This window comes from Lutjanus erythropterus, chromosome 1, assembly GCF_056507025.1.
Source record: "Lutjanus erythropterus isolate fLutEry1 chromosome 1, fLutEry1.hap2, whole genome shotgun sequence".
NCBI lineage: Eukaryota > Metazoa > Chordata > Actinopteri > Lutjaniformes > Lutjanidae > Lutjanus > Lutjanus erythropterus.
The window spans coordinates 13,917,634-13,973,083 of NC_139317.1; the positions used below are offsets into that span (position 1 = coordinate 13,917,634).

The following is a 55,450-nucleotide window of genomic DNA, read 5'->3' on the forward strand; positions in this document are numbered from 1 at the left end:
GATTAAATTTAAGCCTAACCGGCCAATCAGAAAAGAGTATTCATCCAGACCGTGGTATAATAAAAATCTAATGCATGCATTTTATGTCATATTCAAGGGCTGCACAAAATGTTTCTGAGGACCAGCATAGGCGCACTTTTTCAACTGTATATGAGGATCTTATCCAACTGATCTAAGCATGGCAAGATTTTCACCCAACAACAGCAATATGATTCATTGTTGTAGATTAAACTCCCCAGTATTATAATGATTTAGTCAGACTTGTCACCATCTGCAGCAGCAACAGCATTTTAAAGTGGATAATTTATTTAATAATTCTGAAGGGAAGCATTCATCATCATTAGTACTTCTTAAGACTAAGACTTGTTTACCTGCAGGACTGTTACTTGTAATGGAGTATTTTGCATTGTGGCACAGTATCCCAGCATGGGAAAGGAGAATGGCTGAGTGACTGAGTAAGTGATTAAATTAACAAATGCTAGCAGGCTCTGTTGCATGCTGGGAGGTCTCGTCCCTGTCTTAGTGAGGAATCCCCATGGCGAGCCTGAAAGGGACGAGCAGCACATTCTGTTGAGGACTCGGATTCCCCAGCAGTCAAAGACTTCCTCGCACTCTCTGACTTAAACCGACTGCCTCCACCTCGTCTGCGCAGTCATCTCTGTGTAAAGCTCTTCAGAAAATAACTCGCTCACATGTTTATTCTTTCATTTACGGCTGTTAGGAGCAGCCTTACCACCGTCAGGCAAAGGTCAGCAACAGCTTGAAACCACAAGCAACCAACGCCTCATAAACCTACAGTTAAGATTTTTTTTTTAACTTTTTGTTAATTATGTCTTTCTAAAAATCCATATACTGAAATGCCATTCCTAGTACAACTAACACAAATTCAACCAATCCCTATGAATTCTGCACGACCTTGCAATTTTGTCCAATCACTGCAGCTTTTCCACCAATTTGACCAATGATCGAGTTCCACCTCTCAGAGCAGTCTAAATGCAATGCAAATGTATTACATATTTGTTTCTATGAACGACTCAATATTATATTATTTTCTATTTTTTTGTATTTTGTCACAGGTACTGAAAAGAAAACAAGGTTTGCAATTGTTATTGACATTTATTAAAGCTCTGTGCTCTTTTAATTTTGTGCTTGCTGTTTCGACTGAGTTTGAGATCCAAGCTGCACTTTTTATTTACACATAAAACATATTTTGTCAGAATGTTTTTCATCCTCAGCCTTTTCTGTAAGGTTACTTTGCACTCAGAACAGTGTGTTTTTATTCCCACTAGAACAAGCTGAAGTTTGATTAGAAATAGAAAATACTTTGTTGTCTACCATTTGCATGCAAAAGGCAGAAATTTGTCTTTGCTTACATGTGCAGAAAAACTGGTATTAAAAAAACAACTACACCGAAAAACCTAACATATCACATCCAAGGAGAACACATTAAAATTTGATTTTCATACAGGCACAGTAAAAGCTATTTTAAAAAGAGCACCTGATACTCGATAGTGAGGAGTCGTGGTTAGAATAAAGAATAAATAGATATGAAGTTTTAGATTTTTAATGAATCTCCCCCACAACTTCCTCCACAATTTTTATTTGCTCCCACATTGTCATTGCAAAGAATGCCTAAAAAATTGGAACAAGCATCACAATATTTAGACAACTACAATAAAATCATTTTAGGCTGAAACAATCCCCTCCAAAAAAAAAAAAGAAACAAAAAGCCTGTGAAATCATGGAGGGACTGTATTACTGCACACATGTGGAAATGATTTGGAAAGACAGTGACCAACTCATGTAAATAAATGTCTCACCACAGTGTACAGACTGTTAAAACAAATGAAGTGTAGCTACAGCAGAGATGTTTGAAAAAGGAGAAAATGGAGGATACTAAAAGACAGTACCCACCCCAGCCACAACCTGTTCACCCTGCAGCCGTCTGCCAGGAGATACAGAAGTATTCACTGCTGCAACACCAACAGAGCAGCTACTTTACACCATAAATAAAAGTTTATTTTTATGACTTATGTTTTACTCAGGGGATATGGAGGGTCCCATGCCCCCGAAATCCGCCCCTGGTTTGGAGCACTGGCAATGTGAAAAGATGGACACATCTGTGGTCAATGGTCTGCTGTTTTGATTTGTCCTCAAACCTCTGTTACATTTTCTGTTTTGGTTTCCTCTTTAATTATTGATCCTTTCATGACGATGCAGACGAGCTGCAGGTCACTGTCTCATGTAACCTCTCATCCACGCTGGCAGGATGATGCAAATGGAAAGCTGCTAAAAGTAGCCACTCCATATAGGTGGCTTCTTCTCAGGAAAGATATTATGAAATAGACGGACCCATTTATAACCGGACCCCCAACAGTCTGTCTTTTCCTTTGCTTCTCCCCTCCTCTCGGACAAATCTTTTCCTCATTCATCTCTTATTGTCGTATGTTTCGTGCTTGTTTATTATCTGCTGTAACACAGCGACAGAGCCGTGTCACTTTGAGATTGCAGCTAACAAAACCCAGCACCTCCTTTCCCTGGACTGTTACCAGATTAATCAGACAGACCACATTCCTGTCACCCTTGACATGTCTCCTTGACTAAAGCCTCCTCCACCTCCTCTCCCATGAAACCCTCTCATTAGTTTCCCCAGGTCTCTCTTTCTTTTCTGTTTCACCGCGTTCCTGTCTGGATTTCTTTTGTGTCGACCTGTCTGACAGGCAGTCAGTAATTCTGCTTCGGCTTTATTTCTCGGAATATCTCGCCTTTCCCACTTCTTATGGTATGTGGGCTAAAGGTTCCCTGAAGCAGCCCTGTAGTAGAGTGGAGGAGCTGGGGGGCCACACAGCCGTGGGAGAGTGAGGATGAAAGTGTTTGCTGTATCAGCACATGTGGGAACATGTGCACTCACAGGAGAGAAATGAGTCTCACACATTTACTCGACATTTCACCGCCACTGTCACATGTAACGCTCTATGTCTTGTTTTATTGTTGGTCTGATAAAATTGAGAGTGTTAAAGGTCCAGTGTGTGATATTTACTGGCATTTATTGGCTGAATAATGCAGAAATGAAATGTAATATTCATGATAATGTTTTCATTAGAGTATAATCATTTGAAAATAAGAATTGTTGTGTTTGTTATCTTATAGAGAGCTGTTTATGTTCTAAGGGTGTGATTTCTTAAGTTTTTTGGCCCCCATAGTTTTTCTTACACACAGTGAAGCAACTTGTTTACAGTCTGTAAGCTCACTAGGGATGAGAGCAACACATCCTGGTACTTTGCTCCTCTATCATGCCCCCATCCCTGTTTGGGTGAAAACAATAACTCTAATTTGACTGGTGGTCAATAGAAATTCTGAGGTCTTTTCCAGTTTAAGACATAAAATTAATAAAAAGTGTCACAGTTTAGCTATTAGGAGCCCAAATCCCGCGACCAGTCAGGTGGGCAATTATGCTATGTCTTTGTGATCAACGAACGGCATCATTATACAGAAAAAAATAAAAAATCCTACATCCCCATGTTTCAGTAACAGAATTCCAGATGTGAATTGCAGCAATCCATTTGCTTCTCTTTTCTTTAACTTCGGGCAGTTTTGTAAAAAAACTCACTCTGATATCTTATTGAATCTTTTTGTACAGTCAATCACACTCTCTATCATTTTAGTTTGTTTTTTTCTTGTGGTTTTGTGCCATTCAAGCTGAAACGCTGCCACTCAGTTGTCTTTTTGCCACTCAGTGGGTGTAACCACAGTGACTCCACCTCCTGTAACCTCACATGCATACCCTCTACTGATGCCACTAATGCTGCATTTTAGACAACAACAGAGGCTGGAATTTCCGAGTTGAAATTTCTAACTTCCGACCTCAAGGTGTTCCAGGTGCCAAACGCGAAAAGTGAAGAAAAAACAATGCATGAGGTAACAGATGCCATTATACATTTCATTACATTTGCAATATATTAAGACTTCAATTTACATGCAGAACAGGTTTTATTTTATGATAGTATGTATTATTTTAGTTTTCAGTGTGTGCTGCCATTGTTGCGTGGTATCCTGAAGTCGGGTAGATGGATTTGCCTCAAGACTTTGAGAGGTGTATGATTGTATTTTTTCTAGTTGGAAATTTACGAGGTCAAGTTTGTCTGGAACGCAGCATGAATCCTACGCACTGGTCCTTTAAAACTCCACTGAAGATGAATGGTTGACCACATTAGAAGAGTGTAATATGTGTGAGGTGTGTAGCAGAATGAATTTCAGTCTTTTTGTCTCCACGCATCTACAAACATTCAGATAATAAAAACAATCCTATTTCCAGCTTTGTGACAGTGATTTTCAGATAATCCAGTGGGTCTTAAATGGTTTAAAGACATATCAGAATTTTCTAAATCCATAAAGGAACACTTAATCCTTGGGTTCATCCAAACTGTTTGGAGCAAATTTGAGACGGGGCTTTTAATGGACAACAATGATTTGCTTTGAGTCTCCCTTCCTCTGCTAATTCTGCCACTTTAAAATTAGTTTGTTCCTTTTTTGTGTGAAATTAATTCACTCAGCCATATTTCTTTGTGTAACTGACTTTGATTACTACTACTGTAAGAAACAACCATTATAGCATAATATTATTAAGTTATTTCTTTCTTATTACATTGCTAGTTGTGTAATTAATGTCATTCAAAGAAAGAAAAACAGATTATCATTATTTAATTTGCATATTGTATAAAAACAGAAATATATACTTTTGACAGAGCACAAGAAAATCTGTGTCTGCTGCATCTGTCTCCTTCAAAATGACTAAGAGTGTCTCTACCTCCCTTATACTTTGTGAGACTAGTTCTATCTTTTAAAACTGCATAGGTGGAATTGGGAGCTTTTGATTGGTGTCCCTCAGGTTCCCAAAACAGTGGTATTTAAAAAAAAAAAAAAAAACCTTCATGAAGAGATATGACAAAAAGTTTACCTCTGGGGTCTGTGGGAAGTGACAAGATTATGTTAGAAGGAAAAATGTCTGAGGGGAGGGAGTAACATATTTTTAAACTATCCAGACATTTGTTTATAAAACTCCAACAAAAATTTCTGTAAGCTTGAACAAGATCCAAACCACAAGATCCACTGACAACTAAGCCTCTGTTTCACTGATTTGGCGTGAACAGTTTTTGCACTGGAGGAAAAGAAATGGAGAGAAGATGAGGTGAAATCAGGCGATGAGAAAAACACATCGGTGCAGAAACAGTATGTGCTGTTTCTTTATCTGACGATGTGTTTGGCTCATTTTTACAGTTGCAGGCTCTGCGGTGGAGGATCTGAGAATGTAGTGACTTGCTCAAAGGCACTATAATAGTAGCTGCTGGCACTTTTGTTGTTTTGCTCCATCTGATCGATTGCATGAGACACCAGATACAGTGTTGCCCCAAAAACACAAGAATGGTTCCATTGAAATTGGTGAACCTCATGAGCAGAGGCAGCAACAACTGACAAAGACCCTCTTGTGGAAGTGAATCAAACTGACCATTCTTAGAAATTACTTTTATTTTAGCACAATAACCCAAAACACCCACACAGATATCAAATGTCCTGTTTATAAAGTTATCTAATCTCATAAAAAACACATTTTCCAAGGATGCAGGCAGTTCTGTCACCGAGGTGAAATGAGTGTTGTGTAATATCTGGAACAAGGATCAATCTTGGGATTAATCTAGGATGTACATTTTGTAATCAAGACACGCTCTGAAACTGGAAAATGTCTCCCATGTATGATGTTTCACATTTGATACAGTAGGCCAGTGGTTCTCAACCTCTTTGCGTCACGACCTCCTCATGACCTTCACAAAAAAATCTATATTGCAAAACATCAGGGTGACATTTCTAAAGTGTGGTGAGAGCTTGGGGGTCTGTTGGGAAATGATAGTGCGCCTTGCATTTCTCAGTGGATGGCTTATTGGCTGCTGTCAGACTTTCAGGTGACCCCCCTTGAGACAAAGTCTCCATTTCCTGTCCAGTCTCCTGCTGGCCCGAGCCTTGAGCTGGAACACTTTTTCTGAGGAGCCATCGCACTGTACTCCTGCAAACCTGCAAAAAAATCTGTGCAACACATAAAAAACATATTTATATAAGTTGACAGGTATTAATATTATCAAGATGACGGCTCTTGCCAGGTCGGTTCTGGTACTCAGCTTGGCAGGTGTAGGTGGGTCCAGGTTTGCAAAACTGAGCCTGTGCAGAACTGTGGCGTCCAATTAGGACTGTCACAAACACTCTAATCAAAAGCAAATTATATCACTGGTACAGGCGATGTAAAACCGTTCCCCTGTCTGAAATAAGACCCTTATTTCCCATCGAGTAGTTTGTTTTGTTTTCTATTATACGTCACAAAATTCAAATGATACTTTTTCTTGGGGTTTGCGTCTGCTCATTACAGGATGGTTTAAATGAGGTGGCTCTTACATATCTAGAGATGAGCTGCATTTTATATATTTTTGAGTGTTTGTTTCTCATGTTGAATGTCATAGAGGGCCTGACATCACTGATTGCTCCTTCCTGGCTCTCATTATTTGCTGCTTGACAAAACCCTGGCGGATTCGAGGGTGATTGCTTCTCTGATGTCCCCATGTTGAAAAAAACACTTCAAAGTGTCCTCATGGCTGCCCCTATGGTAGATAAAACATGATAAAAGTTTTTTTTTTCTGAATTTTACGCTGCTGCTTCACTGTATGCAGCTGGTGCCCTTTTTATTTTTTCCACCACGGCGACACAATGGGCCTCACATATGAACAGATTTGTTCTCAAGTCTGCTGTTGTTCTTCACCAATGACTGTATATTTCATTAGTTTTAAGACATTTGAAGACACGTATTTCAAATTATAATGCTGCTGTAAATTTACTCACAAAGCCATCATTAATTTAATAAAATGTGTATTATTACCTACTGTTAGGCGTATTGGTCGTACCTTCACGTGCAGTTTTATGCAGGTTGCTGTCCAGGGTTACATCCACCTTCACAATGCCTGACAGCATCATCACCTGTTGTGGCACTAGACTCTTCTATCATCTGTGAATGAAACTTCTCCTTGACCCCCTCGTTCTGTTGAGTCATCGAGTCCTGCCACAGCTAGACCTTTTTTTTTTTTTAAGCCACTTTCATATTGCACCATTTCTTCTTTATTTCAGTGACAGTGTAACCCTCAGGTGACACGACATTAACAGCACTCGTTTTTCCCATTTCCTGGTGTTAGCAGGTCCCTTAATTCTACTGTCGACGCTGTAAAAATTATAAAATTTCCTTTATGGACCACTGAAAGCAGGACTTTAATCTCCAAACTTCTAAAGTTCTTCTTTCTTTTTCCTCTTTGATGCCATTTTCATGAAACAGTTCCTGACATATGTGGCAGGAAGTGTAGCCTTATGTAGCTTTACAGGCAGGTCATTTACATTGTTACCTGTTGTTATGAGCGCTTGCTTAATCCGACATTGCATGTTCATACAAGCCCATCATATGAAAAAAGAGAAAGATAAGAAGACGATAATGTTTTTGCACAAGCTCCAGTATTTTGATTTTGTTTTTTTTCCTTCACAGTTATCTTGTGGCTCCATTGGGGGTCCCAGCCTCAGGTTGAGAACCACTGCAGGAGGGAATGGGTAATGGCCTGTGCAATGCAGAGAGACGGTAGGGGCCGGCTTTTTGCATGAAGGCTAATTTTAGAGGATATGACCATATGTTCATCAGTAATATTCCAAAAAGCCATCAAAGCACATGATAGTTAATGACATATTTAAGCTGTGCATATGAGGGTTTGCAAGCTTACTGGTCTGACATATTCCTCATATGATGGATGAATATGTAAAATAAGACTCAGTTATTTTTTTGTTTCACTATAGTTTAAAATGACATAACACAGCGGAAAATAAACACATGGATATTTGGACATATCGCTTGGAGAAATGAGCTGCTGTGCTGTCTGTTCTGATACTCTTACATTATATAACTGAACTCTGAGGCCATCAGTCCACCTTCAGGACATCACTATACGTTTATCTGCAGTGCGTTAAGGTCAGAGTGTGCACATAAATGTGTGTTTTCTGCGTCTGATTGCGTTTTGTTTGCTTGTAGTACACACTGTTCAGCCTGTCATGTATGCAGCCCACATCGATATGTGTGAGTAACATGTGGGAGATGTTCTGCCTGCTTGGCCGCACACACAAACCTGATGGGCAGAGAGGACGGCGAGGGCTTAGCGGCTGATGTTTTAGACCGCTGCTTCACACTCTGTGGCTCTGCTTCCTTATCAGTAAGTAAGGCACATTCACTGACTCGCTCCCAGCGTGTCTACCTGTAAAGCCCCAGGTCTCACAGCAGAAAGCAAATCAACACACGGGCCGGTCTGGAGGGAGGAGGCTTGTTTGTCTGCACGCACACAGAAGAAGAAGGAGAAGAAGCAAACAGCCAACCTGCTGCAGTCACCTCGGTCTCTTTTGTCTCCTGTACTGTTTCCTGTGTTTGGCCCTCAGGTGCTCATTAGCACTCCTGAGGAAGAGTTCCCATAACACACGAGACCCTGGTGGATCAACACGTTCATACATGTTGATACATTGCATGGTCTGTATTCTTATTACAGTTGAATACAGTATGTTTAAATTTTAGTACTGTATTTCTTGTTGTATTTTGTGTACATGCCTGTATGCATGTCGATGGGTAAAGCTTTGTACTCTCCAAGTCAAATTTCCTCATGGGGATACTAAAATACATATCCATATATCTATCTTATCAAGTAAAAAAAAGGGAAAAGACTGTATTATGAAGGCCTCAACATGTCTTTTCTTTCATTTAAATGCCAATATTATTTTCCTGTTTTCACTTACTAAAATATCAAACACAGATAGCTTGTAGAGGAGAAAACTTTAAACACATTTGTGGACTTTTGGTGAACTATATCTAAGGCAGAAATAACATATTACTGTGCTGGTAAGGTACTATAATTTGTCACAACTGCATGATGGAAATTTGCATTTCAATAGTTGAAAAATTCCCCAATAAAACACTGAGCAACACTGAAAAATAACTGAAGAAATTCTACTTCACGTGTAGTTGTATATTTTAGATTTATTTGAAAGTTTGATGACCTAAAGTGCAAACCATGCACCGGTGTTAACAGCTGCTGAGCCTTAAAAGAGATATTCCACATTTGTAGAATTTGTCATTGATCAGCAGTCTTACCTTTATCTAAAGCCATCCACAAAAAGCTACGCGAAAAGTGAAATGACTACCATCATTGCGCCTAACCTCCTTTGTTGTTCACTTCCATGTTATAGTGCGTTCCATTTATCTCAGAGGTTGGAAGTTGGAGCTGGGAGTGACGTCACATCCGAGTCGACCACATTCCAGTACAACAAGTCAGAAAAAAAACTTTTTTGTGCTTGATAACATTGTATTATATGGTATTTTGAACATTCAAACACCGCAGGTAGAAATTTGATCCTGGATAGACTGATTTAATGAGACACAAAAGACTGAACTGCTAATAAACAGTTTTCACTACTGTTGATGCATGGAGGAGCCATCTTGGTTTTTGAGGTCAGCGTTGGTGAGGTCCCTCCGACGCCACATCAGTTCATCTCAGTCTCTGTTTAGCTCAGATTTTGGGCTCCACCAACTCCTGGGGGGAAATATCTGGCTCTTTAGCTGGTAAATGCTTCATCATGTTCACCAGCTACTTGCTAACTTTGACCCATAAGTTGTTTGTTGCTGAGCAGATAATGTGCAGTGGGTTTTTAGAGCTTTTTGTGGGAAGAAAACTGCTTGATGCAGTCAAAAACAACTATGAGAGGAGTGAGAGTGAACCAAAAGAGTAAAGTTGCTTGCCAGAAAACAATAAACTGAAAGACACTAAAAAGCTCCCCAGAGCTGAGGGGAACCACAGTATTGTGTGATAATTCTCCATTGGTTCTTAACTACGAGCGACACAGACTCATATGATTCATTTTTTAAATAAAAGTACTGCTCAAAGCCACATTAATTCATGAAACTCTCATAAAAATAAGCAGTCTGTCAATGGTGGTGCTTTCTCTTCTACCACTTACTTATTATTTAAATTCATTATTATTGTTTTACAGCGATGGCCCTCTGTTGTTGTATATGCTATAACATATCTGCTGACATAAGGATACATAGTGCATAATCAAATTCTGCATATTTCTTACTGGGTAGAGCGTGAAATAAATAAATCTGTGGCCACAAAATTGGAAGGAAATGTTGCCATGACCTAAATTCTCTGCAAGATTGTGTCCTTTTCCTCGTTTCTCATATTGCTTTGCTCTGCCTTTGTGAAGAATAGATTTGTATCTTCATTTTTACACTGGCACTTTCCCATTTCTTTTCCGCATAAATTTATCCATTAAACCTGTCTCTAGGCCACAGACGCTCCCCTCTCTCTTGAATGGGATTATTGCGAGGTAATATTTGTTCTTCCACAGTCTGTGAGAACAGTACACACACAGAAGCAGAAGGCTTGCTAACAAAGCCTCAGGCCCTCGCCCAGAAAAAAGCTAAATAGAGAGTGCTTGTTCACCTTTCAAATTTGATATTAGACCCATATAAGAAAGTATAGCACAGTCATTTCCTTCTGTCATGAAAATTTGGATGAGACGTGTAGCTATTATCCTGAGATGTCAACAATCACAGAGACACTGGGGGAAGCAGAGTGAAGGAGGATCCTGAGAGAGACAGAGATTGCAATTAGCCTTAAAATGAAATACTGAATCTCAAGGCATCATTCAGTGCAATCTGCATGCTTATCTGAATGTTTGGCAAATAATCATCATTCTGGGCATGGAATTTCCCTGTCTGTCTGTCTGTTTGTGCTTTCTGCATTAAACTAAGCTGCCACTTCACATCAGACACTTCTGTTGCTCGGCTCTCCTCTGCAGTTTGGAAAGGAACACAGCCCACAGAGTTCAGCTGCTCATGCATGACTAAGACCAGTTATGCAATTAAACAACAACAGCCATTGATTTCACTCTTATCGGTCCTGATGCGCAAAAGTTAGTACATTGGATTGTGATTATCTAATCGGATCTGCTGCACCATATCCTGCACATATTTAGTTTATATCATAATAATAATTTGCAACAGCAAATTCATTTTTGAAGGAGATGTAATGTCTCCCAGATTATGTTTTTATCAACATAGTGAGAAAACCTGGATTTCCTGCTTTGTAATCTGAGATCTAAGTTTCTGATGTCACATTTTTGAGTTGCATGACTCCACTGTTGCAGTCAAGCCCACCTAAACTGATAGCAAGTCAAGACCAAGACTTAGAGAAGTTGACAACAAGACAAGCCCAAAACTCTGAGGAGCCAACATGAAGTCAATACCAAAGCTTTAAGGGAGTTGACACCAAGTCAATATCAAGACTTTGAAGAGTTGACTCCATTACAAAACCAAGACTTTGAGAAGTTGATACCAAGTCAAGACCAAAACTATGAAGAGTTGACACTGAGTCGAGATCAAGACTTAGAGGGGTTGATAACAAGTTGAAATCAAGACTTTGAGGAGCAAACATCAAGTCAAGGCCAAAACTTGGAGAGATTGACACCAAGTCAATGCCAAGACTTTGAGGAGTTGATACCAAGTCAATACCATGACTTAAAGCAATTGATAACTGATAACAAGTCAAGACCAAGACCAAAACAGGACAAGACTGAGTCAAAACTAAGTGCTGTCACATCTCTAGCTGTTTCAGTCAAGTTATGAAGTACGATGGTGTGTATTTGACAGCGCTGACATTAGCTAATGTTGATGTAACATAACTATATATACATTAGCTACGTAGCTTTATGTGGTCTGCCTCATCATGGTTTGCCAAAAAGCACAAACATAATTTAACCAGCTAGCTGCAGAATTTGCTATGTTTATTTCGTTTGGATTCTGTTTTGAGGATGAGTTATTTGTGGTTTAGGCAGCCAAATTTTATTACAGAAGATCTGACTCACATCTCCTCCCAGACAGCCACAGCTTCTTCTCCTGTCTCCCACATTCACTTTCCTGGAGTGCGTGTGAAGGCGGGTGGGGAGGGGTGGCAGCTGTTAGGAGTCACAGCCGGTTACTGTAACAAAAATTTCAAATTAGAAATAAATCAGGGTTTTGGTTGCTTTTTAAGGAGGACGTTTTACACACAATCACAGCTATGAAGTTAACGAATCAGACAATGCACATGCAGGCAATTTTGTGATAACCCCAAAACTGTGATCTTGATATAAAATCAAAAAAAAAAAAAAAAAGTCCAAGACTCCTAAAGCCCAAACATACCAAATTGACTTGAAAGACATTACTCACACCATGTTTTTAACCTAAATCTTCGCTGTGGATCCTTAGCTTAGAGCCATGTTCACGTGCACATGCACACTGTTTGAATTGGGTGTGTGTGGTGTGCGAACGGCATGTCAAGGCTTTAGTTTTACTAAGATACACTAGATGAGCAGTATGGATGCATTTCATCGGGGGCTTTTGGTTGTTTTTTTTCCATCTGAAAACTGGTCTCCATTCACGTCAATTGTTTGACAGATTCTGAAATGCCGTTTCCCTGTGAAACTCCAGCAGTGTTCTGCAAACTAACAAAACAAACCCAACCACCAATTAGCATGACTGTGAATAGGTAATGGCTGAATTTTCATTTTGGGTGAAGTATCCTTTTAAGAGTGTTCATTTGAAATGCAGTATACAGGGGGAGCGAGAACCAATCAGCTGCTCCTAAATGGACAGTCTGATGAATTTCTGACTGAAATCAGTCAATTCCCCCGAGGCAAGTGACCTATTTCTCACTACGCCTGCACAGTGTGGCACGACATGTCATGTGGAGAGAAAATATGGACAGTATAGAAAGGTGAAGTCACACCCCTTCCAGTGGACCACCATGGGACCGAACTTCTGAAAAAAATATGTACTGTGGTCAATGGTGAGAGGCAAATTATTATCTGATTCTGTTAAAACTGTGTCACAGATTACACATATGCTGTTTGTCAACTTTAAAGATAATTGTATATCTCAAGAAAGTCACAGTTTGTGATAGAGCTGTTGAAGTATCAGACTGTGAGGACAAATAATTAGAAAGACTACACATCCAAAAGTCACATAAGTGATGTCACGACTCTTGCCCTGCAAAAGCTAACGTTAGCCACTGAAGCCACAACACTGGACGAAACACTTCGGGTTGATAACATTACAAGGGGCAGCGCTGTTGGTGTTATGAATATTGTGTGAGATGAGAGACGTAGTTCAGTGAGCAGTTTTTACACAAAAAATAAGTAAACTACAACAAACTTTGAGACTTTCTTGACTTGTCAAATTATGTTTTAAATAAAGAGAACTCTTCATATTTTTTATGACGTTAGGTCCAATTGAGCACATTGGAAGGGGTGTCACTTCGTTTCTCTTTAACCTATCTAGCTTACCTCCAATTCTCTCTGCAGAACAGACGAGCCATACTGTCTGCATCTTCCTAGACACCTGTGAGTCCATATATCTTGCGAGCTGTTGTGGACTAGTTAAGTCTAGGGGTTTTAACCTGCTTATCTAATACTAACCTGCAGTGTGTGAAAGAGGGAAACTGGACTGGTTTTGAAGAACAGAGAAGCAGCTGAGAGGATGAATTTCTTACCGAGCTGCAGGCTAGCAGATAACAGGTTCCTTGGTCCAGGCCTGGCCAGCGCTGTCCCTTGCTCGGTGAACGGCAAGATCCATCTTGTTTCATCAGTTCGGTTTAGGTTGGTGCTGAATGGACACTGAAAGAAAAGAGCTGGTTTTCATGCAAAAGTTTTTGAGCTGGAACATGGTAAAGGTGTAATGTGTCATCGGCAGAGTTTTCCAAAAGCTGGCATCTCTGCAACACTCATTCAACACCCACACTACTCCACACCTGAGCCTTGTTTCATAATTCATAATTCATCTCAATAACACACAGCTTAATCACACCTCATTATTATTTTTCAATGAAAACCAGTCCAAAGAAAAAGAGTAACTATAGCTACCCTCTCACTCGCAACACGAGCAAACAAGCCTCAGAGCTTCAAATGAATCTTTATTGACAATTGTCAGTCACCAGAATGGTCTGAAAGGGCTGACGGGCCATTTTATTTTCTATTTTAGACATACAGGATTGGATATTGTACACCCACAAACTGTCACTTTTAGACCTTGGATATTTGCACAGATTAAACTTACAAGATACAGTGTGTTAATTAGTGAGTTTAAGAGATGGCAGTCAGATTTTGTTACCTTTGGACAGAGCCAGACTGTTGGCCCTAGTTTCCAGTCTTTATGCTAAGCTAAGCTGCTGGCTCTTGTTTTATATTGAATGGCTCAATCTTCTTATCTGACTCTTGAAAAAGATAAAAGAGTTCAAAAAGTCAAACTCTTGATCTAAACGCGGAGAAGAAGAGGCTAAATATTTGTAATCGCTCTCATCTAGATGAAGACATTCCTGAGCGTCTGAGGGCAGATTTAACAGAGGTGTAAGGAATCGGCCCTGGCTCGTTGCCTTGGCCTGTCTGTGGCACTGGAATTATCTGAGAGCACACGGTCATCCATTCATTACTACCTATAATTAGAACACATCCGAGCACCGCATGTCCACACACACCACACACACTCGTAGCAGTGTATTGATCCGTCTCATGGTTACTGGAGCATTTACAGTATGACATCACAGGGGGGTGTGTTCATTCAGACAGAGAGAGAAATGGATCAGCAGGATATAGAGGGGCTCCTCTGTCATTTACCCTTATGTAACCACCGAGGAATGATACAATCCCTCTATCCCAAATTCTGATGCGCTCTTAAACGGATTTTTGTGGGCAAACTCTGCACCACCCAATCTCCCAATCTAATCCTTCCTGATAGGAGTTCTGCAGGCTACAGAGAAGTGTTTGACAGATGCGAAGAAGAACCCTAATCCTGCTTAATTTTTATTTAAATTATGCAACATATTCCTCGGCAGAGCAGAGGAACGGACATGAGCTGAACTGCAGTGACCCATCCACCAAAAAACCCAGCTCCAACCTTTCATCCCACACAAGGGTGTACTGTGGAGCATGTAGTGCAGCTGGGAAAACAAGTGCACACACACACACACACAAGAGGCTCCACATTACCCAATGAACACACACCTCAGTGGGTCCGAGAGCTGCAGCACTCCTTGGTACAGGATTACATGTTATTGCAAAACAAACCTGAGTTCAGTGTCCCCTGATAGAGAAAGGATGCAGTGCAGTCGACCTGCAACAACAGCAATGTGTTTTTCCATTTCCCGTCCTATCACACCCTGCCATAGGAGTACAGGTTAATGATTGATAATTTACACAGGCCGATCAGTAGGCTGTCATAGATTGCTTGTCATCATGTGACTGACTGGAAAATCACATTTTATAAAGCCGTGTCATGTGGTCACTGGAGTGGAAGCCATATTGACTTTAAAACCCTGAAGGATTCATCTCAGATAAGGACCCTCAGCGTTTTTGTGGCAGGTGACCGGTGATGAGCCCAGAGGAGAGTAGATAGTAGGGATGCACCCAATTCGGGGAAAGCACAAATAACGTGATGGAAATAGACATTTCTTCTATCTGAAGTTGCTCATCACTGTTGAGAAAAAGTGAGCTCTGTGATTACATTGGCAAAGGTTGCATCTACCTCAATCAATCACTGATTTAATGCAACAAGATTCACATCAACTGAACTTAAGTTTCTGTTAACAATTCAAAACAGATTCTTTTGATTTATAACACATTTTGGTTGAACTTTATTTTGCAGAACACAATTTATGTCAAATTAGACAAAAACTAGAAATAATATATGTTCCTTATTAGACAGCATTAGACCCTTATTAGACTTTCTTAGAAGGTAATTTGGGACACATTACAACAGAACTGTACTATCTGCAGCCTCCCCATTTAACACCAATATGTGACCCAGATCTACCAGATAAAGGCCAAAATTATAGAGGTAAAGGAATATTTTGTTTGAAGGTGACTGCACACACGTACTGCCGATAACGTGATTTGATCACAGGACTGGCTCCTCTGCCAGCTGTACTGAACTGGCCAAAGAAGGTGTGTCTCAAGTAGCAGATAAATTATTTCACTTTAGTTTGCAGTGCAGTTCTGTCGTAATGCGTCCCTAATTACCCTCTAATAAAGTCTAAAAAGTGTACGATAAAGTGTCCAATACTGTCTGGGATGGCAGTAGCTCAGTTCGTGATCAGGACTGTGTTTGGCTAGACTGTGGCCAGTTTATAGTTCTGACTAAAGTACAAAGTGTGGATTGGTAGCATGGCATGAGAGGCTCCAGCTCACCTCCTGGGCCTGACCACAGTGCCAAAGTACCAAACCCCCAACTGTTCAGGGCGCCTGATTTCCCAACAGCCGCATCACTCCACCTCTCCTGATCATTGCATGTCCACGTGTATATTCAGGCCTAAATATGTGTGCAAAAAAATACACTGAAATGAAAAACATCTGAATTTCCCTTAGTATTAATAAAGTACTTCCTCTTCTTCTTCCTTTCCTTCTAGTTTTTGTCTAATTTAATACAAAGCTGAGCTTGTTACGTCTTATGAGTGCACTGTAAAATAAAGTACAACCGACATTTCTTCTTCAGTTTCTGTTTTTTTAATATAAAGGGGTGGTGGTGGGCTTCAGGCAATTCATAAATTTTAGTTTAGCTACAGTAAGAGTATGTGAAAATATATTTCATAATTAAATATATGCTAATGTTAAATCATTTTGGTGCTTTGTAGGCACAACAACTGCACTGTCAATGACTTTTATGTTAGAAAATACATATAATATATCTTGCAATAATAATTTAACATGATTTCCAGTAAAGTTTCCAGATTTCCAGGGTTCTGCAATCTTTACTCTTGGAAAAAAAAAAAGAAAAACGAGATAAAGTTTGGAGTTGCCACTATTAAATTCTCTATTAAATTCTGAATTTTCCTCTGAGACTTTTCTTTTTTTATTTGGTCAGTGTTTAGGCTATATTTTTTACAGTTGGAGAATTTAAAAATCATTTTAAGCATACAAAAATAATGAATGAAAATTAAAATGTAAAAAAAAAAACCATTAATATCTGTTGTACTTTATCTGTTTTTCATTTCCATGTAATATTTTTTTCAGAGCCACAGGTTGCCGACTCCTGTTCTATCCGAATACAGATACAGAGACTGATCATTTTGCTGGCTGAACAAGATAGAGATACAAACAATGACGTCTCTGTACACCTCTAGTAGACAGCCAATCCAAGCGGAGCGTTGTGAAACCCCTTTTTTCCAATAATTTGTATGCAGGAGTGGGCAGATCGCGGTGACAGCTTGGCTAGGTCAGGCCAAGACTGGCTCGACAGGCTCCCCATTAGAGCCGCCACTCAGCCGATAGAACTGAACATTCCTGTTCGAGTGCTGCATCGATCCGCAGTGACAGGCACACAGAGCCAATGCAGGGAGGCCAAGGAAGCAGGGCGGCGAGAGCAGCTGCAGCGCCATTCACCGACCGCTGCCACATTTAAAAGGCAGGCCTGACCCCATGCTGGTAATCTTAATACTGTTGGCTGGCTGTGCGCGACACCAGCCCCATTATTGCTGCACATCAATGCACCATCCACTCTGCAGTCCTCCTGAGTTTAGCTGATGGGTAGCTGAAAAGGGGATGGAGGCTGACACGCTGAGCAATTTGTGCGAGTTTCAGGTTCAGCTGCGATCAGTCTGTGATTAATGGAGCAGTGCTGCGACACACACACACACACACTCTGAGAGAAGAGGACAATCAATCCTATACGTACTGCTGCTGTGTGACCCGATGTGAGATAAGAGGCTCGATGCTGCGGCTGTTTGACTGGAGAGGACTGCTAAAAGTCACCGAATGGAAATGTGTCCCTGTGAAGAAAAGAGAGTAGAGATAAGAGGGATGTTATGTAATTGTGGAAAATTAATTCACAGGTCTCTTTAGTGGGAACGGTGTCACGACCTCGACACAAGCGCAGACAGATATACACAAAAAAAAAACACCAGTGTTTACGTGAAAACATACAAGTATTTCACTGACACAATACACATGTAGATAATTAACGGGCAAAACATCTGATACAGGACCAACAACATGCATAAAACCGAGTTATGAAATATGTTCAGACAGCAGAGTGCTGATAATGATGCCACATGATGTCCTTGATCTTATTTGAAACCCAAATATTATGAGAAATAAGACCTTGTAGTCAGTAAAAAGAGAGTACAGAGGTGCTGTGGTGATATGACCACACATCTAGATAGCAGATGTCATACACAGCATTTTAAACTTCAGCTCTCTTATATCAATTAATCTCTGTCCACCTGTCTCTTTGTCTATTGTCATGCTGTGGACGGTGTGTTCTCGGTGTAATTATCAGAGTTTTATGATCTCTTTCAGACATTGATCAGTGATCTTCCCATGGATTTGTTCCAACGCACTACTGTGGAAGAAAACAGAGCCGGCTACTAACTTTGACCTCGTTTTTTAATCTTTATGGTTTCATTGCCATAAAAAGGAATAAAAAAAAAGTTTCCAGTCAACCTCATCAAACTTTTTAGAGGTGACTTTCCGAGGACTGTAATATTTTTCTGTTGAAATGAACCTCGATTCAGATTTGTTATCTGCTCAGTGCCCACTTGCATAAACCATCTTAAAATTCAAACTTAAGTTTGCCCCTTAGGAAAAATATTTCCCTGAGCTACCTTAGCAGACAACCTCTTAAGTCGTCTCTTTTAGATCAGGGGTGTCAAGCTTAATTTCATTTTATGGTTGCCTGCAAAGTATTACAAAATGAAATGACAGTTTATTTGCTGCTAGTATTAATATTAGTATATTATAGTGTATAGTATACTAACATAGCATATTGCACATTATTTTCCCTTCAAGCTCTCGCGGGTCTTACTCGTTCTTTCGCTCCCTGACAAGGACCAGAAGTCGCTGGATAAAACTCTTCAGGTAAGATAATGTTATAAGGGACAGAGAAACTGGTGTTGATGAGGTATATTGTTTAAGATGAAAGATGCAGTTCACCGAGAGGTTTCACACAAAACTAAACTAAACTATGACAAACCTAGCACAAATTTCAGTGTTCTCGCCTTGTAAAATGATCTTTTAAATTGGGGTTAACGGCTGTTTAAAAGCAGTCTAGAATTTAAACATTAGTTCATCGTTGCAGTGGACATTTAACTCACAGCTGGTAGAAGTGCAGTGTGAATCGTAGCCTCGCTCCAGGGCTAAGGATAGACCTGGGCTAAGAATATGCAGTTGGAAAAGCCCTGTAAGGAAATACGTAGGACGACTTAAGTCGCAAAGGCGAGACACTGAAAGATTAAGGGGCTTTTCCCTTACAGCATCCTGAGAAAATCCTTGCAGTGAATTCATGCAACTCGTTTTTTCTTAAGGCATCCTGAGATGAAAATTTAAGGGAAACGTTAGCTGAGGTGTTTTATGCAACCAGGCACAGAATTTGAGCTCGTTAAGAGAATTTCTGCCTCTGTTTCTCGTTTATTACATTTTTTTTTGTTACCTGCCCAGGGACTACAAATGCAAGTTAGCATTCTTGCTAACTCTGGTACGTGTACATCAGATGTTATACACTAATAACCATTAATGTGCTCTGTTCCTGTTAAATAAATGAATAAATAATTTTATTTCAATCCTTTATGAGGGGATGATCTCCTGCTTGAGACAATGGATGTTTTTTCTTCCCTTTTTTTTCTTTCTTTTCAGTTCTGGAGATGATAGTTGGTATGGATATTGTATAAGGTTTGCAAAGATGCGTAACGCTGCATTAACAAACACAACATACTAGATAAAACTAAGATAATTACCCCAGTTATCTAAATGTGTGCTGGCAAACTTGTCTGGACTAATTAAGGCTACATCTAAATTTACAGCAGATTAATTCACAGTTATGCCAGCCAACAACGCCCTGCCAACATCTATGAAATTTTGCCAGGACTGTGACTTTGACAACATGTTTGTTATCAGAACTTGTTGAGTCGTCTTATTAACGCGATCACCTCCGGCGACGAAGGTTTTCTGTATTAGTCCTGTTAGGAAATGTCCAGATTCCAAGGCTTCTGATCCTCTTACATCACCACCACAAACCCAGTTTTATCTCTGACCCAATACAAACAAATTCAATCACATCAAACACACAGCACAAACAATACACACAATGTCCCTGCCCAGATCACTTAATCATTTCTCGGCAGAATATCCAGAGAATTGTTGTTTTTTATCATTTGTCTGAGGGCGAGGAGCAGGCAAAACAGGTTACATCACATCACAGAGAGGATGGCTCATACCCCAAAAAACACACACACACACACACACAGATACACACATACAGATACACAAACAGAGCCCTGTAGGTCTTAGGATGCTCCACTCGCAGATGGTGAGAGGGCAGCAAAGCAAAGGCAGATGGCTGTCTCTTCTTCTCTGCCCTCTTCCCTCTTTCCTGGCTTCCAAAAATGCTATTATACATGCTGAACGATGTTAAAACAGGTCAAAGATTCAAGATTTTCCACCATGCTGATAATTGGATTCTTAATATTCTTTAAAAAACTGCCTTAAAAGGTCCAGTTTTAATGGAATTCACTGGCAGAGTATGGCAGAAGTGGACTATAATATTCATAAGTATGTTTTCATTAGTGTATAATCAATAAATGAAATAAGAATCATGTTTTCATTACCTTAGGATGAGCTGTTTAGAACAGAGTCCTGCACAGGTCCAGCTTTGAAAACCCACCCGCACCTGCCCAGAACCGTGACTGTATAAGCACCACAAGCCAGCCCACACCAGTGATCAAACACCCGTACAGTCACTCACTTGTCACTCACTTGTGTTGTCAACTGGTGCAGCACCTGTACTCCTGCAGCTATCAATGTGTTTCCATAGCGACGATGAGCCTAGCTTTGCGGCTATCAAAAGTTAATACTTTTTAAAACTTTTCACAGGCATCAAAGTCAGTGACAACATTGTTCTAACTTCCTAATTGGCCCTCAGCGGTGTGTCGTCCACAGTTTCTTTCACCTGCTATTTCTGCCTTTATGTCATCCGTTTAAACCAGCAGCTAGCCTACGCTGCTGTAAGATCAGACAGCGATGCCCTGTTGTTTGGGTTGGGCTTAGACTTTTGCAATAAAAACCTGTTGATATTAGTGTAACAGCAAATATAAATGTCAAAAATACTGCACAATCATTTTCACTTCTGGATTTCTCCAGGGGAAAAACATATTATTGTATTATACGTGTTATTATTATTCTCACCTGCTGCCTGTCTGCAATTAGACCCGACATTTTGTGGGTGACCTGTTGGGTACCCGCAGGTACCCAATGGGACTATAGCATGTAGTGACACGTGAGACGACAGAAACACTGTGCAGAATGAGTGCATATGAAAATAGACAGGTCAGTTGGTAGAATGTTCACCCCATGTGCTGAGGCTGCGAGTCCTCAACAGCAACAACTGCTCCTCCTTCGCGTCAAAAGGAGCTGAGATGGAAAGCGTTACTGAGGAGAGGGGCGTCACGCTCAGCCTGCTGCCACCCCGACCCAAGAAAATGCATGAATAGACAGCTACCAGAACACGGCTGTGTGTAAACTGTGCAGGACCGGCTTCCCGACTAAGACTGGCAATACAACAAACTTAATTTATCACCATAGCCACTTTCATCCTTTGGAGTACACAACATGAGGTCAGTCTCGAGGTACATGATCGATAATTATTATGTCCACCAATATGAAAATCTTCATCAATCGCACAGGCCTGCTAGAGCATCAGTATGAGATGCTGAGAGGTGATGACAAAACGTTGGCATCTGAGGAACTGGAATGAGAACAGGTTGGCTCACTTCTAAATGCCACTAAATCCTACACACTGGCCCTTTAATGCAAAGACTATTTTGGTTTGATTTAATTCTGACCCGCCATCTGGCTCCCTTCATTAGTCTGATAATTTAAAATTCAAAATTCCAGAGCATCATTCAGCAATGTTTATTAATGATTTTAAAAAGTGTCTGCCTGCAGCAGACATGCTATAAGTCGCCTTACAAAGAGAAAAAGGGCTAATTCCAGGCCAGTGGTGGCACTCTTGTGTGTTATGTAATAACACTGTCATGTCCCACTAACACTCTCCCCTCTTCCCTCCGAGTAAATCATTCAAACTGCTGAATGAGATCCCATCTGTCCTGCACTGGGACGTAATTATCATGCAGGAACGTGTGTAGATTTTCTTCTCTTTACGCTAATCTTGCCTCTCCTTTGAGCAGCGGTGCGTGGACGTCCTCGGTGCTGACGCAGAACGAACAGAAAGCGGTTAGATGAGACAGTCAGTTAATGGGTATGAGGAGGAGGAGGCCTTCTCCAAAAAAAAATTTCAGGCGAGGACCGGAGAGGTTTAGAAAATGAATCAAACATACTTGTGTAGGAGAGCACAAAAAGGTTATCTGAGCATTTAAAGATGTGAGTTATCACATGTGTTTCTGTAGCTCAAACCACAGAGGGATGTCATTATGTAAACATGTTTACAGCCCGCACTGTAGACACAATCACAGAGGGGAAAGTGTGCCAACACTTTCTCTGTGTAGGAATCTTTCACAGCACCATGAAATACCTGAGTTGCATGGTATCTGACGTGAACTGGGCGTGTGGATGACACAGCTCCTGTAAAGGTCAAATGCTCAGTTATATTAACAGGGGTGTAAGAACTCATGCCCTGTCCTGATCCGTTCTGCACCTTGGCTTCAGGTCCAGTGAGACAGCCTGTTATATAACAGCACTGTATGGAAAGCAGCAGAGACAGTATTGGTCACTCTCACTGCCATAATGTAAATTGTGTTATGTAATGCTCCCCAACCACACTCATTCAGTGTAATCAGTGATTAATTAATTAATGTTGTTTATCAGCTGAGTCCAACATTGGCCCATAAAGGCTTCCCTCTGGGTGTTATGTCACAGTAATATTGATAGTAATGTCACCGTAGATTTATATAGGGGCACATAAACACACAGATTTACACTGCAGGCATCACACATCATCAGTCATCATCTTAGATAGAAGTAACAAAGGAATGTAACTAAGTACATTTACTCAAGTATGTTCAAGTGTTCTTCAGTATAAATTCAAGGTTATGTTCATTTCTTTTTTATATAACTTTACGCCACTACATTTATCTGTTAGCTTTGCACTCTGAGAAATAAGGGTTCTGCTGAAGTTCCACACAAGACCATTTACTTCTCAGGGACCCTTTTGTGAATAGAGGGGTTGTCGAGGGTTCATTGTAAGACTAAGGGTTCCATAAAGAACCCTTTTTGGAAGAAAGAGTTCTTCAAGGTTTGTTGAATTCCTTGAGGGATGCTTTCATCAAGTTTTCTTTTTTCTTTTTCTTTTTTTTTTTTTGTACCATAATATAAAATGGTCCTTGATAGAAAAAAAAGAAGAAAAAAAAACCCTCAGGTGGGTTCTAGATAAAACCTTAGGAATATGAATATGATAGGGTTCTTAGTAGGTGGGTTCTAAAAAAAAAACTTTGGAATGTAAACAGTATATAAAAATACTACATATACTAAAATATTACATACTACAGTATAAACCACATGCTACAGTATGTAACATACTATAGTATGTAACATACTATAGTATGTAACATACTATAGTATATAACATTGTATGTGCTACAGACGACCTAAGATGGCTGCCATCTGCATGTGTGCCTCAACAAGCTGTCGGAGTTAAGAGGAATATATCACTGGATTCTCTGCAAATACTCAAAACTAAGCTCTCAGTTTTGACGGACAAGTGATCAGCTCTTTTATTAATTACTCTAAAGCCGTGGATGACGTTCACAGCAGTGTGATTGTTTGTGGATTGTCTTCTCTCCTGGCCTTCCTGCACCAGCTCACTTAAAGTGCATCAGCTAGTAAGTTTTTGCGGTTTCATTTTTATCTTGGCAACTTGGAATTTTTTCCACAATGGGGCCTAAAAAAGCCAACCAGGAGGATTCCTGTTCACCGTCTGTGATCCATGAGCTGCTTGATCAGCAGGAATCATTTTTTGAAGACTTGACTGAGGAACAGGAAGGAAACTTCAAGACCTTTGTTCAATTATTTAAAGATTCTGCCAACCAAAGGATGGACAATATCTTGAAAGATATGCAGGGCATTAAGATCACTATGCAGTGCTTACAGAAGGATATAGATGATCTGAACAAAAGACTGTCTGGACATGCCATGAATCTCAAGAGCATTTCAACTGAGTTTGCATCTGTCCGTGCCTGTTTTGACAAACTCTCTGGAAAATCAGAGCATCTAGAGAGTCAGAAAATCGACATCATTGATGGAGTCCCAGAAGAAAGGAGTGAATCATGGCAAGTCATGGAACCTAAGGTCAAACAACTGCTGGCTGACAAAATAGAGCTCGACCACAAAGCAGCTGAGGTTGAACATCGCAAGGGGAAACATGAAGAGCAAGCTAACAGGCCGAGATCAATAGTGATGAAGCTGCTCAGACTTAAAGACAGAGAAGAAATTCACAAAAGAGGGAAAAACTTAAAGGCTCCAAGATTTTCTTCAGTGAAGATTTCACAGACAGTGTGAGACAGAAACGAATGCAGCTGCGGCCTAAACTTGAGGAAGCACGTGACGAGGAACCTACGCTCATCGTCCATCAGCCACGCTCATCATGAATGGTTTGATTTGATAACATGGTCATTCTTTATTTTATTAACTGTCTCAGCACTTATTCTGTGTCGCTAATGATTTTTAACTGTTGTGTCAAAGTTTAACACACTCTGCTGCACTATCTTCTATTTTTCATCGCAATGTAAAATAACCTGACTCATAACCTCTCGTGTCTCGATCACAAATTTATTATCGTAGCGTCAAATCGACTTCTGTTGTTCCTACAGACCTTAAAAAAGCAAAAATTATAGCTTTATTTAAAACAGGTGATCCAACTAACTTTTTAAATTATCATCCTGTATCCATTTTGCCTTGCTTTTCAAAAATTTTGGAAAAATTAATTTACACGAGAATATTAAAGCAACTAAATGAGAACAGTATTTTATATGAACATCAATATGGATTCAGAAAGGGAAATTCTACCTCTATAGCACTTTTACAGCTTGTGGACGAAATACAAGCAGCAGCAAATGAGAACAAACTTGCACTTGCACAAGCGTTTGACACAGTTAACCATGATAATTTGTTGGCCAAATTAAAACACTGCGGTTTCCAAGGTGATACAATAAAGTGGCTCAGTAGATACATGTGTGAAAGACAGTTCATATAACATGTCAAGTACCACAAGGGTCGATTTTGGGACCGTTATTGTTTCTTATTTGCTGATGATACCAATATGATTCTGTCACATTACTTAAACACTCCAGTAAATAATACAAATGAGGAATTGGTGAGAATTACAAGATGGTTTCAACTTAACAAGCTCTCATTAAATATTAAAAGTTGAGAAGTTAAATTGTAAAAAAAACAAATTTACACAAAATTGTGAAATCATTGGGCATCATCAGCAAACTTCAAAGCTTTGTAAATACTTCTTGTTTATTAACTTTATATTATTCCATGACTCATCTCTATTTGATTTATAGTAATATTGTTTGGGCAAATACATATCCCACCAATCTACAAAAACTTTTTTGTGCCAACAAAGGGATTTGTAAGACTTTTTTCAGACTCTACAGAGGCCTCTGCTCCTCTGTTCAGAAAACAAAATATTCTTTTAGTGTATGGCATAAATATTAATCAGTTACGTGTACGTTTCTTTACCGTTATCTTGTGTAACTTCTTTACATTGAATTGTCAGGTTCACTTATGCAACACTCGACAGGTTGATCATCTTCATCTTCCGTTTTACAAAATGAAACACGGGCAGTTCTCTCTCAGACGTTGTGGTGTTCAAAAGTACATGTTATTAAAAGCTCATCTACTTTACAGATTTTTAAAAGGAAATTAGCAGTGCATTTAATTCATGATGTTTATATTTTTTACATATGTACATTTGTGTATTGACTAATTTCTGTTTTTCTTTCTTTCTCTTTTCTTTTTTCGTTTTTTGCTCATTTTATCTGCTTCTTGTAGTCATTGTTTTTCTTAAATTATGCGAGTGCTGTTTTGATTAATATTATGGTGTTTATTTGTTTTGTTTTGTTTTTTCTTAAAAGGAGGGAAGGTCCCTTGTATAAGCCTGTAGCTTCCTGACCTCTCCTGACACATTCATATACTCATTTTTTCCCTTCATTAATGTATTTTACATGTTTGCAAATAAAATAAAATAAATATGTGACTATCCACCAATACGAAACCAGAAAATTCATGAACCCTGACACAGAACCCTGCTGCTCATGTTTTAGAAATGGTTTAATCTGAGCCAGGCCTTAAAACAATGACAGCGATCATATCCCATCATGCAAAGTTTAGTAGTATACACTCATTAAAATAACAATAATATATCTGAACATCTCTGCCTTTCACTTAAAGTCAAGGATCTGAGGACTTATTCCACCACTTTGTAAAAGAAATAATAAGAGAGGAGTCAGGGGAAAAGCAGAAAAGGCAAACAACACAAACCGCACAGCTTTGCCCCCATTTCCTTACACGTCCATTCATATATTTTGATAACACACAACGGGTCCGGACCCAGCAGCAGTCTGGTTTAAATATCAAACAAATACACACGCACATACTTCCTTACAGTCCAAACATGCCAGTCTGCAGAGGTGCAAGAAACCTGCTGTATGAAAAGCAGACCAACACGGTGGAGTGGCAGACACCATGCGGGTATAAGAGAGCACATACGGGTTTCAGGAAAGAATTGTGGGTTTGTGGGGCATCGTTCTCAGGAGGGAACCCTCTCTGGCATTTGCAGAATCACGGCTTCATAAAACTCCCGCTGGTACTGACCATTACAGTCAGCAATAAAACACTGACGCTCCTCTTCAGAAGATGAACCACAAAGACATAAAACTGTCTGATTGTACTGACATATACTGTAGGTTCTGTTCTTTTCCAAACACTCACCTGACTGCTGCCGAGAGCTTGTAAAAATACACTCTGAGAAATAAGGGTTCTCCTGAAGTTCTGAGGTTCTACCCAGAACCATTTGCTTGTTAAGAACTCTTTAAAAAAAAAATAAAATAAAGGGTTTGTCAATTGTTCTGTGTAAGACTGAGGTTTCCATGAAGAACCATTTTTATCCAAAACCCCTTTTTGGTTGAAAGAGTTTTTCAAAGATTGTTGAAATCCTTGAAGAACTTTTTCAACAAGGTTTCTATAAGATTCAAAAGGTTCCCTGTTGGCCCAAATAAGCTCTGGTTCTTGAACCACTTCTGTTCAAGATTCTTGGAACCTTGATGCTCTAGTGACCCAGCCCATGTTTCTACTCGTTTTGAGTGGAACCATTGTATTTAAGGATCTTATCAACCAAGCCTGTAGAACCAAGTTTTTGGGTTCCAAACCATTTAATTTTAGTGGAAATGCTCAGAACAGTTCAAAATTAGGCGTCAATTCCATGTTGGTAGAAAAGGCCTGAGTGAAATCCCCTGGGTGTGTTCTAGACAAAAGCCTTGGAATATAAAACGGTTCTTGGTGGAACCCCCTAGTGGGTTCTAGATACATCCCTTGGAATATAAAAGGGTTCTACATAGATTCTACATGGGTTCTAGATAAAAGCCTTGAAATATGAAAGGGTTCTATCCAGAACCCCCTTCTGGGGTTCTTGAAGAAACACTTGGAATATAAAAGGGTTCTTGGTAGAACTCCCTGGGTGGATTCTAGATAAAACCATTGGAAAATAAAAGGGTTCTTGTTAGAACCCTCTGAGTGGGTTCTATATGAAACCCTTGGAATATAAAAAGGGTTCTTGGTAGAACTCCCTGGATGGGTTCTAGATAAAACCATTGTAATATAATAGGGTTCTTGGTACAACCCCCGGTGTGGGTTCTTGATGAAAGTGTTGCGATAGGAATATCAAAACATTTTTTGTATAACTTCCTCAGTGGGTTCTAGATAAAATCCAGGGAATATGAAATGGTTTTCAGTAGAGACCCCTGGGTTGGCTGTTGTTAGCACCCCTAGAAGAATGCCCCCCAGAGAGGGTTCTGGGTGGAACCATTACACAGTAGAAGGGTTCTTTGAAGAGCCTCTTAGAGGGGGTTCTGGGTGAAACCTTTTACAGATGGTTCGGGGTATAACTCTTTATGTTGGATTTCAAGTAGAACCTTCAGATAGTGTTTGGAACCTAAACCAAAAAGTGTTCTCCTATGGGGACAAGCCGAAGAACCCTTTATGGTTCTAGATAGCAACTTTATTTCTAAGAGTGTATATGACCAACAACACAGTCCATGTATGAGCTGTTATGTGAGCAAACCTGCCGTGTTTTTGGCCACACAAACATTTTCATTTCATTCAAATGTGTTTTGGAGGGTTTTTCTAATCCAAACAAATGCAGAACATTCACAGCCCATTAGGACAGTGTAATCTTCTGATTTAAGCTGACAGATAAAAATCATGAGTCACCACAACTGGATTTGCAAAGGTCTCACCCTGCAGACACAGGAACATATTTCAGCACGGGCCGCAGAAGATTAGTCCTGTTCCTGCTTGACCTGAAAACACATGAAGAAATAAAAATTAAAGAGCAAATCTGAAAAAAAAAAGAGAAGCAGAGTAGGAAAGAAGCAGTCAAGGAAAGGCAGACAGAGAGAAGTGGTGGCAGTGGACTCTGCTGGTAGTCGGTCTGACACACTGACAGGACAGGCCATACACAGAGCAGTCTCCTCCCCTCTCCAGCCTGGCCTATATTAACTGTCCATGGAGCTCCACCTCACAACCAGAGGCACATGGAGTAGGATAACACACCGCCAAAGCTCTGAGAATACATTCACATACCCACACATACACAGGGAAATACACTGGACTGGACTGCGCTGACGCCTCTCCACCTGTCTGTCTACCTGTTGTACTTGGATATACTGCAAAATTTCTCCTGGATGGACTATTAACTTGGGTACCATGTTACTCCGGACATCTCAGGAGAATTTCAGCATGGGTGAGTGACATGAAGGGTTCATTTTGTTGAGGATATTTCTCTTTTAGCCTAGAACAGGTGAACCACAAAGTACAGGCGATATGTCTTGCGTTACAGTGAGGTCAGATGCTCTATATAGGTGAAAGTGTGTGTGTGAATGTGTGCGTAAGAGTCATACCACTATCAGTAGTAGATGATCATGAGTAAACATTCGTCACACACATGGGGACAAACAAGACCCCTGGACTGCAACAATAAAATGTTTGTTTTGCACCATGCAGCGCCCGCAGTAATGGATGCTACTGTGATCTCAACTAAATTACATGGTGAAATGTGTTGGGTTAAGACTGGATGTCAACCATTTGTCTGATGATGTAACAAGGGAGGCCTGCAGCGGAGACTGTAACAACATGTTAGTGACTGGAATACAAATAACCGAAGAAGAACATTTCTTTTTTTAATCCGTCTTTTCCAAAACAAACACGGTGTGAGGGAACTATCTTATGACCCCGGCAGATCAGGTGAGATTTACCTTCTGACCTCCACTCATTCATGAACAGTACGGCAGAGGGCAAAGCGCACTCGTGAGTTAAGCAAGTGCCAATACCTTATCAAGAAAATCTGATTTATAATTATTAATGATAGCTTTGATCAGATGCGGTCAGCGAGTCTGGCGAAAGGCGACCAGAGTTCACTGAGAGGGAATCGTATCAGTGACAATGTGCGAGAGTGATTTTCTTTTCATGTGATGAACATGGCGATGAACCTGTCCAGAGCTGTCCAGAGATTTTTAAGTTGTCTTAGTTTGTGGTGACAGTGCATAGCAGAAATGGAGGACATGGGCTCAAAATGTCTCATCAGAAAACAATCTTGACCTCTGACCTTTAAGTGCTCAAAACTTGGATCAATATAGTATCATTTAGCATGGTTTAGTAGTAAAAAATCATTTTAAATCCACAATGAATTAAAAAGAGAAACTCTTCTTAAAGTAGTTTCATTCATGTAATTCCTTTCTTTTGAAAACGTAGTATAACTCAGGGTACCTGGAAGGCATAATATACAATAGACACAGACACATGGTCCCTTTCAGTGATCACATATGACCCACTAGAGGTATGAGGTGATGGCTGTGGCGTTCGGGACGCTTTATCAACCCAAAATGTTGGTATTTGACGCCCTGGGAATGAGATATAACAGGCGACTATCTGTCTGGTGTGTTTATGAACAGCTCGGCCAAATCCTACTGATTCTGTCTTTAATTACAGTAACTTAGAGCAGAGTTCCCAAACTTTTTCATGTTAAGGACCCCCCCACACACAATTAAACCGCAGACCTCCAGTGTGAGAGGATTTCTTCTCTGATTATTTTGTATTTTTATGTTTAAAGATAATAAAGTCTTCCTATGATCAAACCAGGAGCACTGTATGTAGGGTGAAGCAATATATCATTCTGGATTTTGGATATCGTTATATTGTGATATGGCATAAATGTTGTCTTCTCCTTGTTTGAAAGGCTGCATTACAGTCACGCGATGTGATTTTCTGAGCAGACTGATGTAACTCTTCTATTATTTGCCTTTACACACTTTGTAATTACATCATTATTGATGATTATTTACCAAAAATATTTTTGTCTTAATATTTTATGAAAGCACCCATTTTCATCCCTGCAATATAGTCACAATAATGTTAAATAATCATAAAGGTATCTGGTCAAAAATATAGTGATGTTTTGATGATTTTGTCCATATCACCAAGCCTAACTATAAATTACAATCAATCAAAAAAAGATTTACCCTGTTTCTTTCCCACTCCTCCTCTTGTTGGAGACCTCCTATAACCCACTCAAAGGCCCCCGGTTGGTCCCCGAACCCCAGTTTGAAAACTACTGACATACTAAACATTAACTGTAAACCTGAAATAACTAAAAAAAATAGAATAAAGTAGTTTCGTCCTTTCTTTTGAAAAAACAAAACAAAAAACAGATTAACTCAGAGAAGCTTTAATACAGTGGGCTACAGGCTACATGCATCTCATCTCAGAAGGCTCCTTACTGCATTAATGACACCTCTCTTCCTGTCTCCATTTAAAGGTAGATTCAGTAAAAATTTTCCGGAGCTGTTCTTAAACGCACCAGAAAGATAGTTTATTATTCTGTCTCATTCTTGGGACGTCAGATAAAAACGTTTCGGGTTGGTAAAGCGTCCCAAGCACAGGGTAATAATGAGAAAATAGGGAGGGGGCAGATTCTCTGCAGGCACAGACACAAACACACACTTCTAGTGGGTCATATGTGATGACAGGGGGATTATGGTTAAATTGGTCTGCACGTTGTTTTTTCTATGTTGTAATGTTGCAAATTATGCCTTTAAAGTAGGCTCATTTATTTTTATTTCTTTTGAAAAAAAATAGAAGAGTGCCTTAAATACAGTAGTACATCTCATCTAAAGGAAAAATGGCTCTATACTGTATTAATAACTCATCTCTTCTTTGTCTCCTTTATTTTTAAAAAAGCTTATTATTTGAGATAGTATAGTTCTATATTATTACATAACTTAATGGCTTTGGGATTGATATATTTTTCATTAACTGTGACGTTACAGTCACCGTAAAAAGGCATATACATGAAAGGCTATCAAGTCTTTTCTCAACATTTCTCTAATAACCGACACGGTAGCTCACGTCCCTGTCTAAGTGTGTCGCATCCCGCTCAGCTCGGTCCGCATGCGGGTCCTGCTCTCCATCGCAGAGCCCATCCCGGCCTGTGAGAGGCAGAGGAGGCATCTGCATTCTCGGGCACATGGGTTCTCACATGGTCTGCCTGCGGATGCTGATGTAGGCTGCTGCGGCTGCCCGCCCCTCCATCCATCCCTGCGTTCATTCACAGCATCCATACACTGAGAGATGCAGAGGGGACGCCAGCCGCAGTGTGAATGACGGACCCTAAAAAAACCCCCGAGGGAAACAGTGCCTTAATTCTGTGATCTGTTGACTTTGTTTTGCTCGGGATGTGCAATAAGCCTCATGGAGATCAGATGTGAGGGCGGACCGCTTAATGAGAAACACCCTGCATCAGCATCTCGGTGCCAGATGGACTTTCTAAATCCGCAAGCCGCAGTGACTGAACTGTCCGAGCGATTTTTCTCACTGAAACGACGAGTGCAAATCCGAAAACAACATTAATTCCCATCAAAAACAACAAAAGCAAAATGGGAAAACATATCGTGGGGTAATCCGGATAACAACAGCCCCCTTTGAAAAGAAGAAAAACAACAACATAAACGCACGGATGAAAAATAGGAGAAGGATCCGACTATAGCTTCTGCGAAGAGACTGTAAAGAGAAATAATAAACAGCAAATATAAAGAAGAAAACATAAACAGTGGGCTTACTAATTCAGGTAAGACTATATTTGTCACAGTGCTTGGTCTGCAGTATTTTTGAGTCCTAACCACCAGTTTCCGGATGTTTTCATCACTCCTTGGTAATAAAACAGCTTACAGAATGTCCTTTCCCCCTCTCTTATCATAGACCGTATTGTTTATAGGTCATTTAAGGATTCAGCAATATAGTGATAGCAAAAATGTTTTTAATTTTACTTCTCTGCTGTCTGTTTCTGCACAGGTTGTGCGTACGAGTAACTGGCCTGTTGCGGGACTTTATTTTGAAAGGACTGCGTTTACGCATAAACATATTGTATAGATTTTGTTTACTGCAGGCATTCCTGACATTTGTACTATGCTGTTATCATTTCATCCATAAGCCTGCGAATGATGCCTTGGATTTTGAATCTACCGCTGACACGTGATCTCAAATTTCTGTTTTGAATTACTCCTGCTGCTTTCAAGTACGGCTCGGAGATCCAAGAATCGAAAAAACAGACTGGCTCCGGAATGTATTAATCTTGTTTCTGATACAGTTTACGACTGTATATCTGATATGTCACAGTATGTAAGACTGCCATAAATATGCACTGCTTTATCTATTGAATTCTATATTTTACACTGGCTACATTTTACATGCAATTAAAAAGACCATATTCGTTTACATATCTCGAGGATCTAATCAATGCAATTCTTATTGCCTACCGTTTATTTGTAGACTACTACATTTTTCTAACATAAGAATATTTAGACTAATAAAGAAATATGAGCCAGATATAGAGGTATAATGTTTCTGCAATCGTGGAAAAACACGTGAAAATGTTCATATAAAGGGTCCATGTAAATAATAGCCTATAACTTAAATTAGTTGGTGATAAAACAATAGCAGGGTCAACAACTAATTTATAGCATCTAAATTAGCACTAATGAACCCAGTGAACCCGAGCTTGACTTCAGAATATTATTTGTGGATAATCATTTTACTTAATCTAACAAAGGGAAAGTTAATAATAACAACAACAATAATAATAATTATACCTTTAATGCAAACTTATGCTTAGCAGACAGTATCATCACATCTTGTCACAATAGTCGGGATTAAAAAAATAGTATAACAATATAGTATATATAGTAATAGGAATAATTATATTTATGTGTGTGTGTGCTGTTGCTATTTTTGTAGTTCCTCACTTAATGTTGTCCTTACTTTTAGATTGCTCCTGTTTATAGTGTTCCTATTTTTTATTTTTGTATTTCCCCTTGTTTAAATTGTTAATAATTTTTTTTATATTTTCTCTTGCTTATATTTCTATAATTATTTTTTTATATATATATTTTTATTGAGGCTTCTTTATATTTTGCTATCCACTTTGCTTCTGTATTGCTGTAAATTTGGAGGGGGGGGGGGGGTCTGAGTGACTGTAATAGAGAATTCAGTTTTATACGGGAAAATGCAAGCATAGGAAGTGATCAGTTTGGATATTTCCGACAGTCAGTGAAGAGATCCCCGTGACGTCAGCGCTGCCTTTCATAGTGCTGCCCAGCCTAAATGGCGATTGCAACAGATCCGCAGAGCAAAGCAGCGGAGCGCGGTCAAACCTCCTCTAGGTTTGATTAAAGATATAACGAAACTAATGCGACGAATAAGGACTGTAAGTAACACTTTTAATTTCTCACACGTCTCTACCACATTGTGTGCCGTTTCACTGTGAGATTTGTGATCGTTTTTAGCGGTTTAACCGACGTCGGCTTTGTGCTGCTTAGCGCAAGGAAGGCTGTAATACCACGTAGTCAGGAGCCTCCGCCAACAACGGCTCCTTTGTTCGCGCTGCTATCGGCGGGTTTCACTCTAACGTTATGTTTTATACTTATAAAAAAGGCAGTGTGTCGGGTTATTGGTTTTCTATGTATAGTATGATTTATGTGTGTGTATGTTACGGGGTGGCTGAGGTTATGTGATAAATTAAAACCAACGTCTGTCAGTATGCTTCCCTTCGTGGCTTTTTTCCGCCAGCCAGGCTCAGTCTGAAGGCCAAAAATAGACGGCGTGAACATATGGAAAACTCAGAATAAAAGCAGTTTATTTTATCTTAAATGTGTGGTCTGTAAACACACTCGTAGATTATGCCCTTTGCCAAATCTCTGTGTGTTGTCTTAAAATTTAATCGATACCCAGAAACCGGACAAGCAAGCAGTTAAACCGGGCGGGGGAGGAGGATGATGAGGAGGAGGGGGGTAGTTTCCATTGACACCACGTTTAAACTGAAACTGATGAATGAGACTGTTTGTTGTTTGTCTCTTGCTTCTATAAAATCCCCACGATATTTTATCCGTCATAAGGGTGAGATATGTCTTAAATTTCCTGTAATGAAATAATAATAATGTTTTGTGGAAATGTACAATACCTTGTTAAATGATGGGCTTTAAAGGGATTGTTCACCCCCAAATAAAAAAAATATATACATTTTACCTTTTACCTGTAGTGCTGTTTATCCATCTAGATTGTTTTCCTGTGAGTTGCTGGGTTTTGGAGATATCTGCTGTAGAAATGGCTGCCTTCTTTTGAATATAATGGAGCCTAGAAGACATTCAACTTAAAAATACATTTGAAAAATTCAACAGGAATGTTTCTTTCCAGAAGTCATAATCAGTTACTTAATATAATTCACAAACAGTGAGCATTTTTTTTATGTATGAGCTATTTTCTTACAACCAAACTGCACCCGCCAACTGCATCACTGCACAGAAGGAAGTGTGCATCTACTCATGGAGAAGAGGTTTCCGAAAAGGAAATATTTTCTACATGAAACTGATCACAAGGTGTATAGGTTATCTTTAGTAAATGAGTCAAGATTTCTGGAAAGAGATCTTGCTGTTTAGTTTTTTTTTTTTTATGTATTTTTCTGGCACTTTAAGCATCACAAGCCAAGTGCCATCAAGTTCCATTATAATCATAAAAAGGCCAATATTTCCAAAACGATCTACATGGATATAATTGCACAACAGGTTAAAGGAAAAATTGGTATTTTTGATTTTGGGATTAATTTTTCTCCTTTATTTATGGCACTATCTTCATTTTATCTTACCTTTTTTTTTCTCTGTCTTTCAGGTTATACCCAAGTAAAATGGAGGATAGTTTTGATTGCGACTGTGGCGAGCTTGAGCCACCTGATCATTGAGGGTGAAAATTTACTTTGAAGACTAAAAGGCCAGATTCATTTCAATTTTATAGATCAGGTGACTTGACAGGAAAAATTAAAATATACACAAAAAAAAACAAACAAACAAAAACAAAACAAAAAAAAACTGTGCATTTAGGCACATTTCATATGAAGCTGCTCAGGACCAGTCATACACTGAATGTATCTGCACTGTAAGGATGCAACTACATGCTTTTATAGTTTAACATAGTCCCAGTGCTTGTTAATTGGCCCCATTCCAATCCATTCCATTGCAGTCTATAAACACTACTCTACTTAGAACTGTTCAGTTAAAGATATCCACACATCCAGGATTGGAGGAGGAATTGAAGCGTTTACATTTTCTCTCCTTATTCAAGATGGAAAGAAAGTTTGATTACACATTAGTGCCCCGCATTTGACAGTGACGGCTGGACTAGGGGGAACTAGGCAGTCGTCTGTACAAGGGTGAGCTAGCTCAGCCTCTGAAGCAGTGGGGGAATTGTCACATAAATTCCTCTATTGGTGTTAAAGTTGGACTTGAGACAGGCCAGAGACCAAACGTTAGCAGAAGCTTGGTGTAGAAGGCCAAAATAGTCATCATGGCAGAGAAGTTTGAGTCTCTGATGAACATCCACGGCTTTGACCTGGGTTCTCGCTACATGGATTTGAAGCCTCTTGGCTACGGAGGGAACGGCCTCGTGTTCTCAGCAGTTGACACAGACTGTGACAAGCGCGTAGCTGTGAAGAAAATTATCCTGACTGACCCCCAGAGTGTGAAGCATGCCCTGCGGGAAATCAAGATTATCAGACGCCTTGACCACGACAACATTGTCAAGGTAAGTTGGAAAGATTGTGCTCAAAGTAGCAGAGACTGTTCATCTAATTTTATGAATGTGAATGAAAATTGGCATTCATTTATTGGTCTCCAGGTGTTTGAGACATTGGGCCCCAATGGACGCAGGCTAACCGAGGACGTGGTGTCCCTGACAGAGGTCAACTCGGTCTACATCGTGCAGGAGTACATGGAGACGGACCTGTGTCAGCTGCTGGAGAGGGGTCTTCTCTCTGAGGGCCACGCCAGGCTCTTCATGTACCAGCTCCTCCGGGGCCTTAAGTACATCCACTCTGCCAATGTGTTGCACCGTGACCTCAAGCCTGCCAACCTGTTTGTCAACACAGAGGACTTGGTACTGAAGATCGGTGACTTTGGGCTGGCCCGCATCATGGACCCCCACTACTCTCATAAGGTAAGACCAGTCTTGTATTCATGGAAAATTTGCAGTCTGATTTTTTTGTATGTATGAATACTTAAATACTTTTCAGTCTTCCATTTTCCTGCCTGAATTTGGCTCATAGCAAAACCAGACAGTGTTCAGGGACTTTTTCTGAATGTGCAGGTTGTTTCTTAAAAATAGACTAATTTTGTTTGCTTTGGACTGTGTTTTTTTTTTTTTTAGTCTTAGTACCAAAAGAGGTATTGAGTACAGGATTCAAGGTTAATTCTTGATTCCCAGTTAGACAAATGGGTCTGAAATCTAATAACCTGATGTCAATTTTTAGATTCTCCTGTACAAATGGTTGTATTTATTAATGGTTATCAAACAACGACAAAGACTTAAGTCAATTGTCATGTTTAATCTAGGGCTGTAAAGCCCATAAAATGTCAGATAATAGTGAATGACCATCACAGTTTTTCAAAGTCTAAGGTAATGTCTTCTTATGTCTCGTTTTGTCAGGCTAAGACCCAAAGATATTCAGTTTAATACAAGAATTGACAAAGAAAAGTGGGGAATTTCCATATTTCAGAGGCTGCAAACAGCATTTTCTGATTTTTTTGTATAAAGAAATACTCTAAACTGTTTTGATAATCCAGTAATCGTTAAAGAGAGAAGTGAGTTGCCAGATTTACTAGCCTGCATGGCGTTTTACTTTCCCCAGACAAGCAGGCAATCCTTATTGTTGAGCCCTGGAGTATAATTTGTCATAGTTTAAAATTCTGGTATCGTGACAACCTTACTGCATAGACTAGAGTTAAAAGAATAGCAATGGTAACAATGCACACTTTAGGCCCAAAGAGCTTTGTTGCTCTACCGTGTGATATTTATAATATTGCCCAGTAATGCGGTGCTCCCAAGGGTGATGCAGTTTCATGGCAGGAAGTAAACAAGACAGGATGTGGTTCCTTGAGGTAACGCCTCTGTTTCCCCTGTCAGGAGGAGTGAGGCTGTGGAAAACACAACCCTGGGAACTATTCTTTTTTTTTTCATTTGTGGGTGTATACAATTAGAATTGAAAACAGGCCTGAGTCTAAATATACAAATGAGTGGGTTCATGATAAATGTGGCTTTACAAAGATGAAGATAATCCACATTCCCAGGTGGGGAAAAAAAGGCAAGTGTTTGAATGTAGCATGCACAGTACAGCTTTTCGTCAGCTTGTAATGATAATGTTGAAAGCTTGATGCTGCAGGATATCCATTATGGACATGCTGCATTAAAATATCTAAGGGTTTATTAATATCTGAGAGTGCATTTTATCTCCTCACTAGTCCGTCTACACACCCATGATTTGTAGAATAGTGAAAATGGGTGTCATCAAAGGCCTTTTTTCCCAGGTTTCTTATCAGATGAATGTAAATGTAAACCTGAGCTTTAAAAGACGGATGTTAAAACACCAAATGTTGAACGTACACTTTATAATGCTCTCTATAAACCTTTATTTTGTTTTGCAAAGCAGTGTAATGGCAGCAATAAAGCAGACTGCTTTTATCTTTAATATGAGAGAGGTATAGATGACCCTGTCTAATTGTAGCCAGGTGGAAGGCCTGGATTGCCCTTGTCTTTCCGTCACCTTATAAAGGGATGAGGAAATTCCAGTCGGAAGGCCATATGGTGGTGTGATGTGAGGGGAAATCTAGGTTGGAAAGTCTCTCCTCCCTCCCTTTCTGTATAGCTGCTGGATCTCCATAGAGCTCAGAGGCAGTCAGATGCTTACACGTGTCTCAGATTAGTCATCGGAGGGTCTGAAGTGGGCTCACGTGATGTGATCCCTCTAGCTGGCACAGCCTCATTCATATCCCTTACACAGCCACATCATACACCACTGTGAGACAGCTTTACACAGAATTGTTTACCCGAACTGCTCATTTCCAGCTCACCACCACTACTACGCTTTAGTAAGATCTATATTCTCTCACATGAGTCATTTCTTTTGAGACAATAGGTCCTGCAGTACGAAGAGGAAGGCAAAGAGCTCACAGTTGCCGGAAAGAAGTGAGAGTTTCTCACACAGTTTAGTCACTGCAGACACCCAACTAACCAGTGGTTCAGCACTCCACCCTTACAGCATGGTTTGCCATGTGGGCTTTTTTTCCCCTGTACATAAGCAGTTTTTCCTGATGGGGAAACATGCAGGCAAGTGGGTATTGAAAAGCTGCTTGACTGGGGGTCAGCTCTCTTGTGTTTGACTATTGTCTGCCGTAGTACTGCAGCAGACTACTGCTGCGGAGTTTTTGTCAAGGATACAAACGCTGTAGTCGTGTTGTCAGACTGACTTTAATAGGCTTTGGCGCTGCACTCCTTTTGCAAACAGTGTTTTGTCTGTTGTGACTATGATAACAATAGTGGTGTGTGTGAGGGGGGGCACTGATACCTTAACCAGACACTTTTTCAAGGCACCTATGTACAGTTTTTACCCCAAAATTAACGTGCGTATGCAGGTTTTTTAAAGTCGCAGATTGACCCTTCATCCATTGCCAGTAGACGAGGCTGCCTTCCTTTAAGGGTTGCACATTTTTGGCATAACTGGTAGTTGAAAACACTAACAATTGATTAATCGCTAATAATTAACAAAATACTGGAGCTGCAATGATAATCGACTATTAAATTAATCAGCAACTTTTTTTGATAATCAATTTATTGTTTTGAGTAATAAAAAAAGTCAAATTCTCTGATTTCAACTTCTCAAATAGGAATATTTTCCTCTTTCTTTTCTCCTTTATGACAGTAAACAGGATATCTGTAGGTTGTGGACTTGATTTAAGGATGTCAAGCTTAAGCTATTTTTACTATTCTCTGATATTTTTAAGGCCAAACAACTAATCAGTTAATCAAGACTGAGCTGATTGGATAATGAAAATAATCATTAGTTGCAGCCCTACAAGATACTAAACACTTTTTTTTTCTCATTTTCATTGTTTCTAGTTTTTGTTTCTCATTTTAAGTGCAATTTTCCTTATTCAACAAATGGCTCACCCAGACAAAACAATGTCAGATGAGGCACAATTGCTGCCATTTTGAGATTACAATTAATACATCATAATCAGTTAAATTCTTTTTTCTCAATGTGCACTAAAAAGGTGTTTTCAACTCTACTTTTGTAGCTTTTAACTGAATCTCTGTGCTTTATTTTACAGTTTGGTGTTAACTTTTAGCTGGATAGGAGTTTTTAAGTTACTGCTGATGAAAACTCAACATTGTTTTATTGTGCTGCTTCATAATAAAGGCTTTTATTGTGAAAACTTGGAAATAAAATGTAAGTGTTTCATCTGAACCCATGAACCCATCACCCCCGCATGACTCTGTGATGGTGCTCAGTTGAGTGAAGAGGTGTAAAAAAAACAGTTGGTTTCAGTGTTGGCGAGACATTAGGGCAGAATGACTGGGGGCAAATTTGCTTTCACAACCACCCTCCACTTCTAGCAGGCTGGGCGAGCCAGAGCAGCTGGGTGGCTGAGTGCATGTTATTTGAATAACGTTGTGTCTAAATAAAGACGCGCTCTTTGCCAGTGAACCTCAGTTTCTGGCGTAGTCTCAGCAATAAGGGGTCTAGATTCATCCATGGTGTTGGTACAAGGCATTTCACTTTTTCCTCCCATGATCCTTAGTTTATTTCTTTGCTGGGGTTAATATAAATAACGCCTCATGATCTCCATCAGACATCTATTAATCCTGCATGGCTTTGTGTGAATTATGCTGTGCAAAACCTTCCAGGAGAACCTATGTTTCTGCGCTGTCTTTCCCATTGTTTTGAGAAAGCGAGCCGTTTCTGCCTGTGTGAACTGTAAGGCCAACCCTGGTGGTGGCCCAGGACCAAGAATGACAAGAATTCACGTGCACTCATCCAACTGCTCCAGCCCAGATTCCCCTCCTTTTCCCAGCCAGCTCTTTGTCTTGTTGTGGGAGCTTTGCTCAGGGCCTTATCTGAAGCCGATCTAAAGCCTGCTGTGTTCATTTACAGTTGTAGTCCACCCTTTTAAACAAGACACAGAAGGAATACACAACACTCACCCATTTCAGTTAGCAATGGTTGTGCTTAAGCAGGCTGTTTTTGGTTTTAAACGAGGCTAGCTGAGGCTGTAAACTACTGCAGGATGGTCTAACACGTTTAATGTGTGCCTTAGCTAAGTGGTATCACATCTGCTCAGTGTGGCAACACATGTTCTTTAGAGGGGAAATGCAGTCTAGTTTTCACACGTCAGATCATTTACTAGACCAATGTCAGGCCTATTCAATTTGTGGCCCATGGGCCAAATGCGTGCCTTTAATGACCTCAGTCTAGGCCTTTGATAATTTATAAATATGAAACAAAGCATAACATTATGATTTTATTTAAATAACTTGCTAACAGTTTAAGTTTTTTTTTTTTTTTTAATAAAAAGGGTGAAGTATGTTGCACATTTTAATAACTATGGTCAGATATAGGAAATCTAAATCTCTGGCCTTTAAAAATCTGTCCCTTTAAAGAAGTAACTTAATAGGTCTGATCTAAGTTGTCTAACTTGTGTATGACATACAAGTATTGATGTTGAAAATGGCCTGTTTGCATTTTACTCAAAGGCAAAGTAGTTGACCTGGGAAAAAATCTGTAGCGTAGCATCTTGTGTCTGCCTGTGGCTCAGCATAAAATTCAGCCATTTGTGATGTTGTTAGGATAATAACCACGAAGCTTTCAGGAATGTTATAGGAAGGGTGGGGGGGTAAAGGGTTCACTGAGGTCCTCTCTCCCCACACAAACTGCAAACCACAACTGCATGGACGCACACACATTTGACCTAATTATTCAGCCAGCAACAGGCCTGTCTGGCACTGGGCTTCATGGGATCTAACAAGAAAAATGCTGTGGAGTTGACTTAATGAATTTCAGAGAGGTGGTTTCATTTACTTTTCCAAAAGGCTAAAACAGATCCTGCATCTATTTTGCAACTATTTTATTGTCTTTAAGAAGCAAAAGTAGGAGAATTTATGTTGATCTTCAGCCATAAACCTGACTGAAATAAATTGTTTATCCATTAATTAGGTCTGTATGTCCAATGTGTTGTGAGGCTGCAGTGAAGCTCCATTTATCCTGCTATTTAGAGTCTCATGGTTTGCCAGTGAAATGATTTGTGTGGGAGGGTGGGTGGGTGGTTTAAGACTAAAACACATTCAGTTCCAGCGAGGAAATATCGTTTTAGTCTCGTGTGAAGCAGCACAGCAACAGCAACCACCTTTCACTGAGAGCTGGTCAGACCTGCTAAAGGCTGCTGTGACTAACCTCAGCCAGACACCGCGAGGGAGCCTGTTATGAGTCATTAAATGTCAGCCTGGTCTGATTTAGATCAGGTGGTTAGGTTATTCACCAACTGTTGCCAGAGGTATAGAGATGGAAGACACTTTTAATGCCTGTGTCTCTGCCTGTGGCGAGTGGCTCACTTAGAGATCAGTAAAAGTGAAGAGGCAAGCTGGAACGTTAGCCTAATGCACTTTGAACTAAAAGGAGCAGATTAGAGTTTGCCCACCAGCAGAGGACACAGAGTCCATCGTACACAGAATTGTCCTTACGCAATGACCCGACACTCTTTGAGGCTAACCTAGTCGCTGTCACAATGCTCTGTTCTGCTAAGATGGTTGTATGTATTTCTCCAGTTTAACCATATTCATATAGGTCAGACAGTTTACTGGCTGATTCTCAGAGTGGGTGCTGGACAGCTGTGCAAGTTTTAGTCAAAAGATGTGACCTGCTTGCATGTGTTTCTACTTTGTAAAAAGGTTGAGGGGAATTACAGGCTTCCTGGTGAAAGACACTGCTAGACTGGTTATCTGAAGGAGTGAGTTTTGTCTAGGTGCGACAATCTCTTGGCATCTCATGATTTGATTCCGATAGGGTTGTTGTGGTGATGTAATTTCCTCTGTAGTTATTAAGATTAGCTGCAGGTTACTTCATTTATGACAAATGAAGTAATGGAACACCGGCCAGCCTCCACACAACAACAAAGCTAACACAGTTTGCATTGCAGTAGAAACTTTCACAAAAAGCAACATGTAAAAACAGTTGTGGCATCTGACCTACTATTCTTGTCATTTAGTTGGCTGTGAGGCTTAATGTTGAGTTTCTCTTGATGGTTCCTCAATATTACAACATTAGTTCGGCATAGTCCCTGCCTTACATAGACATATTAGCAACATGCTAACACAAAGTTCAACAGGTTAACCTGCGAAATAAACACTAAAACAACATAAAACGTGGCAGAATCTACCAACTTCCAAGTTTAAAGCTGTATCAATCCATTGAGCTCGAACCAGCCTTGTATTACTTGTCAAATTTTTTGAAGCATTGATTCACTGAAGTGAAGTTTAAAACAAGAGCATTGAGCCTTGTGGTTGTTGCAGTTGCTTGTCAGTAGCGCCGTATTTCAAAATAGCAGTTATTGCAACAGCCCTAGATTCTGATTCAGAGGGCTGTAAAACTGTTATCAATTCATATTAGTGCATTAAAAAGTTTGTTTTGCACACATATTTCTTTTATTATTATTATTATTATTTTTTTTTTTTTTCATTTACAGACTGGTCTTACAAAATAGTTACAAGTGATCATAAAATTGAGAATTGGGTTTTGAATTTCTGATTGACTTTTCTGAGTCGATTGATAATCTTTCAAGAGAGAATTGCAGTGAATCTAAGAAACTTTTATTTCCTTTTTCACCCATAGTTCTGTCAACTGTCTACATAGCATGTCATTTATAGGCCCATCAAAACAAGGCCGTGCAGAGCGTGGTGATACACTCCAGGATAGAGTGACATCAAGTATATGTGGCTAACTTAGGGCAGAAACAGGATCTGGCTAAGTGGTGAGGAGGAGACCATTTTGGTCTCGACCACAAACTCCCACTGCATGTGGTGGGGGGGGGGAGAGAGGGCAGTGAGGGTGTTGTTTTACCACTTCCCCTCCCCCTATGTCCCGGTGTGTACACATATGCACACACAGGTCAGTGTCCTTTGTGTCCAGTGTCCTCTTGTCCCTGTGAGTAGTCTGGCCCCATGTGAGAGTGGAGTGCAGATTGGTGTCACTAGTGTGTCACTGGTGAGTGGAGTGTGTGGCAACGGGGGATTATCCCGCTCTCTCAGACTGCTGACAGGGCCTGCACGTGTCTGATCTCCCCCTTTCATCTGTCTTTTCTCTCTGGCTTCTTTGTCTCCTTGCTGTGTTGCGTACGTGACCAGCACAGAGTAGGTTCGTCAAGGAGACGGGTCAGGGTTATGAGGTTTAGTGCAGACCAGCAGGCATAGTTTGCCCTGAGACTCGAGTTAATAGCAGGGCCATATGGCAAACATGGAGGCATGTGACGTAATGATCACATTTATCTATAGGATTGGGTATTGTTTGTTTCTTTCCCATATGGTGTTCAAACTACTACAAGGAACTTGTTGATTGTTGTTGATTGAACTTGTTGAGGCCCCTGTGGACAAAAGTGGTAGTGTTTCCACCATAATATCAACAAAGTAAAACATCAAAATAAAATTATCTAAATTAAAAATCCCCTTCTGCTTCTTTTTAATCGGTTAATGTACAACTCACTGTAACTGTCTGGAAAAATGTAAACATAGGCTCTTTTCATCTGATGTCAAAGAGAGACTCTGACCCGGTGACAGGCAGTTAGACTAACTATAAAGAAACAACAGTCTTCACAATGATGTTTGTATTTGCTTATGTAGTTCATAAAGAGGCATCAGTATTAAACTGAGGCTTTTTCATAACCAGTTATAAACTTCTTGTAGTAGCTTTAAAATGGTTCTTGAATAGTGCCTGCAAAAATTTGTTTTTTAAAAAATTAAGGACAATGCTTTTCTTCATTTATTATCATATTACACTGAATAGTTTTGGATTTTAGACCAGACATTTAAAGGTATCAACCTTTGAGTTTGAGACACTTGTCATGTCATTTTTCACTATTTTCTGATATTTTATAGATGTTGTAGCCCTAGATTAATGAAACATGATGGTCATCTTTAGTCAAATAAATAAAACAATTTGTACATGGGCAAGCAAAAATTATCTTTTGGCAAGTAAATTTCTGACCCACTTTCCCAGCTGGGCAAGTGGAAAAAAATGTTCATGTTGAACCCTGAAATAAAGACACTTCACAAATTTTTATAACAAATTCATATAATAAATAAAACCTAATTGAACTGAACCAGTAGGAACTGGGTTTTAGTACCCAACCCACAACATTTCATAAACAAGGGTACTTTTTGGAAAATATGGTTCTAAATTAAATGTCTTGTCTCCTTCTTAATACAGGGCCACCTCTCTGAAGGTCTCGTCACCAAGTGGTACAGATCTCCTCGTCTGCTGCTCTCTCCTAACAACTACACCAAAGCCATCGACATGTGGGCTGCCGGCTGCATCTTTGCCGAGATGCTCACAGGGAAAACCCTCTTTGCTGGTAAATGTTGACTCAGTTTCATACATGTGACTCACTGTTACCCCTTCATATGCAAACTTAGTGGCAAGCAGTCTGTGAAGCATGTCTGGGGCATTTGATGAAGTAAAAATGGAGCAGAGGTCTGATCATCGTGCTCGTCAACATGTTTTTGTTCAGAACAGACAGGATCAGCCCAGAGTCAGTCTGCTTTTTTCCATTCTATTTGCTCTCCTTTGCAAATCCAGCTGCATCTGGGAGAGACTGCCTGTTCTTGTTTGTTGAAACTGCCTTGAGCTGAGAGCAAATAGCATCGCTGCTCTCATGATCCGCTGTGCTCAACCTCACTCAAAACAAACCCAGTCAGTCATGCAGATGTTGAATGTTGTATAACCTTTCGAAGAAAGCGTCTGATGTTTCTGTCCGCGCGTCTGCCCGGTGTTTCAGGAGCCCACGAACTGGAGCAGATGCAGCTGATCCTGGAGTCTATCCCTGTGCTGCGAGAGGAGGACCGACAGGAGCTCCACAGCGTCATCCCTGTCTTCATCCGCAACGACATGTCCAAGCCTCACACACCGCTGGCCAAGCTGCTGCCTGACGTCAGTCCCCAGGGTGAGTGCCACATTTTTATTCATTCACAAGTACTCAAACAAACACAGACCAGAGAGACCGGTCAGGGTCACATCTGTCGTACATCACGTGGCATGTTTCCCTGATAATCTCATTGTCCTCCCCCTCTGCAGCTCTGGATTTCCTGGAGAAGATCCTGACCTTTAACCCCATGGATCGTCTGACTGCGGAAGAGGCCCTGGCCCACCCCTATATGGCTGACTACTCCTTCCCCCTAGACGAGCCTGTCTCTCTGCACCCCTTCCATATCGAAGACGAAGTAGATGATATCTTGCTCATGGACCAGAGCCACAGCCACACCTGGGACAGGTATGTCTGCTCACTTCCTTCTCATACACCTGCTCTCTGTGACCAGGCTCAGAGATTCAAAGTTACACATTTGCCCTGTTGAGACATTTTTCTTTCTCCACTGTGTTCAGTGGAAAATAGTTTAGTAGTTTTCCCCATGGTTTACTGTTAAAAAAGCAAACAAATCACACACAATTTTAATAATGAATCATAATACTTGTAGCATTACAATCCATATTGAATTGGCACCCAGATATTGTGGTAGTGTTGAACTGGAGATGAACATATCGTCCCAGCCCTATTAACTAAACTAATGTTATGGGGAAAAAAGGTCTCCCGATTAATGGTGTGTTTGCAGACACTTATGAGTCATTTTGTGCATCTGTTTTTGGTGTGCTTAAGTTTCTGTCTTTCATGCTTCATTAGGTATCATGAGAGCCAGCTGTCAGAGGCTGACTGGCACTTGCACAGCACCCATGATCCAGACGAAGTTCAGGTTGACCCGAGGGCACTCTCTGATGTGACGGATGAGGAGGAGGTCCAGGTGTGTGTAAATTTTGACATGTACAGCTCGTATGTACAGTACATTCCTGTTAAAACACGTAATTTGTCCTTCCTTCAAAATATATTTTGCATGCTTTATGGATGATGGATTAATCATTTTGAGTCTTTAAAAAAAAAGTAAATTCTCAGCATTTTAAATGTGAATATTTTCTTTCTTTACTCCTTTTACAATAAACTAAATATCTTTTGGTTGTGACCAAAACAAATTATTTAACAATGTCAGTTGACTTTGGGAAACAGTGATAGATTTATCACCATTTCCTAACATTTTATAGACCAAACTGTTTCATAACCAGATAAAATTCATGAAAGTAGCTTTAAATTTACTTTTTGATGAGATAACACAGGCTAAATGGTGTCTGTCATCTGTGTCCAGGTGGATCCTCGTAAATATGCTGATGGAGATCGGGAGAAGTTCCTGGATGAGCCGTCCTTTGACTACTCCACCCTGTTCCAGCCGGAGCGATCCTGGCAGGACGACGACCACCACGAGAACAAATACTGTGACCTGCAGTGTAGCCACACTTGTAACTACAAGGCTGTGTCGCCCTCCTACCTGGACAACCTCATCTGGCGGGACAGCGAAGTCAACCACTACTACGAGCCCAAGCTCATCATCGACCTCTCCAACTGGAAGGAGCAGCAGAGCAAGGAGAAGGCCGACCGCAAGGCCAAGAGCAAGTGTGAGAAGAACGGGCTGGTGAAGGCGCAGATAGCTCTGAAGGAGGCTGAGAAGACGCAGAGTCCAGTGGAGAAGGACAGGGAGCAAGAGAAGCACCAGACAGAGAAGCCTCAGAGCCAGCAGAACCAAGGCTTCGACTTTGACTCCTTCATTGCCAGTACCATCAAACTGAGCCTGCAGCCGGAGCCCTGTCCAGATGTGGCCCTGCTCAACGAGGTGGGCCTCCTGAATGAGCTCAATTCCTCTGTCTCGCAGCTGGAGGCTCCCCGCTCGGGCTCAATGTCCAAGTCCATAAGTCAGGAGAAGGAGGAGAAGTGCCTGGTAAACCTCGCCCAGCTTGGTGGAGGAGGGCTGGGGGACGGCGCCTGGCCCGCTCAGCCCTGGGAGAGCTTCGGCTCTGGGGAGAGAGTTGAGGAGGGCGGCTGCTTGATAGATGAGGCGTGCTGGGACATTCGCAAAGAGGACCACCTCCAGAAGGAGAGCAACTACACCAGCTACCTGGACCGCCTGTTCAGCCGGAAGGAGGAGGGTGTCGGAGAGACTGTGGCCGGCTCGGAGACAGAGCTGTCGGAGGTGCGAGAGCTGGACGAAGGGTTCCTCAGCAGGAACACAGAGATCGTTCTCAATGTGCAGCTGGACTCTCTGGCCCTGCCCGGCTTTGACAGCACCGATGACTTGCCTCTAAAATCCATCCAGGCGTCCCTCACCCCCTGCGCTGTCAAATGCTCGCCACAAATTGCCCACAAAACCTACAGCAGCATCTTCAAGCATCTTAATTAAAGAAATATACAATATATCCTCCCTCACAGTGCAGAATCTAGGCAGTTTTGTTTTTATGTTTTTTTTTTTAATAATATGGTATATTATTGTACTTGAATCATTTCATACCTTTTTTATTATGGTTACTTTTAATTATTATTATTATTTTTTTTTTTAAGAGTTGAGAGGGTGATTTATTATATTTAAAGAGTTTTGGTCATCACTCTGAGCCTTGATCACCAGGCCTTCATGGGTTAATGTCTACGCCCTCATTGCTAAACTGGCATGTCACTCGCACACTTAAGTACTGTAGACAAACGGGAGAGAATTTTACCCTTCATAAGCCCCGCCCTTTTCCCCTCTAGGCTCCACTAGCAGTTTAGCAAGCTTTGTACCGTGTTTAAGTTTCTCCTTTTCCTGTAAAAGCAACATATATGATCCCATCTTATTTAGCTAATGTTAGCAAGATACTAGTTAACTAGCTGTAGATTAGCTAGTGTTTTAAGATGAGACTATACTTCACTTTTACTGGCCAGCAATGTCTTTAAACCGTTAAGATGAGGTTTTCTTCTCAACATCGCCTAGCACGTGACATATCTAAGTACAGGAAACAGGGTTTTGCTAACATTAGCTGTTGCTGGCTAGCTAGCTAGCTAATTGAGTAGCATTTTGCTAACTTTAGCTAGCTTAAAAAGGGAGGAAAGGAGAAAGTGGACAGAGGGACCAGGTTTGCTCAGCTGTTATTGGAGAAAAAAGGGGCGGGACTTTGAGAAGGGTCAGTTGGCTCGAAGAAAGATGGATGATGGGTTTAAAGATGAGGTTTGGCTGTTTGGGTGTGACATAAGGAAGGATGGTGGACGCTAACATTGCTGTAGGCATTTTAAAGTGCTTTCAAACACCCTTATCCTGGGATGGGATACAACAGAAAAAAAACGGGATAGGATGTCCTTTTTAATTTTTCTTTTTGTTTTTTCTCCCCTGAAGAAAGCTTCCTTAATAACCCTTTTCATACTGTAAATCTGACACATGATGCCAGCAGCAACCATTATCGTAGGCGTTAATGTAAATGTGTTATCTACCTCAAGGTAACAGCCGCGAGAGACACTCGAAGCCGCACTAGTGCTTTACACACATGACCATCCTCATGCCATGAAATGAAGTGGTCGCGTAGATGAAATCTGTCTCACTTTAGCATTTAACATAGTGAGGTGTTTCAGTAATCATTATTTATTTCTAGCAGATGTGCGATATTTATTTTATCAAAAAATGTTGTTATTTCAATGTGATTATTGAAGATCGAGGAGTTGGACAGACTTCCATTTTCATTTCGGCACTATATGGGCGTGTAAGTGTTCCTTTTGTTTTATGGTAGGATGCAAATTCATCTGTTTTGTTCAAAAAAGTTGAGGCTTTCCATTTTCCACCAATATTGTCCAAATGGATATCATTCTTTTTTCTTTTTTTTTTTTTCTTTTTTTTTTTTTTATTTATAGGTGCGTTCTGTCTTTAGTGGAAAAAACTGCTTTATGGTTTAAAGAAGCGCCTAAAAGTCTTAATTTTTTATCTAAATGTAATGTAAAAAATTGCGTGCATGGAGGCAAGAGAAAGGTACATCAAAAGTAAAGTTAATGGTGAGTATAATGTACGTCAGTTTTAATTGTATGTTTTTTGTTAAATTTCTATGTACTTTTTCCAGGCAAGCATGATGAATTAGGTTAAGGTGTAGCATGTAGAACACTTATGGACTTTTTTTTGTAATCATTGGTTCCCCTGTTCTACAAAATATCTCAAAATAAAATTACTGGCAAAGAGTTTGTCCTGTGTCTGTCCTTTCCTTTTGGCTCTCTGACCTCATACACTAAGTTAAGTGGTGTTTTTATAACTTGAATTCTGTACAACCGCACAGCCACAAGATCCTTGTTGGTGGAGAAGAAGCGCTGACCAACGCCGACACCTTCAGACTCCACTTTTAATGTTTAAGTATGCAGACTAAATTACACTGCCAGGGACACAAGCTTTGAATCATCAGCTAAATGTGGCTCTGACTCAGGCCGCCATATATCAGAGCGGTCCACTTGGTACACACCTGCTTTAGGTATAAGGTGAGCAGGATTACATAACAAATGTCAACATTTTCATGGTTTGGCTGCAACATTTTGCCTGTTGTGCAATACTGGCGCGTTTTCCCGTCAACGAAAAGGGTGTAGAAACACTGACGCAATTTCACATCCCATCACAGGCAGCTGTGCTGTATGTATTTCTAAATATCATCAGAGAGAGAGAACTCAAAAAGGTGACGACATCAGATTGTGTGGAAATAATGGCTTCCTGCAGGTTGCAGTGAAATTGTTTAAGTGACTGTCATACTGGAATTTACTCAAAAGAATACCGCCTGTAGGTTTCCTGTAATGTATAACGCTCAAATATTGACATAGCATGATACTTTGGAGGCAATGCAAATTGTTTTCTTACCGAAACGTGTGCAGAGGTGCATGAAATAGTCTGCATCCTTCTTCATAGATCAATGTAAACCTGCAACGATAAATCAGTCAGAAGAAAACTGGCAGCTATTTTGACAGTTGATTAATTGTTTCAGTAATTTTTCATGTAAAATTGTCAAACATTTGCAGGTTCCACCTTCTTAAAGTGTAAGGATTTGCTGCTTTTCTTTGTCATTTATGACAGTAAAGAAAAGTCTTTGGGTTTTGAACAAAAGAAGCAATTTGAGGATGTCATTTTGGGAAATCATGAAAGTAAAGGACACATTAATTGACAATGAAAATAATCATCAGTTGTAGTCCATGATAAGTTATTTGCTACATGAGCCAAAAAGCATGAAAAACACTAGGAGGGAGGAAACACAATATGGATTTTCTTTCACCGATAGCAATAACCGATAATTACCTGCTTCTCATGACCAGTGATAGATAATTACAATGATAATTTTTCACTTTGTATTTTTAAAAGTTCATATAACCTGTAGAATACACACACCTGGCGGTATAAAAGGCTAATATATCATTAACAAAGATGAATCATTTAATATCTCATAGCTGATCTAACCATCATTCAGTTTTTTCTTGTAAAGTTCATCAAAAAACACAAATTTACTTTGTCTTTTTAATAGAGCAGTTTGCAGAAGACTTAAAATTAAATGCTTTTGCAAAATGTCAGTGTATTATTGTATATTACTGAATTATTACTATGAAGCATCAACATGGAGGCAGCATTCGGGGATACTGAAGCCTCGGTTCACTAAGCTGACTCAAAGTGCTAAAGCAAACCAGAAACACAAAAGGTGGACTATGAAAAAACTAAACATCAACTCTAATGTAGTAGTGAAGTTTATAAATGGCTGGAATTTGACATGTACTCTGGCGCGTGCTGCCAGTTTCCTCAACTCACAGAGAAGTCAAGCTCCATTGGAAACAATGCATCCAGGAAACACCACAGGCAAACAACTCAAGTGTTACTGTCAAGGAAGGCTGTTTTCAGTTGGTTTTTCTGTATTGCTTTTACATAAGTTGACATTTGGGCCACCAAAAATGTACGTTGGCCACCAAATATAAAATATTAGCGTCTATCCCTGCTGGTCAATAGTTTAATCTGGTACAATGCCTCATAGTTAATTAACTGATTGCATGTTTTATAAGTAAACTCTATAAGTTGCATGTTATGGAAATACTCAAGTATGTGCAAGTGCCTTTGTACTCAAGTACAGCAAAAGAACCTAGCTCTTAAAAGATAAATGTCCGTGAGTCAAACAGGTTGAAAACTGGTTTATGATGTGCATGATAATTCTTTAACCAGGCCAGAGACTCGTTTAAACGGCTCTTAAGTTTAACAGGAAGGGAAATGTTGTGGTACAAAGGTTGGAGCTGGTTGTATCACCATAATCGGCTGCAGCTGGGCCTGAGTTTTTCTCTGCTCCTGCTTCCTGCTGAGAAAAATGAGGCCAGCTATGTGTTGTTATCCTGCTCTCTGGGTAACAATGCAATCCTCAGCCTCAGTGATTAAACCCCGCTGGAATAGTCACAGCTAAGATACCTGATTTGTGCCAAGAGATAGAGTAAGAAGAGTGCCTGAAGACTAAATGTAGGTCAAAATCAAATTGTCATGCGCTATTTTCACTGTCTGTCCACATGTTTTCGGCATCTTTGTCTTTCAGTTCTCTTTTCTGCAGAAAGATGTGATGATTTAATTGTCTGCATCTCTGCTCTGATGTCATCAGGCTTCCTCATTATTACTGTCATGAGACAAACTCCATCCTCCCCGTCTGCTGCGACCTCCTCCGCACATACTTCTGCAAATTATGACTCAATAATGTGTATATGTCATGTTCCCTCCCGCTGCCAGTCATCCCTCACTCTCTGAGGTCTCCCCAGAGGTCCCAAGTCTGTCAGGTGTTGTCAGGTTAAAAATAAAATCCAGGAGCACCAGGATAAGCAGCTCAACTCACCACCCATCAGCTGACAGAAGCTTAACACATCGCCCACTAATTCAAGGTCATGAATGCTATTCTCTCTCCTGGAAGGCCAATTAAAACTCAATGTTGCGAGATTTCAGGAACTACTTAAGCTTCTGCAACGTTTCCTCCCATGGAAAGTACTGAGATAACTTGGTTACATGCCTTGACCTGCTTGGCAGAAGTCTTGCAGTGCGGCTGAGCAAACGTGGAGACAAAGCACAAGTCTCCTTTAGTTATCTTCTGCTCCAACCTGAGGCTGCTCATTATGGCTCCTCAGTGTCAGAATGTGTGTCCATATTCAGACCCGAGTCATGCACAGAGCTGCACACTAAAGTTAGAACACAAAGTGCCTTTATAAATAGACATCGGCTCTCATGGACCTGCCCTTTGAAAGCTTTAACTACTGCCAAAGTTACACGGCGTCCCGACCGTTGGCACCAGAGCGGCGTATCATTTTATACGACTTCTATGTGCCGCTTTGACGTGGGATGGCTCAATACCACATTTTCATGTTCGATAGCGTCTTATTCCCCTTTGTTAAACAACGAAGCCGTTCAAAACTGCAACATTTTCCTCAAAAACAATGTACAGACTCAGAGTGTATCTGCAGAGACATGGCCGCTGCCTGTATTTGTCATTAATTTGTTATCTGGAGACACTTTACCAACTCAAAACGCCAGTATTTGACATCCTAAGTATGTGACACAACAATAAATCTTTCTGGTGCTTTTACGAACAGCTCAGACAAATCCAACAGATTCTACCTTTAATAATTAATTTGTATGGATGCACTTTTTTTTAACCTAGACATCTGAAAAACATCCTGCTCAAGCTGAGACACAAATATAGTACTTCTATGAAGCATGACTCAGCTATAGCAACACTGCTGCTTCTTTTCATTTGAACTTTGTCAGATAGTGAATCTTTACCAGGATTTTTTTTTTTTTGATCGATCAGGACCATTCTAACATGGAAAATGAAATTTAAATAATTTGCACTCGTTTTTTTTTCTTCCTTGAGCTTCCTGCATCTCCGCACAGCGGACATGATGACAGAGCTGCTGACAGGTTTCACTCGCACTTTATCAACTGTTTTTGTGACACATGCTGCTCCTTGGAGAAATGGAAAGTTCAGTTAAGCATTTACGAGATAATTTAGGCTAATAGCTTGTATCGGATTGTATATCCAGTCCTGTGATCGTAGCCAGCATCGGACCAGTGCTGATACTGAGTGCCAGAGCTGTGCATCCCTAGTTTTGAGGTTAGATTTACAGGAGTGGAAGTAAGAAATTATAACTACGCACGTTACTGTAATTAAGTTAATTGTTTTGGGTACTTGTACTTTTATGAATACTTTTTCCAAGTCTGTAATTCTTACTCTTATTTAAGTATGAATGACACCAATGTTTCTTTAATTTTTTACACCATGTAACACCTTAGAAGGGCTCTCCGAGTACCACCATTATGATAGACCTAACCTAATCAGCTACACTTCACACAGGAGGCAGGTTTATTCCTAATAAAAAGATCATTTATTATTGACTGTTGTCAGCCTTCATTGTTTGGTTGAAACTAATCATGGCTAACATGCGCAGTGTTATTTGCACCACAGTTCAAGAATCTATGCATCACATTATGTAATCTACTTAGCTAATTTTAAAATCAGAATTTATGACTGAGTAGGCTACAATTTGAATTTTAACAACCAAATCTTTTATCTGCATTTTTGCAGCCAATGAGGCGATCTGGTCGTAAATAGGCCAATGAAAACCGTGAAATATGGATGGAAAAAACCAAGAATGCTGCTGCAGGCAGAGGTTTGGTGAGCGTGACCACTGATCAGAGCACAGCAGGAGCTGGGAGTAATTCAGACTGAAGATTTGGAGAAACAGAAACCCAGATTCTGCTATGGATAATGCATTAAGCATCAATGGTTTAAAGCAAGTAGTTTTGAGGAGAAGAAGAATCACTTAAGTATTTCTGAACACCAGTGGTTTTAACATTCTTTAGAGATTCCTCACAGGACAGCAAATACAACAGGCTGCTCTTTTCACCCACCAATCTCAAAAAATATACAATAACTTTGTGCCAGAGTAAAATTCTTCTGCATGCATTCAAGTGAGAAATCAAATGACAATGAGAGAACAATATGACAATGAAGGTGTTGCTCGGAGTGCTGAACCTGCAGAGAACTGTCATGTTCATCTGTCGCTCTTCTCAGTTGTGTGGAGCTTTACAACAATTTTCAGCTCATTATTTAGCTCAAATATACTGTTTTGTTTCGCTCTCAGTGCTCTCAGCATTGTTTTTGGCCACAGCAGACTGCTGTTCTCAGCAAAAAAGCTCTAAGAACCCACTTAAGAACCTGCTCAACACCAGGTTGTACGTGTCAAAGTAACATCCACATGGATGTCAGGAACCAAGGTCTCCCAGCAGAACATTGCCCAAAGCATCACACTGCCTCCGCGGGCTTGCCTTCTTCCCATAGTGCATCCTGGTGCCATGTGTTCCCCAGGTATGCGACACACACACACCCGGCCATCCATGTGATGTAAAAGCAAACGTGATTCATAAGACCAGGCCACCTTCTTCTTCCTTGCTCATGGGCGCCCTGTCTGGTCTGCAGCTATGCAGCCCCATACACAACAAACTGCGATGCACTGTGTATTCTGACACCTTTCTATCAGAACCAGCATTAACTTCTTCAGCAATTTGAGCAGCA

The 55,450-nt window shown here is 40.3% G+C and overlaps 1 protein-coding gene across 2 annotated transcripts; it reads left to right on the plus strand.

Moving 5' to 3' along the window:
• Positions 1–28,891: 28,891 nt before the first annotated feature.
• mapk6 (mitogen-activated protein kinase 6) lies at positions 28,892–48,350 on the plus strand. 2 transcript variants are annotated; one of them, XM_084712235.1, is made up of 8 exons: positions 28,892–29,116; positions 35,587–36,495; positions 36,589–36,906; positions 45,218–45,362; positions 45,786–45,950; positions 46,082–46,277; positions 46,683–46,800; positions 47,197–48,350. In XM_084712235.1, the coding sequence occupies exons 2-8, from the start codon at positions 36,259–36,261 to the stop codon at positions 48,280–48,282; spliced, it is 2,265 nt and encodes a 754-aa protein (XP_084568361.1). In that variant the 5' UTR covers positions 28,892–29,116; positions 35,587–36,258; the 3' UTR covers positions 48,283–48,350. The 2 variants fall into 2 exon arrangements, with proteins under 2 accessions (XP_084568361.1, XP_084568290.1); XM_084712164.1 differs by lacking the exon at positions 28,892–29,116 and adding an exon at positions 33,985–34,129.
• The last annotated feature ends 7,100 nt before the right edge of the window (positions 48,351–55,450 follow it).

Coding starts and splice junctions, on each gene's coding strand:
- mapk6 (XM_084712235.1), top strand. CDS start 36,259: ATGGCAGAGAAGTTTGAGTCTCTGATGAACATCCACGGCTTTGACCTG. Junction 36,496..36,588: donor ACCACGACAACATTGTCAAG/GTAAGTTGGAAA, acceptor ATTGGTCTCCAG/GTGTTTGAGACATTGGGCCC. Junction 46,801..47,196: donor CGGATGAGGAGGAGGTCCAG/GTGTGTGTAAAT, acceptor ATCTGTGTCCAG/GTGGATCCTCGTAAATATGC.